This window comes from Bos mutus, chromosome 19, assembly GCF_027580195.1.
Source record: "Bos mutus isolate GX-2022 chromosome 19, NWIPB_WYAK_1.1, whole genome shotgun sequence".
Taxonomy (NCBI): domain Eukaryota; kingdom Metazoa; phylum Chordata; class Mammalia; order Artiodactyla; family Bovidae; genus Bos; species Bos mutus.
In genome coordinates, this window is record NC_091635.1 from 59,268,579 (window position 1) to 59,340,667 (window position 72,089).

A 72,089-nucleotide genomic window follows, 5' to 3' on the forward strand; every position below is an offset into this window, starting at 1 on the left:
AGCATGTCAGGTGGGTAATGGTTTTCAAAACAAAACAAACAAGAAAAAATTGTATGGCCATTCACAAAAAGAAATTTACTTTTAGAAATCTGTGCTAAGGAAATATGGATGTGTTCACAATTAAGTATAAGAATGATTATTGTTGCAATTATTGGGGAAAATTGGAAGCACCTTATGTCAAAGCATAGAGACTAGTTTAACAAAGTATATTATACCCAATCTATTAAATTCCATTCCCTCTCACAAGGGAAATAGTGTTGAAAATGTTTAATGATGTGAGAAATGGGAATCATTAAGTGGGAAAAAAAAAAAGTTTCAAAGTGATTTGTATAGAAAGATCAAACATGGGGGCTCTTGATGAAGGTGATAGAGAAGAGTGAAAAAGCTGGCTTAAAACTCAACATTCAAACAACTAAGATCATTGCATCTGGTCCCAGCACTTCATGGCAAATAGATGGGGAAACAATGGAAATAATGACAGACTTTTTTTTTTTTTCTGGGCTTAAAAATTACTGTGGATGATGACTGCAGCCAAGAAATTAAAAGATGCTTGCTCCTTGGAAAAAAAGCAATGACAAACCTAGACAGTGTATTAAAAAGCAAAGATTTATTTGCTGACAAAGATCCATATAGTCAAAACTATGGTTTCCCCAATAGTCACGCATGGATGTGAGTGTTTGACCATAAAGAAGGCTTAGCACTGAAGAATTGATGCTTGTGATCTGTGATGTTGGGGAAGACTCTTGAGAGTCCCTTGGATAGCAAGAAGATCAAACCAGTCAATCTTAAAGGAAATCAACCCTGAATATTCATTGGAAGGACCCATGCTGAAGCTGAAACTTCAATAATTTGACCATCTGATGAGAAGTGCTGACTCATTGGAAAAGACTCTGATGTTGGGAAAGAGTGAAGGCAGGAGGAGAAGGGGAAGACACAGGATGAGATGGTTGGATGGCATTACCAACCTAATGGACATGAGTTTGAGAAAACTCCAAGAGATGGTGAAGATGGAGAAACTGGGCATGCTGCATCCATGGGGTCACAAAGAACTAGACAAGACTGAGTGACTGAACAACAATAACAATTACACATACCACACACATATATACATACATATATCATGTTATAAAATGTTAACGTGTCTTTATCTAAATAAAGCAAAGAAAAGAAAGTTAAAAAATAAAAATAAAGAAGATAGACTGAATCAGTTTACTTTTCCCAATTGTCTTTATCTGGTATTCCCTGAGTGACCACAGAGACTGCCCCAAACCAGACAATACTAAATGTATAGTGAAATCTGGAAGAGAAATATCTATACTCCTTGTTTTTATAAATCTGCAATCTTGGATACATGACTTTCTAGACAGCCTTCCTAAATTGAACATCAGCAGATATAAATCAGAGCATTTACCTAAGGGTGATAAGTAGGAGGAATAGGGAGCAATATGATCTGATTAGACTTTGGAGAAAAAGAATATTTATCTCAAATTGCTTGATGAATATCATGCTTTGCCTTTCCTTCTATTTCAGACTTAAAATACCTATTACCTTTTCTAAATGATGACTGAATCCTTTTTCTCTGTATATTCTTCCTCCTTTGGAATAAGCACTGACGATGGGGTGACAATTTAAGTTAATTTTGTGAAATTGGGAAGAATTAAGTGTCCATATCTGAGACAACAAAATTAATACAATAGATTCAAAAAATTAATCTTGGAGAATGATTAGTTCTGTGATAGGTTCCTGTAGTGTGTGTAACTCTTAGAAAATCACACACACAAAAAAATTGCTGCTAATAGAATTTTGTGTTCTATGCCAAATACTCCTATTTCATTGTTACTTTTTTTTAACAATAAAATTATGTCAAACAGAGTTAGCTTGTATTTCCAACAAATTAATATTCCTGAAATTACTAGCAAAGTAATGCTTGTAAATGCTAGCAAAGTAAATACTAGCAAAGTAATGCTCAAAATTCTCCAAGTTAGTCTATAGCAGTACGAGAACCAAGAACTTCCAGAAGTTCAAGCTGAATTTAGAAAAGGCAGAGGAACCAGAGATCAAATTGCCAATATCTTTTGGATCAGAGAAAAAACAAGAGAATTCCAGAAAAACATCCACTTCTTCCTCATTGACTACACTAGAGCCTTTGACTGTGTGGATCACAACAAACCCTGGAAAATTCTTAAATAGATGGGAATACCAGGCCACCTGACCTGCCTCCTGAGAAATCTGTATTCAGGTCAAGAAGCAACAGTTAGAACTGGACAAGGAACAGTGGACTAGTTTCAAATTGAGAAAGGATTATGTTAAGACTATATTGTCACCTTTCTTATTTAACTTATATGCAGAGTACGTCTTGTGAAATGCCAGACTGGATGAAGCACAAACTGGAATCAAGATTTCCTGGAGAAATATCAGTAAGCTTAAATAAGTAGATGACACCATCCTTATAGCCGAAAGCAAAGAGAAACTACAGAGCCTCTTGATGAAAGTAAAAGAGCAGAGTGAAAATGTTGGCTTAAAACTCAACATTCAAAAATGAAGATCATGGCATCCGGTCCCATCACTTAATGGTGAATAGATGGGGAAACAATGGGAACCGTGACAGACTTTATTTCTTGGGCTCCAAAATCACTGCAGATGGTGACTGCAGCCATGAAATTAAAAGGCTCTTGCTCCTTGGAAGAAAAGCTATGACCAATCTAGATAGCATATTAAAAAGCAAAATTACTTTGCTGACAAAAGTCCATCTAGACAAAGCTGTGGTTTTTCCAGTAGTCATGTATAGATGTTAGAGTTGGACCATAAAAAAAAGCTGAATGACAAAGAATTGATGCTTTTGAACTGTGACATTGGAGAAAACTCTTGAGAGTCCCTTGGACTGCAAGGAGATCAAATCAGTCAATCCTAAAGGAAATCAGTCCTGAATATTCATTGGAAGAACTGATGCTGTAGCTGAAACTCCAGTACTTTGGCCACCTGATGAGAAGAACTGACTCATTGGAAAAGACCCTGCTGTCAAGAAAGATTGAAGACAGGAGAAGAAGGAGATGACAGAGGATGGGGTGGTTGAATGGCATCACCGACTCAATGGACATGAGTTTCAGCAAGCTCTGTGAGTTGGTGATGGACAGGGAAGCCTGGCATCCTGCAGTACTTGGTGTCACTCACAAAGAGTCAGACATGACTGACTGAACTGAGCTGAATATTTCCCAAAGGAGAACCTTAGGAAAATATTTTGGTGAATTAAATAACCCATCCCTTTTTTCCCCCTTTATTATTATTATTTTGCTTTTGCTGTGTCATATGGCTTGTGGGAGATTAGTTCCCCAAACAGGACTTGAACTTGGGCTCTTGGCAATGGAATTGTGGAGTATTAACCACCAGGGAATTTCCAATAACTAATTTCTTAAATGTTTCATGTAAATGAAACACAATGATACCACTACAGTTAATTTTAAAATAACTCATGGGTGAAAAAAAGAGCATTTAATTTAAATTAGAAAGGAGCTAAAATGCCTAAGGGTTTCCTTGGTGCCTATTGGTAAAGAATCCATCTGTCAATGCAGAAGATGCAAATTAAATTCCTAGGTCAGGAAGATCTGGGGAAGGAAATGGCAACGCCCTCCAGTATTTTTGCCAAGAGCTTGGTGGGCTACAAAAGAGCTGGACATGACTTAGTGACTAAGAAACAACAACAAAATTATCTAAGTGGAAAATATCAGTTTCATTATCAAAAGTCTTCTAATAACCATAATCATTAATTAGCTGTTAGTTAGTTTGCCCATATGGTAAGTAAATAAAAGAGAGTTGAGGAAGTCACTGGGAAGGCAAGACTTTATTTGAAGGTATATGGGATTTTCTAAAATAAGACATATTAATTTATGGAATTACTTATAAGCTTTACAGCCATTTAAGAAATTAATACATACTTCAGGAAAATTCCTGTCATTCATCAATTTTTTTTAACTTATTATAGATCATTTTTACTTGCTTGGTAAAATTACAATAGAATTTATTTTCTCCAGTTTAGTGCTAGCATTAAAATTTAAGGGAGAATGAATACCATTAAAAAGTATCTATTTCTACTTTTTCCTGTTGGAATTTTGGATCACAGACTGAACTAAAAGTTAATCTTTTCTATATAACAATACTTCTTTTATTTTTTATTTTCTAGCATTTATAGCTCACAAAAAAACTTTCATGTGGATTATCTCCCTTGTTTCTTAGTTTTAGAAGGTTGGTGGCAATTTATATCATTTTACAAAGTGAGAAATAAAAGACTATATGAAGAGATAGAGCTGAAATTATTAGACATGATATCTAGTCAATTTAAATAATACATGTACACATGACAAAATTTTACTTATACAGCTAAAAGTTGCTTTAATTTGTTGAAGAAAGTATTTTTGTCCTTTTTTATATCTATATGAAATTAAGGATGGTTGTGTGTGTGTTAGTTACTCAGTTGAGTCTAATTCTTCATGACTCCATGAACTGTAGCTCCATCAAGCTCCTCTCTCCATGGAATTTTCCAGGAAAGAATACTGGACTGAGTTGCCATTCCCTTCTCCAGGAGATCTTCATGACCCAGGGATTAAACCTGGGTCTCCTGCATTGAAGGCAAATTCTTTTCCATCTGAGCCACCAGGGAAGCCTTAAGGATGTTTGTGCATTCAGTTGCTTCAGTCATGTCCAACTCTGTGTGACCCAATAGACTGTAGTATGTCAGGTTCCTCTGTCCATTGGATTCTCCAGGCAAGAATACTAGAGTGGATTGCCAGGCCCTCTTTCAGGGGATCTTCCTGATTCAAGCATCAAAACCAAGTCTCTTACATCTCCCGCATTGCCAAGTGGGTTCTTTGCCACTAGAAACACCTAGGAGGCCCTCTAAAGATGTTTAACTTATTGTAATAATTATATCATGATACATGTAAGCTAATTCTATTTTGTACACCTTAGTGAAAAAATTGGCTTAAAACTCAACATTCCAAAATCTAAGATCATGTTTGGTGTTTTGTCAGCATTTCCAAATGTTCTATGAACATATAATAATGTATGAGATATAAAAATTTAAATATATTTCTGTAGGATATAAGATCAATAAAAATTAATATAAATAGAAATCCATTATATTAAATTATTAATGACATCATTCAAGATGTTATTATTTCTGTACTTGATAAAATTTTTTCAGAGAAATGTTAATATGCCTCACTATAATTATATATATATTTTTTCTTTTTCCTTGTATTTCTTCTGATTTTTGCTTTATGTATCTTTGTTTCTTTCTTGTTAAGTGTCTAATGATTTATGATGTCTATCTTCTTTGTGAATTGTACCTTTTATCATTAAAAATGTTCATCTTCGTTTCATTTAAAAATAAATAGATAAGTTTAGAAGTCTAAAATGCAAGGAAATTGGTCCCTTCACTTCATGGCAAATAGTTGGGGGAAAAAAAATGGAAATGGGCAGATTTTATTTCTTGAGCTCCAAAATTACTGCAGATAGTAACTACAGCCATGAAATTAAAAGATGCTCCTTCGAAGGAAAGCTGTGACAAACATAGTGAATTTAAAAGCAGAGACATAATTTTTCTGACAAAGGTCCATATAGTCAAAACCATAGGTTTTCCAGTAGTCAAGTATAGGGATGTGAGAGTCAGGCCATAAAGAAGACTGAGCACCAAGAAATGAATGCTTTCTAACTGTGGCACTGGAGAAGACTCTTGAGAGTCCCTAGAACAGCAAGGAAATCAAACCAGTCCATCCTAAAGGAAACCAACCCTGAATATTCATTGGAAGGATGGATGCTGAAGGTAAAGCTCCAATAATTTGGTCACCTGATGAGAAGATCTTACTTCTTGGAAAAGACCTTGATGCTGAGAAAGACTGAAGGCAGGAGGAGAAGGGAGTGACAAGGGATGGGGTGGCTGGATGACATCATCCATTCAACAAACATGAATTTGAGCATACTCTGGAAGATAGTGAAGGACAGGGAAGTCTGGTTTGCTGCAATCCATAGGGTTGCAAGGAGTCAGGTATGACTTAGTGACTGAAGAACACCAAATGCTGTACACCTTAAACTTAACAGTATGCCACTTAAACCTCAATTAAACTTGAAAAAAATAAAGTTTTATGAAATAATATAATAATTTTATATGAAAAAGCATGGTATTGTCCTCAAGTGCTGGCCAACATAGAGTGACTAATACTGAATCTGGATTCCTTTTTGAAACAACTATAAAACTGAATAAAGTATATGAAGACAGTTTATCTATCCACCTTGAAAAACAGATAACACAGGAATATGGTCCTTGAAAGAAGAAAAACAAGTGAGGTGAGCTTACCATTCATATCAAAATTGCTTTAGCTTTCTGCTTTGAGCAGGAAAGCAGACCAGAAGTGGGGGAGCAGTTTGATGAGCTAAGGAGATAGAAGCAAGCGTTTCAGAAATTGAAGCGGAGCAGGTAGAATTTGTGACCAATTACCAATAAACTTGGAATGTACTCAGAAAGAAGACCCCCCCACCCCCCAACAAGTCTTCATGGGCATTCACTGTGAATGAGCTTACACAAGTCTCAGCAGAATGTGAGTGTGTGCTAAGTGGCTTTAGTCATGTCCGACTCATTGTGAACCTATGTACTGTAGCCTACCATGCTCCTCTGTCAAAAAACACTGACAGTTGAATAGTGCTATCAATGACTTGACAGTAATGGAATTTACTAGCATTCCAGTTCAGCCCAAACTTGGAGGCCTTATTGAACACCTCAGGCATCATAATGTCTTCTACTAAGGAATTAGAACCACAAAATGAAATCATGGGTATGCCTCTAGGTTTACAACTAAGTTCACAGCTTAAAAACACCTACTCAAATAAAGAGTTGAACCACATTTAATGGAACCAAAGAAATGTAAAAAATGCAATAACAACATAATCTATACTCTCTATATATTTTATTGACAATATCCAGCAAGTAATCAAGCATAATTAGATCTTTCAAGGAAAAATACGATCCACATGAATAGAGAAACAGTAGACAATCCAGATAGATTTGCACACAGGTCTTTAACAGAGTTATTTTAAATAGGTCCAAGGACTTGAAAAAAAAATCATAATAAAATAATGCATGGGAAATCAACAGTAAAATTAAAATTTAGCTACATGAAAATTCTGGAAATAAATAGTACAATGCGCTGTGCTGTGCTCAGTCATCTCCAGCTCTTTGCAATCCCATGGACTGTAGCCTGTCAGGCTCCTCTGACTATGGGGATTCTCCAGGCAAGAATACTGGAGTGGGTTGCCATGACCTCCTCCAGGGGCTCTTCCCAAGTCAGAGATCGAATCCAGGTCTCCCACATCAGAGGTAGATTCTTTACCATCTGAGCCACCAGGGAAGCCCAAGAATACTGAAGTGGGTAGCCTATCCCTTCTCCAGCAGAACTTTCTGACCTAGGAATCAAACCGGGGTCTCCTGCATTGCAGGCAAAATTTTTACCGGCTGAGCTACCAGGGAAGCCCAAATAGTACAATACCTGATATAAACATTCAGTTATAGCAAATGCAAAATAGTAGAGAAAAAATATAATTTTGAATATAAATGATTTGTATTATCTAAAGCATATGGGTACAAACTATCTAATCTGAAGAATAGAAAGCAGTAATTTTAAAAAGTAAACAGCAGAGCTTCAGTAACTATAAATCTGTAAAACATGTATTTTAAGTCCTAGAAGGAGTGGGACATAAAAATATTTAAAGAAATACTATAAAATGTATAAAATTTGTTTTAAAATTAAACAGTCCCAAGAAGCTCTGTAAACCCCAAGAAAAGTAAATGTAGAAAAATTACACCTAGGTACATCATAGTCAGACTGCTGAAAGCAAAAGATAAAAGGAAAACCTTGAGAATGATGAAAGGAAAATATTATAAATGGGACATAATGACATAAATAATGACTACTTTATCAGAAAAAATGGAGCACAGATTAACAAGTTAATTTTAAAATTTTATGAAGAATAAAATATATTATGAATAGGTTTATTCTACATTTGAAAAAAAAAAGTATCTCACTATATTAGCAGAGTAATTTTAAAATATCATGTCATCTAATACAGAAAAAGCATTTTATAAAAGCAAATTATTTAAATGAAGCAAGTCAGCAAACCAAGTATACAATTGAACTTCCTCAATGTCATAAAGGGTATCTTTGAAAAACCTATACCTAACAGTATATATAATGATGAAATATTTAACTTTTTGCTCATAACAATGGGAAACATGATAAAGATGTTCACTCACCACTTCTTTTATTTTTTTTTTTAATTAGAAGGTAATTACAATATTGTGATGATTTTTACCATACATCACAATGAGTCAGCCATAGATACACATATGTCCTTTCTTTCTTAAGCTTCCCTCCTCCATCCCTCCCCATCCCATCCCTCTAGGTTGTCACAGAGCACCAGCTTTGGATTCTGTGTGTCAAACAGCAAATCCCCACTGGTTATCTGTTTTAAATATGGTAATATATATATTTTAATGCCACTCTTTCGAATCATCCCACCTTCTCCCTCCCCCAACATATCCAAAATTCCGTTCTCTATATCTGCATCTCCATTGCTGCCCTGTAGATAGGTTCATCAGTCATCTTTCTAGATTCCATATATATGTGTTAATATATGATATTTGTCTTTCTCTTTCTGACTAACTGCACTCTTTATAATAAGCTCTAGGTTTGTTCACCTCATTAGGACTCATATGCATTCTTTTTTATGTTGTCATTGTTCAGTTGTGTCCAACTCTTTGCGACCCCATAGACAGCAGCATGCAAGGTCTCCCTGTCCCTCATAATCACCTGGAGTTTGCCCCAGTTCATGCTCATTGCATTGGTGATGCCGTCCAGCCATCTCATCCTCTGACACCCAGCATCAGAGATTTTTCCAAAGAGTTGTCTGTTCACATCAGATGAACAAAATACTGGTGCTTTAACTTCAGCATCAGTCCTTCCAGTAAATATTCAGGGTTGATCTCCCTTAAGATTCACTGGTTTGATCTCCTTGCTGTCCAAGGGACTTTGGAATAAAAGATATTTTGGAATAAAAGGGTACTTTATCTCCAATCTACTCAAAAGGTTCATGATAAATTTCATGCACATATTTATAGAAGAAATTATAAAGCAATTGGGGAAAAATTCAGACAAATAATAAAGTTGGGTAAAGACTATATACAGAAGCTTCTTGTACTATTTCTGGTATTTTAAGGTTGAAATATGTCATAATACAAATTGCAAGCAAAAAAAAATATATATATACTGCTAATTACAGCAATATATTATAGATAATATAATACAGCTAATTACAGATAATCATTCTTATGTTTCAAAGGGCAAATTTTTCTACCAATAGATATGATAACAAATGACAGTATTGAGATATATATATATATTAGTATATATATATATTTTATACAGTATTGGTATATAATTGATATTTTTTTCTTTATTTTTTTTGAAAAATGTGCTTTATAATATACAAGTTTTAAACTCACTAAGATGGATAGATATTTTACTTGGCATATATAAATTACTATGAATTAATTTCTTTGATATCTACTATCATGGCTTTAGGTAGAATAATGTGCACATGGATACTTTCCAAATTATATTGCACTATTTTTTATTAAAAAGCTAAGGATTCAGGGTTTTAAGAGATTGGATTCCAATTTAGCATCCTAAGTTAAAAAAAAAAAAGTGTTTTCCAATTTCCTAAGTAAACTGACAATTTAAAAGTTTTACAGAGGTTTGAATGTGAGAATGAAAATTCCTCACTGCATATTGAAATGACTTATTTTAGAATGTACATTTCATATTGTGGAAATAAAAGTCTAACAAATTCTCTTGGGAGTATTATGCTTAAAAAAAGAAATGCTATAGCTCTGACATATTCCACTTCACTAAACATAACTTTGAAATGTAACAGTTATACTAGAATTTTAATTTATTAACAGAATCTGCCATATCAATGATAGAATAATGTAAATTAAATAAACTCATAGACTTAATTCCAAATCCAGGCTTTACCAACTGTCCAACTGATTGTTCAAGCTGATGGATTTCAACAACTTTTTCTATAGAGGAAAACAATTAGCAAATTTGAACTGCGTTTTTCTTTAGGTTCCTCCTGGCATAGTTGTTTATGTAATAACTTCTGCCTTGTTTTGGATGTCCTTCTATGTCAACCTGGTGATCACTGTCAGGATTAACACATAATATTACAAATATCAAAAACAAGCAAGCAAACAAAATTATAGGTAAGCAAAGTAATCAAAAATATTGGTAAACATAGCTGACTTTCCTTCTCTTCTTGAATTTTCTAACTTATATTTGAAATTTGAAGAAAATTTTGAAAGAATGTCTGATGTGTGTCTAAATGTGGAAAAGAAATATTTAATTCATTAATGTCATAAATAGGGGAGGGTAAATAATGTAAAGAGAAATAAAGTTTCTTAACTACATTCAAAGATGTAAAATGATGAAACTGCTAGACTTTGATAGGTTATATATAGATTACCTAGAGCAATGACCAAAACTGTATATAAAATACAAAATAAGCCCAAATCAAGCAGAAGGAGGGGGACAATGAAGATACAATAAAATTTAAATGACAAAACTACAGAAAGAAACTAATTAAATAAAATTCTATTTCCCTGAAAACAATAAAATTGGCACATACAAGCAAAATTGATAAAGAAAAAACCCAATTTATCAATATCAGGGACGAAATAGGGGTTATCATTATAACACATACTACTATAATCCTCTGAATATCAATCACAGTAGTCTGCCATATTAACAGGCTAAAGAAAAGAAACACATGGTCATATCAATCTATACACAAGTCATTGGACATAAACTCAACATCAATTCATTAAAAAAGAAAAAGATTAAAACATTTAAAGAGAACAAGATAATTAAGGAAGTAGAAATAAATCTATACACATAGATTTAACCACACAAAATTGCCTTTTTTTTTTTACAATTTGTTTAAAAGCACACACTACTACAATCCTCTCAATATCAATCAGAATAGTCTGCCATATTAATAGGCTATAGAGAAGAAACACACGAACATGTCAATCCATACACAAGACATTGGACATAAACTCAACATCAATTCATGATAAAAATTCTCAAAAATATAATAGCAAAAGAAACTTACTCAATTTGATACAAAGATCTAAAAAACAACAAAACTAACAAATGAAACACCTACAAATATTATTCTTAATAATCTAAAACTAAGGCTTACCCAGTAAGACAAGAAAGAAAAAATTTAGTTTGTCTACTCTTTTTTTTTTTTCTTTAACTTAATATAGTGCTAGAATTTGTAAATAATGCCGTAAGTCAAGCTAAAAATGAAGACCATGCAAGCCATAAGATTCTCTCTTTTTGGAGATGGCATGACTGTCTACATGGAAAATTCCAAGATATTAAAAAAAACAAACAAACTAAAACTAAAAAGTTATTTTTTGCAAGGTTACAGGATATAAGATATATACAAAAGTCATTTTCTTTCTATATACAATCAATGAAGACCTTAGTAACAAAATTAAAAACCCAATGCAATTACAATTGATGAAAAATTTTAAAAAAAGGAAATTTAGATGTGAATCAGAAAAATTGTGTGTAGTGTTTGGAAGCTGAAACTATTCAATCTTGTTAAAGGGAAATAAAGATCTAAGCAAACTTATATATACTACATATTTATGAAATTGAAAACTCTATGTTGTAAAGATTGATATACAGGCTTACTGAAATTAATATTAAAGTTGCAGCATGAATTATTAAATATACTCTAGAACTTTTATGGAAAAGGAAATAGAATAATAGCTAAAATAAATTTTGAGAAAAAATAATAATATGAGAAGAATTACTCTACACTGTTCAAAGTCTTATCATACAGCTATAAAATGAAAATTGATTAACTGGAGGAAGAATAAACACATAAACCAATGGAGCAGAAGACTGAGCTAGAACTAGATCCACACAAATATGATTGATTTTTGACAAAGGTGGGGAATTAACTGAATATCCATGGTGTTGGGGGTGGGACTAGTTTTCAGTCTTCACACTCTTAAGGATATTTTTTCTCTCTCTCTCTCTTTTTTTTTTAAATTTAAGGATTAAAACTTAAATTTATAACTTAAAACTATGAAACTTTTGAAAAAAAGTAAACCATGCTTAGGTTCTAGGGCTAAGCAAGTATTTCTTAGATTTGACACCAAATTCACAGTCCATAAAGGAAAAATTAACAAATCAGACTTCAACAAAATACACACTTCCAATCTGCAAAATTCCCTATTAGGAAGAGGAAAAGCCATACTATTTTCAGGGGAAAAATATTTCAAAATTGCATCTAAATAACATCTAGGATATTAAAACAAACAAGCAAACACAAATAAACTAATTTCAATGATAAAGACAAAACAAAATTAATTAGAAACTAGGGAACAAAAAAAACACATGAAGACATATTTTATATGAGGATATAAATATGACAAATTATAACAGGACAAATGATCAACATCAGCATCATTCAGTTTAGTTCAGTTCAGTCACTCACTTGTGTCCGACTCTTTGATACCCCATGAATTTCAGCACACCAGGCCTCCCTGTCCATCACCAACTCCCAGAGTTCACTCAAACTCATGTCCGTCGAGTCGGTGATGCATTATTAGTAATGTGAAATAACCATTTCCCTAAGGAAGACTTTCAATGACCAAAGAGTGCAAGAAAAGTGCTTATCACTAATCACCAGGAAAATGTAAATCAAAAACACACTGAGATATAATCTCATACCTGTTAAGATGGCTATTATAAAAGATCAACAGATATTGATGATGATGAGAATATGAAATAAGGAAAACCATGGTGGATCATATACTGTTAAAGCAACAATGGAAAATAGCATAGCCATTATTCAAAAAAATAGGATATCATACTTGAATCTTCTGTGGAAAATTCTGAAAGAGATGGAAATACCAGATCACCTGACCTAACTCTTGAGAAATCTATATGCAGGTCAGGAAGCAAGAGTTAAAACTGGACATAGAACAGCAGACTGGTTCCAAATAGGAAAAGGAGTATGTCAAGGCTGTATATTGTCACCCTGCTTATTTAACTTATATGCATGGTACATCATGAGAAACGCTGGGCTGGAGGAAGCACAAGCTGGAATCAAGATTTCCTGGGGAAATATCAATAAACTCAGATATGAAGATGACACCACCCTATGGCAGAAAGTGAAGAGGAACTAAAGAGCCTCTTGATGAGAGTGAAAAAGTTGGCTTAAAGCTCAACATTCAGAAAACTAAGATCATGGCATCCCGTCACATCACTTCATGGGAAATAGATGGGAAAACAGTGGGAGACTTAATTTTCGGGGGCTCAAAAATCACTGCAGATAGTGATTACAGCCATGAAAATAAAAGACACTTACTCCTTGGAAGGAAAGTTATGACCAACCTAGACAGCATATTCAAAAGCAGAGACATTACTTTGCCAACAATGGTCTGTCTACTCAAGGCTATGTTTTGTCCAATAGTCATTAATGCATGTGAGAGTTGGACTATAAAAGAAATCTGAGGGCCAAAGAATTGATGTTTTTGAACTGTGGTGATGGAGAAGACTCTTGAGAGTCTCTTGAACTGCAAGGAGATGCAACCAGCCCATCCCAAAGGAGATGGGTGTTCATTGGAAGGACTGATGTTGGAGCTGAAACTCCAATACTTTGGCCACCTGATGTCAAGATCTGACTCATTTGAAAAGACCTGGATTCCAGAAAAGGTTGAAGGCGGGAAGAGAAGGGGACGACAGGGGATGAGATGGTTTGATGGCATCACTGACTTAATGGGCATGAATTTGATTAAGCTCTTGGAGTTGGTAATGGACAGGGAGGCCTGGCATGCTGCAGTCCATGGGGTCATAAGAGTTGGACACGACACTTTGTGTCATGTTGAACACGAATGAGTGACTGAACTGAACTTAACTGATGTTCATTGTAGCATTATTCACAAAGCCAAGAGATGAATCAACCATCATTCTTTCATTCCATCAGATGGAAGCCCAAAAGATAGAATCCATCTGTTGATAGATGATAATAAACTACCATTTATCAACAGATGAATGTATATATAAAAAAAAAGCATCTGGAGCACACAGACACACAGATACACACTGAATAATACTTTCTAAGACATAGAAGAGGATGGACATTTTGTCACTTATAACATCATGGATGGCACTTGAGGACATTATGCTGAGTGAAATGTCATGCAGGGAAAGACAAAACCTCTGTGATCTCACTTTCACATAAAAAAACAAAAACAAAAACAGTGAAGTCATAGAATCAAAGAATAGAATCTTTGTTGCCATGGCATAGACTGAAACAGGGGAGATAATGGAGATGTGAGTCAGAGAATGCAAATTTCCAGTTATAAGATAAATAAATTATGGGTATTTTATGTATGACCAAGACAATCACGATAGTATGATCACTTACCTAGAGCCAGACATCCTGGAATGTAAAGTCAGGTGGACCTTAGAAAGCATAACTACAAACAAAGCTAGTGGAGGTGATGGAATGCCAGTGGAGCTACCTCAAACCCTGAAAGATGATGTTGTGAAAGTGCTGCACCAAATATGCCAGCAAATTTGGAAAACTCAGCAGTGGCTACAGGACTAGAAAAAGTCAGTTTTCATTCCAACCCCAAAAAAGGCAATGCCAAAGAATGCTCAAACTACCGCACAAATGCACTCATCTCACACGCTAGTAAAGTAATGCTCAAAATTCTCCAAGCCAGGCTTCAGCTATACGTGAACCATGAACTTCCAGATGTTCAAGCTGGTTTTAAAAAAAAGGCAGAGGAACCAAAGATCAAATTACCAACATCCACTGGATCATGGAAGAAGCAAGAGAGTTCCAGAAAAACATCTATTTCTGCTTTATTGATTATGCCAAACCCTTTGACTGAGTGGATCACAATAAACTGTGGAAAATTCTGAAAGAGATGGGAATACCAGACCACTTGATCTGCCTCTTGAGAAACCTGTATGCAGGTCAGGAAGCAACAGTTAGAACTGGACATGGAACAACAGACTGGTTCCAAATTGGAAAAGGAGTATGTCAAGGCTGTATATTGTCACCCTGCTTATTTAACTTATACGCAGAGTACATCATGAGAAACGCTGGGCTGGAAGAAGCACAAGCTGGAATCAAGATTGCCAGGAGAAATATCAATAACTTCAGATATGCAGATGACACCACCCTTATGGCAGAATGTGAAGAGGAACTAAAGAGCCTCTTGATGAAAGTGAAAGTGGAGAGTGAAAAAGTTGGCTTAAAGCTCAACATTCAGAAAATGAAGATCATGGCATCTGGTCCCATCACTTCATGGGAAATAGATGGGGAAACAGTGGAAACAGTGTCAGACATTATTTTGGGGGCTCCAAAATCATTGCGGATGGTGATTGCAGCCATGAAATTAAAATATGCTTACTCCTTGGAAGAAAAGTTATGACCAACGTAGATAGCATATTGAAAAGCAGAGATATTACTTTGCCAGCAAACGTCTGTCTAGTCAAGACTATGGTTTTTCCAGTGGTCATGTATGGATGTGAGAGTTGGATTGTGAAGAAAGCTGAGTGCCAAAGAATTGATGCGTTTGAACTGTGGTGCTGGAGAAGACTCTTGAGAGTCCCTTGGACTGCAAGGAAATCCAACCAGTCCATTCTAAAGGAGATCAGCCCTGGGTGTTCTTTGGAGGGAATGATGCTAAAGCTGAATCTCCAGTACTTTGGCCACCTCATGGGAAGAGTTGACTCATTGGAAAAGACTCTGATGCTGGGAGGTATTGGGAGCAGGAGGAGAAGAGGACAACAGAGGATGAGATGGCTGGATGGCATCACTGACTCGATGGACATGAGTCTGAGTGAACTCTGGGAGTTGGTGATGGACAGGGAGGCCTGGTGTGCTGTGATTCATGGGGTCGCAAAGAGTTGGACACGATGGAGCGACTGAACTGAAATGAACTGAACTGAAAATTCTATATAATTATAGTTATGGATAGGGGAATTTTGTGTATTTTTATTATAAAATATAAAACAGATATAACTATTATGCAAATATACACCTGCTGATATGAAACTCTTACCAGCATACATGCTTAAAATAAAACATGAAATTGTAGAATAGAGCATAGATTTACTTCAATTTGTGGAATGTTTTAAGAATCTATCCTTATATCATTTATATTTAAGGTAAATAGCACATTTTTTTGAGAAACCACAAGAAAATCTTATCAGTATTTTCAGAGTGAAGATCTGGACATCTGGTTTGTGAATGAGCCTTTGTTTTCACTATATACTCTTTAACTTTATTTGAACTTATACCATATATATATATAAACCTTGAACAAGCAAAATGATTGATAAAATAACTCAGCAAAATGCCTTCATTTATGGTCCAAATTTGTGTAGTTTCAAGTATTAATTGGGAAGGAATGAAGTCAATATTAATCACAGCAGTATTATGATAAATTAATAGCATGAATACAATGTTTAGGGGGTTGTCCAATTTGAATTTCTTAAAATTTATAAAACAATTTTGTTCTTCTAGCCTTTCATAACAAGGGTTGCTGCAGAAACGTTTTTCAAATAACATTAATAGCTTCATGGTGTATTGATAGAAATGTGGATTATATAGATGACTGAGACAAGCAAAAATGATTCAAAGGCCAAAATGGTTTAATAAGAGAATATGCTTTATGAATTCAATTATTGATCTGTAATAAAAAAGAAAAACCTACACATTACTATTATTACATTAAAATGATCTTATAAACTTAAATATAAATGAATATTTAGTTTATTAACCAAGATGCAAGTTATAATTATTATTTAAAATGTGGTCTAAAGCTTTTTCAAATATATATATATATATTTGAAAAGTATATATATATAAAAATATAAAAAGTATATATATATATATATATATATATATATACACTTTTCTCAGCTGTATGTAGAAACAGAGAGTAATTTATTAGGTACTGTGTTGAACCTTAACTCACTACTTTCTCTTGGAAATATCTTTGCTTAGCCAAAAAGGAGCTGGGAATTTTCAAGATTTTTGAATAAACTGTTAAGTTGACAATAATGTATTTGTGATGGGGTATGCCAAATGAGCATAAATTCAAATTTTATTTACACATTTGACAGTTTATTTTACACTGTTTACATGTATCCCATTTGCAAGTCAAAGTGAGTAAGGTTTTAAAAAAACAATAACATATTCCTCATAGTGAGTTGGATTTTTTCTTATCTGATAAACATGGATATAAAATCCTTTGCAAACTTTCTGAATATATTTTGAAGAGAAATTTAAAACATAAAAAATTATTCATAAGTATATTTATGCATTTACATCTAGATGGTAAAGGTAAATTGAGAAGGATGATTTTTTTTTTGTTTTTTTTGTCAAATATTTTTTATTGATTTCTGTTTGATTCCAGTGTGTCAAAGAATACAGACCCTAATATAGCAATCTTTTAAAACATTTTGAGAATTTTTTTAAAAATATAAATGTATTTATTTTAATTGGAGGCTAATTACTTTACAATACTGTATTGGTTTTGCCATACATCAACATGAACCTGCCATGGGTGTACACGTGTTCCCCATCCTGAACAACCCTCCCACCTCCCTCCCCATACCATCCCTCTGGGTCATCCCAGTGCACCAGCCCCAACCATCCTTTATCATGCATCGAACCTGGACTGGTGATTCATTTCATATATGATATTATACATGTTTCAATGCCATTCTCCCAAATCATCCCACTCTCACAGAGTCCAAAAGACTGTTCTATACATCTGTGTCTCTTTTGCTGTCTCACATACAGGGTTATCGTTACCATCTTTCTAAATTCCATATATATGCATTAATATACTGTATTGGTGTTTTTCTTTCTGGCTTACTTCACTCTGTATAATAGGCTCCAGTTTCATCCACCTCATTAGAACTGATTCAAATGTATTCTTTTAATGGCTGCAAAATATTCCATTGTGTATATGTATTTCTTATCCATTCATCTGCTGATGGACATCTAAGTTGCTTCCCTGTCCTGGCTATTATAAACAGTGCTGTGATGAACATTGGGGTACACGTGTCTCTTTCCCTTCTGGTTTCCTCAGTGTGTATGCCCAGCAGTGGGATTGCTGGGTCATAAGGCAGTTCTATTCCCAGTTTTTTAAGGAATCTCCACACTGTTCTCCATAGTGGCTGTACTAGTTTGCATTCCCACTAACAGTGTTTGCTTGCATGCTCAGTCACTAGGTCATATCTGATTCTTTGTGACCAAATGGGCTGCAGCACACTGGGCTCCTCTGTCCGTGGGATTTTCCAGGCAAGAATAATGGAGTGGGTTACCACTATTTAAATATAAATACTAGAGTTTAATTGAGAAAGTTATTTGAAACATAAGTAACTTATGAGCTGGGCTTCCCCTATGATTAGCAGTAAAGAATCTACCTGCAATACAGGAAGCACAGGATATACCAGTTTGATCACTGCACTGGGAAGATCCCCTGGAGAAGAAAATTGTAACTTGCTCCAGTATTGATGCCTGAAAAATACCAGGGATAGAGAGGTTACAGTCTGAAGGGTCCTAGCAAGTCAGATATCACTGAGTGACTGAATAGACAACATATGAATTAAGACATTTTTTATTAGTAAAAAACAGAGATAAAATTCCATTCTCAAGTTAACCAATATAAGATAGCATTTCCTCTATTACTGAAAGTCCAGAGAGTCAGATTAAATTTTTTCCAAAAATGTTTCTTTGGAAACTACAGGTTTTATTAGTTTAATATTATGATTTTTCATTAAAATGTTTATCTTGAGATATAGACTCATATGATGAATATGTCTACTACCGTGGGCAAGAATCCCATAAAAGAAATGAAGTAGCTCTCAGTCAACAAATACTGAAAGGCAGTATGTGGGTGCGATCTCAAAAACAACAGAATGATCTCAGTTCATTTCCAAGACAAATCAATCAAGATCAAAGTAATCCAAGTCTATGCCACAACCACTAATGACAAAGAAGCTGAAGCTGAATGATTCTATGAAGACATATAAGACCTTATAGAATTAACATCCAAAAATGATATCCTTTTAATAATAGGTGACTTTTCCTACCTTTTAATAAAGGTAGGAAATCAAGACATACCTTGATGACAAGACATACCTAACGACAAGCAATTTAGCATAGGAGCACAAAATGAAACAGGGCAAAAACTAACAGAATTTTGCTAAGAGAAAGCACTGATCATAGCAAACACCCTCTCCCAACAACACAAGAAATAACTCTACACAAGACGTCATCAGATGATCAACACCAAAATCAGACTGATAATCTTCTTTGCAGCTGAAGATGGAGAAACTCTATATAGTCAACAAAAACAAGACCTGGAGTTGACAGTGGCTCAGATCATGAGCTCCTTATAACAAACTTCAGGCTTAAGTTGAAGAACATAGGGAAACTATTAAGCCATTCAGTAAGATGAAGGCTACTGGAGAAGGGAAGGGCAAACCACTTCAGTATTCTTGCTTTGAGAACCCTATGGACATTATGAAAAGGCAAAAAGATAGGATGCTGAAAGATGAACTCCACCAGTAAATAAGTGCCCAGTGTGTTACTGGAGATCAATGGAGAAATAACTCCAGAAAGAATGAGGAGATGGAGGCAAAGTGAAAACAACACCCAGTTTTGGACATGACTGGTAATAGAAGAAAGGTCTGATGCTGTAAAGAGCAATATTGCACAGGAACCTGGAATGTTAGGTCCATGAATCAAGGCAAATTGGAAGTGGTCAAACAGGAGATGGCAAGAGTGAACATCGACATTCTAGGAATCAGCAAACTAAAATGGACTGGAATGGGTGAATTTAACTCAGATGACCATTGCATCTACTACTGTGGGCAAAAATCCCTTAGAAGAAATGGAGTAGCCATCACAGTCAAAAAAAAAAAAAAAAAAAGAGTCTGAAATGCAGTACTTGGATGAAATTTCAAAAACGACAGAATGATCTCTGTTTCCAAGGCAAACCATTTAATATCACGGTAACCCAAGTCTATGTCCCAAACAATAATGCTGAAGAAGCTGAAGTTGAATAGTTCTATGAAGACCTACAAGACCTTCTAAAACTAACACCCAAAAAAAATATGTCCTTTTCATTATAGGTGACTGGAATGCGAAAGTAGGAAGTCAAGAAACACCTGGAGTAACAGGCAAATTTGACCTTGGAGTACAGAATAAAGGAGGGCAAAGGCTAACATAATTTTGCAAAGAGAACACACTGGTCACAGGAAACCCCCTCTTCCAACAACACAAGAGAAAACTCTACACATGGGCATCACCAGATTGTGAACACCAAAATCCAATTGATTACATTCTTTGCAGCCAAAGATGGAGAAGCTCTATATAGTCAGCAAAACAAGACCAGGAGATGACTGTGGCACAAATCATGAATTCCTTATTGCCAAATTCAGATTCAAATGGAAGAAAGTAGGGAAATCCACTAGACCATTCAGGTATGACCTAAATCAAATTCCTTACGATTATACAGTGGAAGTGAGAAATGGATTCAAGGGGTTAGATCTGATAAACAGAGTGCCTGATGAACTACGGATGTAGCTTCATGACATTGTACAAGAGATAGGGATCAAGACCATCCCAAGAAAAAGAAATGCAAAAAAGCAAAATGACTGTCTGAGGAGGCCTTACAAATCACTGTGAAAAGAAGTGAAAAGCAAAGGAGAAAATGAAAAATACATGCATCTGAAAGCAGAGTTCCAAATAAGATCAAGGAGAGAAAAGAAAGCCTTCCTCAGTGATCAATGCAAAGAAATAGTAGAAAACAATAGAATGGGAAAGACTAGAGATCTCTTCAAGAAAATTAGAGAAACCGAGGGAACATTTAATGCAAAGATGGGCTCAATAAAGGACAGAAGTGATATGGACCTAACAGAAGCAGAATATATTAAGAAGAGGTGTCAAGAACACAGGGAAGAACTATACAAAAAAGTTCTTCATGACCCAGATAATTATAATGGTATGATTATTCACCTAGAGCCAGACATCCTGGAATGCAAAGTCAAGTGGGCCTTAGAAAGCATCACTATGAACAAAGCTAGTGGAGGTGATGGGATTCCAGCTGAGCTATTTCAAATCCTGGAAGATGATGCTGTGAAAGTGGTGCACTCAATATTCCAGCAAATTTGGAAAACTCAGCAGGGACCACAGGACTGGGAAAGGTCAGGTTTAATTCCAATCCCCAAAAAAAGACAGTGGCAAAGAATGCTCAAACTACCATACATTGCACTCATGTCAAACGCTAGTAAAGTAATGCTCAAAATTCTACAAGCTAGGTTTCAACAATACATGACCTGTGAACTTCCAGATGTTCAAACTAGCTTTAGAAAAAGCAGAGGAATCAGAGATCAAATTGCCAACATCCACTAGATCATTGAAAAAGCAAAAGAGTTCCAGAATAGCATTTATTTCTGCGTTATTTACTATGTCAAAGTCCTTGACTGTGTGGATCACCACAAACTCTGGAAAATTCTTAAGAAGGTAGGAATACCAGACCACATGACTGCCTCTTGAGAAATCTGTATGCAGGTCAGGAAGCAACAGTTAGAACTGGACTTGGAACAACAGACTGTTAGCTAACAGGGAAAGGAGTACATAAAGGTTGTATGTTGACACCCTGCTTATTTAACTTATATGCAGAGTACATCATGAGAAACACTGGGCTGGAGGAAGCACAAGCTGGAATCAAGATTGCTGGGAGAAATATAAATAACCTCAGATATACAGATGACAACACCCTTATGGCAGAAAGCAAAGAGGAACTAAAGAGCCTCATGATGAAAGTGAAAGAGGAGAGTGAAAAAGTTGGCTTAAAGCTCAACATTCAGAAAACTAAGATCATGGCAACCAGTCCCATCACTTCGTGGCAAATAGATGGGGTAAAAATGAAAACAATGGGAGACTTTATTTTGGGGGGCTCCAAAATCACTGCAGATGGTGATTGCACCCATGAAATTAAAAGACGCTTATTCCTTGGAAAGACCATTATTACCAACCTAGATAGAACATTAAAAAGCAGAGACGTTATTTTGCCAGCAAAAGTCTGTTTAGTCAAAGCTATGGTTTTTCCAGTAGTCATGTATGGATATGAGAGTTGGATTTTAAAGGAAGCTGAGCACTGAAGAACTGTTGTATTTAAACTGTGGTGTTTGAGAAGACTTTTGAGAGTCCTTTCAACTTCAAGGAGATCCAACCAGTCGATCCTAATGAATATCAGGCCTAAGTGTTAATTGGAAGGATTGATGTTGAAGCTGAAACTTCAGTGCTTGAGCCACCTGATGCGAAGAACTGACTTATTTGAAAAGACCCTGATACTAGGAAAGATTGAAGGTAGGAGGAGAAGGGGATGACAGGGGTTGAGATGATTGGATAACATCACTGACTCAATGGAAATGCATTTGGGTAAACCCTGGGTGTTGGTGATGGACAGGGAGGCCTGGCGTGCTGTATTCCATGGGGTCACAAAGGGTCATACACAACTGAGGGACTGAACTGAATGGAACTAAAGAGCTTCTTGATAAGGGTGAAAGGAATGAAAAAGCTGGCTTAAACTTCAACATTCGAGAAACTAAGATCATGAGATCCAGTTCCTTCACTTCAGGGCCAATAAATGGGGGAAAAGTGGCAACAATAACAGATTTTAGTTATTAATTTTTTGGGGGGTTGGAACACCAAAATCACTGTGGATGGTGACCACAAAGTTAAAAGACATTTGCTCTTGGAAGGGAAGCTATGATAAACCTGGACAGTGTATTAGAAAGCAGAGACATCACTTTGCCAAAAAAAAAATCCATATAATTAAATCTATGGTATTTTCAGTAGTCATTTGCAGATGTGAGAGTTGAACCATAAAGAAGGCTAAGCACCAAAGAATTGATGTTTTCTAACTGTGGTGCTGTTGAAGACTCGAGAGTCTCTTAGACAGCAAGGAAATCAAAGTAGTCAATCCTAAAAGAGATCAACCCTAAATATTCATTGAAAGGACTGTTACTGAAACTGAAGCACCAATACTTTGGCCACTTGAAAATAAAAATAAACAAATGGGACCTTATTAAACTTAAAAAAAAAGTTTTGTACAATGAAAAGAACTATAAGCAAAGTGAAAAGACAGCCTTCAGAATGAGAAAAATACTAGCAAACAAAACATTTGACAAATAATTAGCCCCCAAAATATACAAGCGGCTCCTGCAGCTCAATACCAGATAAACGAACAACCTGATCAAAAAGTAGGCCATAGAACTAAACAGACATTTCTCCAAAGAAGGCATGCAAATGGCTAAAAAACACATGAAATAATGCTCAACATCAGTCATTATCAGAGAAATGCAAATCGAAACCACAATGTGGTATCATCTCATGCCCATCAGAATGGCCATCATAAAAAATCTACAAACAATAAATACTGGAGAGGGTGTGGAGAAAAGGGAACCCTCTTACACTGATGGTGGGGAGGCAAACTAGTACAGCCACTATGGAGAACATATGGAGATTCCTTAAAAAAACTGGGAATAGAACTGCCATACAACCCAGCAATCCAACTTCTGGGCATACTCCCTGAGGAAACCAGAATTGAAAGAGACACATGTATCCCAATGTTCATTGCAGCACTGTCTGCCATAGCTAGAACATGGAAGCAACTTAAATGTCCACTGGCAGATGAATGGATAAGGAAATGGTGGTACATATACACAATGGAATATTACTCAGCTATAAAAAAAAAAACGCATTTGAATTAGTTGTAATGAGGTGGATGAAAGTGGAACCTATTATACAGAGTGAAGTAAGTCAGAAAGAGAAACAGCAATGCAGCATATTAACACATTTATATGGAATTTAGAAAGACAGTAATGGCAATCCTATATGTAAGACAGCAAAAGAGACACAGATATAAAGAACAGACTTTTGGGCCATATGGAAAAAGGTGAGGGTGGGATGATTTGAGGAACAGCATTGAAACATGTATACAACCATATATAAAACAGATGACCAGTGCAAGTTCAATGCGTGAAGCAGAGCACTCAAAGCCGGTGTTCTGGGATAACCCAGAGGGATGGTGTGGAGAGGGAGGTTAAAGAGGGTTTCAGGATGGGGAGACACATGTGCACCTATGAGTGATTCATGTTGATATATGGCAAAAATCACCACAATATTGTAAAGAAATTATCCTCCAATTAAAATGAATTGCCTAAAAGAAAAAAAGAAAAAAGAAAACCCGATGCTGGGAAAGATTCAGGACAAGAGGAGAAGAGGGTGACAGATCATCAGGTGATTGCATGCCATCACCAACACAATGGACATGAGTTTAAGTGAACTCCAGGAGATAGTGAAGGTCAGGGAAACCTGGTGTGCTACAGTTCGTGCAGATATGACTTAATGACTAACCACAAGACCAATAGATTCAGTTATAAGAAGTAATAGATTTTGTGTGTATTTCACTCAGTTTCTCATATGCTATCATTTTGTAAAACTATGTTGCAATATTATAAGTAGTGTCCTGACATTGATATAGTCAATGTGTAGAACATTTCTATCACCAAAGGCATCACTAATATCATCGTTTATAGCCATACCCGTCAAAACTTTCCTTCCAAGGAGTGAGCGTCTTTTAATTTCATGGCTGCAATCACCATCTGCAGTGAATTTGGAGCCCCCAAAAATAAAGTCTGACACTGTTTCTACTGTTTCCCCATCTATTTCCCATGAATTGATGGGACCAGATGCCATGATCTTAGTTTTCTGTATAGATGTGAGAGTTGGACTGTGAAGAAAGCTGAATGCTGAAGAATTGATGCTTTTGAACTGTGGTGTTGGAGAAGACTCTTGAGAGTCCCTTGGACTGCAAGGAGATCCAACCAGTCCATCCTAAAGGAGATCAGTCCTGGGTGTTCATTGGAAGGACTGATGCTGAAGCTGAAACTCCAATACTTTGGCCACCTCATGCGAAGAGTTGACTCGTTGGAAAAGATGACTCATTGGAAAAGACCCTGATGCTGGGAGGGGTTGGGGGCAAGAGGAGAAGGGTACGACAGAGGGTGAGATGGCTGGATGGCATCACCGACTAGATGGACATGAGTTTGAGTGAACTCCGGGAGTTGGTGATGGACAGGGAGGCCTGGCATGCTGCAATTCATGGGGTCGCAAAGAGTTGGACACGACTGAGGGACTGAACTGAACTGAACTATCCTTTCACCTTCCACCTCCCTCATTATCTCCTGGCAACCACAACTATGTTTTCATTCCTATAATATTGTCATCTCAAGAATGCCATGCAAATGAATCATATGTAATGTAAATGAGTCATATGACTTTGTTTTTCATTCGTAATAATTTTCCAGAGAATCATTAAAGTTTCTGTTGTGCATTCATTTTTTTCTTAAGTTGGCTGAGTATTTTCTTTATATGTGTGTGGTATGAATGTAGCACAATTTTTTTTTTTAATGATTCACCTGCTGAAAAACAACTGTATTGTTCCCAGTTTGGGGCTATTGTGAATAAAACTGCTACTGTGTATAGGCTTCTGGATAAACGTAAATCATTATTTCTTTTGGATAAATGCCCCAGAATTAAATTGCTAGATTGTATGTTAGATGCACATTTTCATTTTTCGTTTTTGTTTTAAAGTAACTGATACTCCTGATTGCCTTATTGGCTTGGTTAAATATTTATTTGACCTGTGTTATACTATGCGTTTCTTCCTGTCCAATATGTCCTTCCCCTTCTCCTTTCTCATGTGTCAGACCTGCATCATGGTCTAAAAGATCTTTTGTCATTCTCTGTATCCTTTAATTTTCTAGAAGTTTGCCCATATGTCTGCTGCACAATTAATTTGGTTTTGGTGTCTCCTTCTAAAACAGACACATGCATTTTGCTAAGTCACTTCAGTAGTGTCTGACTGTTTGCAATCCTATGGACTGGAGCCCATCAGACTGCTCTGTCCATGGGATTCACCAGACAAGAATACTGGAGTTGGTGCCATGCCTTTCTCCAGGGCATCTTCCCGACCCAGTGATTGAACCTGTGTCTCTTATGTCTCTTGTATTGGCAAGTGGGTTCTTTACAACTAAAGCCACGTGGGAAGCCCCAAAATGGACACAGTATAAAATTCAAATCACCTTTAAAATAATTACATTTATACAAAAACTGGATGAGTGGAGTAAGACATGGTAAATAGTAAAAATGGAAGTATTGTGGGGATTTAGAACAACATTATGAATGTTGTGAAGAAGTGACTTAACTTTGAAGAAAATTGCTTTAAAGAGTCCAGAAAATACTGGAATATTATACCTTGCTAAATGTACCTTCATAATATTAGCATTTACTTAGAAAATTTAGACATTAGTGTGATTTTAAATATGTCTGAAATCCTTTGAGCTCCTATCATCAGTAAGCAGGTTCTAATCCCTCTACCACTGAATATTGAGTTGTTTCAATGAATTTTTTTTTAATAAAAAAAGAATAAGGCAAAAATGCCCAGGTCATAAAAATCAACAGCACTTTTTCCTGATTATTTCTCTCTTGGGATATGCACCCTGAGCCTGCGTGTAAGAAATCCTGCTATCCTGCAGCTACTATGCTGGAGACACCATGTGGAAATATCACATAAACATATAAAGAGAAATCCCAGAATTCTCAGATCCCTCATCCCCAAATGAGTCTTCACAGCCCAAGCACCAGCCATTGATTCTAGCTTCTAACTTTCAAGTCACCGCAGCTGATGCTAAATGAATTAGGAATAAGCAGTCTCCATCAAGGCTCCCCTTATTCCTGAGAAGAGAAATGCTATTGTTTTAAGTTACTAAGTTTAAGGGGTGGCTTTTTTATGCAATAAAGTTTCTGAAATTAGATATTGGGTCTTTCTCTTTTATACTTTGATATTGAAATAATCTGATCTTTTTCCCAGCTCCAGGTAGATGAATAATTTTATTTTATTTTTGGATTCATTCTATTTTAAAGGTAAGAGATGAACTTGTTTAAGATTTGGGAGCAACTGCCTATAAATCAGTCCCCTTAGATCCTCACAATAGAATGTAATAAAATTATTTTTATGTAATATTTCAGCACCAAAAGTAAAACTAGTAAAAGATAATAAATGTAGCCTGAAAAATAGATTTAACAAATTCATCAATTTGTAGAAATGTATAACCCAGTACTCAGTTTTATTTAATATAATGTTAAAAAAGCAGAATATCATACTTTGTTATGCTCTTCAAACACTGTAATCAATAATAAATGAAGGACTGTAATATCTCGGTAGGATACTGTAAGGTTCTAATCTAAGAAAAAGCCACACAGCAACAAAGATCCATTACTTATCAAGCACACAATTATACACCCTCTACAAACCTATAATAAGAACATTTTCCTTTTTTTGTTGTTGTTTTCTTTTTTAGCATTTTGAGCATAAGTTGCAAAGAAAACAAAGAGAAAATGTTAATAATGCCACTCTCTGGGCAGTTTCAAACATATCTGATTTTTCCTCCTTTTGTGAAACTGACAGCAACTATGTTTGATCAGGCCAAGAACTTAATAAATGTCAGCTTAACTGATTAAGTTTTTAAAAATTTTTATTTATTTATTTGGCTGGGTCTGGATCTTCATTTCATCATGCAGCACATTTCATTGTGGTGTATGGATTCTCTAGTTGTAGCATGTGGGTTCTATAGTTATGGCACTTTGGCTTAGTTGCTTTGAGGTATGTGGGACCTCAGTTCCCTGACCAGGGATTGAACCCACATCACCTGTATTGAAATGCAGAATTTTAAACTGTGGACCACCAAGGAGTTTCCAGTTAATTACATTTTTTATCCCTGGAATTCTTTCTTTCTTTCTTTCTTTTTTTTGTTTTTTAATAATGAAAATATTTTAAAATATTTCTGTTAGTGGAAGCCCACTGACTGAAACTGCCCAATGGGGCCAGGCATCATAGTAACCATTTGTGTGATTATATTTTACAACAGGAGGTCCTAGTAAGGAACATGGAACTAATAAGCCACCACCAATCAGAAGAGTTCAGGAAAGGGCAAAAGGAGACACCACATGACAGACAACATCCCAGAGTCCTTCTCTCTAGTATCCATCTTGGTTGAGCAATGCATGTGCCACCAGAAAGGACCCTGAGTCAGAATGATTGGCCAAAGAGAACCCAGAAACTAATCCCATCACCAATCTGAGTGTAAGATAAGAGTCCACTCTCTAGCCCTGGAAGGGGTCCCCCTTCCTGCAACAATTTTATTTTTTGTCTGTTGCTGCATAGGCTTTTTCTCTTGTTGCATTTCTCTTGGAATGTCTCCCTAGTTGTGGTGCATGGGCTTCTCATTGCTGTGGTTTCTCTTGTTGCAGAGCATGGTCTCTAAGGGGCGTGGGCTTCAGTAGCTGTGGCACATGGTTTCAGTTGTTGCAGCTCCCAGGCTCTAGAGCACAGTCTCAGTAGTTGCGGCTCACTGGCTTAGTTGCTCTGCAGCAAGTGAGATCTTTCAGGACCACGGATCAAACACATGTCTCTTGCATTTGTAAGCAGATTCTTCACCACGGAGACAACAGGAAAGCCCCTAAACATATTTATTTGCTTCATCAAATAAAGAATATTCATCCATTTTAAAATATAATGATTGATTATTGAAAAATAACATAATGACACTAGGAAGGTGTAACTGAAATGTAGTTGCTGACCAGTGAAATGTATATAGGTGTAATAAACTTAAACTTTAAGAAGTATTTCATATTATGAGAGTTGTTTATGAAACCATTTACCTGAGGTTGGGACTTGAACACATGTGCCAGATCTCAAATCCAGTCAAAACCTAGTTTGGGACTCAAATCCACACGGCTGGGACTGGAAGCCAGCCAAACCCTGCTTGGGACTTGAACCCATGTGGCTGGAACTTGAATCCAGCCAAAACCCACGATCTTCCAAGTAAGATCGCAGGCCTGGTTTCAAGACCAAATGAAGCTTACATTCTTGATGTCTCATTACATAAGGAATTCAGTGAAAGACAAAGTGATAGGTAAGAACTGGATATATTCAGAGAGAAACACACTCCAGAGACAGTTTGACCATTTTCGGGAAGGAGTTGGGATTTCCAGTGGTTGGGCCACTGCCCACTCTTTGGTCTTTGATGCTTGATCTTGAAACTGTCATGGGACATCTGGGTGTGTCAATTAGCTTGCTGATTTGTTACAATGAGCTTATATCAAAGATCAAGTTCTAGTCAAGTTGACTTGCTTGCCATCTTGGACCATTTTATTTTATTTTTTTTTTATATTTTATTTTTTAAATTTTATTTTATTTTTAAAACTTTACATAATTGTATTAGTTTTGCCAAATATCAAAATGAATCCATCACAGGTATACATGTGTTCCCCATCCTGAACCCTCCTCCCTCCCCATACCATCCCTCTGGGTCGTCCCAGTGCACTAGCCCCAAGCATCCAGTATCATGCATCGAACCTGGACTGGCATCTCGTTTCATACATGATATTTTACATGTTTCAATGCTATTCTCCCAAATCTCCCCACCCTCTCCCTCTCCCACAGAGTCCATAAGACTGTTCTTTTATTTTTTTTTAATTTTATTTTATTTTTAAACTTTACATAATTGTATTAGTTTTGCCAAATATCAAAATGAATCCACCACAGGTATACATGTGTTCCCCATCCTGAACCCTCCTCCCTCCTCCCTCCTCCCTCCCAATACCATCCCTCTGGGTCGTCCCAGTGCACTAGCCCCAAGCATCCAGTATCATGCATCAAACCTGGACTGGCATCTCGTTTCATACATGATATTTTACATGTTTCAATGCTATTCTCCCAAATCTTCCCACCCTCTCCCTCTCCCTCAGAGTCCATAAGACTGTTCTATACATCACTGTCTCTTTTGCTGTCTCGTACACAGGGTTATTGTTACCATCTTTCTAAATTCCATATATATGCGTTAGTATACTGTATTGGTGTTTTTCCTTCTGGCTTACTTCACTCTGTATAATAGGCTCCAGTTTCATCCACCTCATTAGAACTGATTCAAATGTATTCTTTTTAATGGCTGAGTAATACTCCATTGTGTATATGTACCACAGCTTTCTTATCCATTCATCTGCTGATGGACATCTAGGTTGCTTCCATGTCCTGGCTATTGTTCTATACATCAGTGTCTCTTTTGCTGTCTCGTACACAGGGTTATTGTTATCATCTTTCTAAATTCCATATATATGCGTTAGTATACTGTATTGGTGTTTTTCCTTCTGGCTTACTTCACTCTGTATAATAGGCTCCAGTTTCATCCACCTCATTAGAACTGATTCAAATGTATTCTTTTTAATGGCTGAGTAATACTCCATTGTGTATATGTACCACAGCTTTCTTATCCATTCATCTGCTGATGGACATCTAGGTTGCTTCCATGTCCTGGCTATTGTTCTATACATCAGTGTCTCTTTTGCTGTCTCGTACACAGGGTTATTGTTATCATCTTTCTAAATTCCATATATATGCGTTAGTATACTGTATTGGTGTTTTTCCTTCTGGCTTACTTCACTCTGTATAATAGGCTCCAGTTTCATCCACCTCATTAGAACTGATTCAAATGTATTCTTTTGAATAGCTGAGTAATACTCCATTGTGTATATGTACCACGGTTTTCTTATCCATTCATCTGCTGATGGACATCTAGGTTGCTTCCATGTCCTGGCTATTATAAACAGTGCTGCGATGAACATTGGGGTACACGTGTCTCTTTCCCTTCTGGTTTCCTCAGTGTGTATGCCCAGCAGTGGGATTGCTGGATCATAAGGCAGTTCTATTTCCAGTTTTTTAAGGAATCTCCACACTGTTCTCCATAGTGGCTGTACTCGAATAGCCAAAGTGATCTTGAGAAAGAAGAATGGAACTGGAGGAATCAACCTACCTGACTTCAGGCTCTACTACAAAGCCACAGTTATCAAGACAGTATGGTACTGGCACAAAGACAGAAATATAGATCAATGGAACAAAATAGAAAGCCCAGAGATAAATCCACGCACATATGAACACCTTATCTTTGACAAAGGAGGCAAGAATATACAATGGATTAAAGACAATCTCTTTAACAAGTGGTGCTGGGAAATCTGGTCAACCACTTGTAAAAGGATGAAACTAGAACACTTTCTTGGACGTTTTTTATCTAAACAGTTTATTTTGTCCCAGGCTATGTGTGTCCTGCTATGTCATTCTTTCAAAGGTTTCACTGTTCCCTTCCCTCCTGTTTCACTTAGTGGCAGAAGCTAAATTAAATACAAATATTAATGTTTTCAGCCTAGAAAAATAGTATCATAGCTTCCACTTCATATCTTATTCAAATATTGCAAATGATCCTCTAAAAGGCAGCCCACAGACACAAAAATAGCAAGAATTAATCTATAAAATTACTTGTATAGGAAACATGCAATAGTGAAAATGTCAAATTGATTTGAAATTTAAGATCTTAATGACTCTGAACAGTTCTTAATGTACATTTAACTTGGGCTTTGTCTAAAAAATCACATAATACCATTTTCATTTCCTCATATATAAGTTTGAAGTGACAGAACTAATATTGAGGTTCAAAGAAGGTTGTTGCTCATATGGTGGTTTTCATTTCTGAGGTCTCCACAGATTGGGTCCCTTTCTCTTACCTTTTTTTTTTTTTCCCCTCTTTTATTTCTTACTCTTCCTCATTAGTTAATTAGTTGGTCTGTTTTGTGCACTTTCTTTTTGTCTTTTTATAGGTTATCCTGTCGCTTCAGTTGTGTTCGACTCTGTGTGACCCCATGGATGGCAGCTCACCAGGCTCCTCTGTCCCTGGGATTCTCCAGGCAAGAATACTGGAGTGGATTGCCATTTCCTTCTCCATTATAGGCTATGAGTTATAGTTATTCTAAAGGAAATAGAAATATGCATATAATAGCCAATGAGTAAATACATCTTAAGAAAAATATAAAAGGATATCAGAAGAAAAAAATGAACATTGAATCAGAGAAGGTAGAGTGGAGGATATAAGGCCTCAACTAATGTCTATATCCTCCACTCAACCTTCTCTGATTTGACAATGGAAAAGAAGAAGAAAAATTCAGACTTCACTTGGAGTATGAAGCAGTGGGGAGATAATTACAGAGTGAATACTTAGAAAACAATTAGGTTCCATGTAAGGAAATTTCATGGAAGAAATGAGACTTGAGTGAGATTTTGAGTAAAAGACATGCAATTAATTAGCAAAGGGCAAGATAGATTCATATTTTACTGAAAGTCCATTCAAAATATTTGTCACATTGAAATTGAATTGGGCTAAGGAAATATGTTATTTCAAGCATAAAAACATGATACAATGAAGTAAAAGGACTAAAAAACTGAGTCAGATGATAAGAGTGGGGAAAAAAGGAAATGACATCCAGGCCAAGGCATCTGGATTTGAGGTAACTGATACTGAGGCCTTATTGGCAGTTACCTGTTTCAGTGTAATTTCTTTGTGGTAGATATTTCTTCAACTTAAAGCCAGAAAAATGACACTGAAAAAAAAAAATATATATATATATAGTGATTCACCAAATAGAGCTTTCCCTAGAACCATCTAACACAACTGAATTCTTATGTTGAAGTGCATGTGAAGTGTCAGGAAATTGGGAGTCAGATCCTACAAGACATGATACAAGTATACTCATTAGAAGTGTCATTTTCTTTACCCATAAAGAGCAAAGAGAGTCATCACCTGGAAATTACAAGATAGACTCCAAGTGGGGAAATTTGTTGAAGAGTTATGCAGTTCAAAAGTTAAGAGTTAATGTGCTCAGTGATGGTAAGTAAAATAGAAGCTTGGTACAAAATGTCAGTCTTTTGGCTGTGCAAGAGCAGGAATCTTCCAAAGAAGTTACCTAAACTGTTTTATTCAGAAGTATCCTAAGTTTGCCACCCTTTAAAATATCGGCTATTCTCCATTTCCCAAAGCAGATATTTTTCCAAGCTATTATGTAATATGTGTATGTTTTCTCACTCTGAAATAACACTGTTCTAGTTTGAGGGTGAAAGGGAAAGCTTTGACAGTCTATTTTAGTTTTGTCAGAAGAACTCAGGTGGCAATTGTCTGACACTCACTGGAACAGTCACAAAGCTATTTATGCTCCAATGACCTAAGTGGCAATTTGCTAAGTTTCAGCAACTTAGCAGCAACTCTCTTCCAGTTATATTGCTTAGCAAGAACTTGTTTTCTTCTATCACAACCTTATCTGTCTAAATGTTATGATGAGCAATTAATTTATATTGGTTGGCCTATATGTTTACCTATGTTATAATGCACAAAATGGCCAGGTAAGTCTTAGAAAAACATGTCAATGCAGGAGGTGAGCTTACTCTGACAGATATACTTACTTGATTTGAAAACTGCTAAGCCCTTCAGTTACATCTCGAAAGCTCACCATCTTTAAGGCATGAACATTCCAGGAGAGCTTGGTCATCATTTTTGGAAGGATAAACAATATTACCAAAGGGATATAATTTATCCATGTGTAAGCATTTAAGCATATATGTTATAGTCCACAAACAAATGGGTAATGAAGTACATTCATCCCCAAAACATATAATTGCACACCTATTAACTTTTAATTAAACAAGCCCCTCAAATTATCTTTTAATTTACATTTTATTTATGTTTTAATTGCTGGAAAATTTTTTCACAATTTCATGTTGGTTTCTATCATACAAGGAAGTTAATCAGTTGTAAATATATACATATATATATATATATCCCTTCCTTTCTGAGCCTCCCTCCCCTCCCTCATCTCACCCATATAGGTCATCACAGAGCACCAGCCTGAGCTCTCTGTGTTGTTTAACAACTTCCCACTATCTGTTTTACACATGATAGTGTATATATGTCAATGTTATAATCTCAATTCATCCCATTCTCACCTTCCCCCACTGTATCCACAGGATCATTGTCTACTAAGTTCAGCAGTACAATTTTACTAGATCCCATATATATGCATTAATATGCAATACTTGTTTTTCTCTTTCTGTCTGTTTTGTTGGAAGTTTTAACTTTTGTCTTAGGTTTGAAAGATTCTTTAACAAAAGAAACCACTCATTACACCCAAATAAATAATTTCAATATTTTAATAAAGAATTATTTAACTTACTTTCAATATACAATCATTTAAAGAGAAACAGAAAGCATAAAGGATAGTAACAGCACATACATCACCTAATCAGGCTGACTGACATCCAGACACAGACGACTCTGGGAAATCCCGTGTGGCAGCAATCTGGAGTCCCATTTGGGAAAAGGTCCTGTGCAGTGTGTCCACTTCATTAGTGAGACTGCAAATTTCAGTTTTGGGGGTTCCTACTTACAATTCTGGGCCACAAACTGGTATCATCATCAGTTTGCAAGCACCTCTAATTTTAGGCTAATATTTTTTTACAATCTTGCTTCGTACTGAAAGTCTTGGAATGTTGTTAAGTCCCAGATATTGGCCAGATGCCCTCCAGGGGCTCATCAGTTCCAAGATCCACCCACTCTTATCTATAGTGTCCCTGGCTTACTAGTAACAATAGGTGCATTCTCAGGCACATAGTCAGGGCAATGTCCATGCAGGTTAGAAGCAAGGTCAGAGGCCTGCTCTATTGTCTTGTCTCTGAAGCCTACTTCAGAGACTACTTTGGTTTAATTTCTGTGACACTGATTTACTTCACTCTGTATAAGAGGTTCTAGGTTCATCCACCTCACTATAACTGACTCATATTTGTTCCTTTCTGTGTCTGAGTAATATTTAATTGTATAAATGTACCAAAACATTTTTATCCATTCTTCTGTCAATGGACATTAAGATTGCTTCCATGTCCTGGTTATTGTAAACATTGCTACAATGAACACTGGGGTGCATGTGTCTTTTAGAATTGTGGTTTTCTCAGGGTATATGGCCAGTAGTGGAATTGTTGAATCAGGTGGTAGATTTATTCCCAGTTTCTAAAGGTATATCCATACTATTTTCCACAATGCTTGTATCAGTTTACATTTCCACTAACAGTGTAAGAGGGTTCCCTTTTCTTCACATCCTCTCTAGCTTTTATTGTTTGTAGATTTTTAGATGATGGCCATTCTGATTGGTGTGAGGTGATACCTCACTGTAATTTTGCATTTGTCTAATAGTGAATGATATTGAAACATCTTTTCATGTGTTTATTGGCCATATATATTGTTTGTTTGATCTGCCCACTTTTTTATTGATTTGTATGTTTTTCTGGTATTGCGTTACATGAGCTGCTTGTACATTTGGAAATTAATCCTTTGCCAGTTGTTTTATTTGCTATTATTGTATTCCATTCTGAGGACTGTGCTTTCCTTTTGTTTATCATTTCCTTTGCTGTGGAAAACTTTCAAGTTTTGTTAGGTCCCATTTGCTTATTTGTGTTTTATTTCTATTAATCTAGGAGGTGAGTCAGAGAGAATCATGCTGAGATTTATGTCAATAAATGTACTGCCTATGTTTTCCTCTATAGTTTTTGGCCTAATATTTAAGTCTTTAATCCATTTTGATTTTATTTATTTGTACAGTATTAGGAAGTATTCAGAGGCTTCACAGGTGGTGCTAGTGGTGAAGAACCCACTTGCCAATACAGGTAGATGTAAGTGATCCAAGTCCGATCCCTGGAGAAGGACATGGCAACCCACTCCAGTATTTTTGTCTGGAGAATGCCATGGACAGAGGAGCCTGACAGGGTACAGTCCATAGAGTCACAAGAGTCAGAGATGACTTAGCAAATAACCAATAGATGGAATTGCACTAAATGTTTCCAAGGTGGTTTTAAAAACCTCCTGAAAAATCTCCTGTGATTCTGAAACAATCACATTTCATGGAAAAAAAAAAAAAAAGAAAGAAATTCTCATTAATAAAGTATTTTCCATATGGCATTTATATTCTTGATATGGGAACCATAAAGATCATTGAAATAGAAATAATTCAGTAAGCAGAGGTGAAATTCAACTCCAGTGACTATTAAAGGCAACTTTCAAATATTTTAGTATAATGTATCCGGTGGGAGAATTCCTTAAAATCCATAATGTCTTTTTTTGTTCATCAGCTTCAGATAAACCTTACCTTACAGAAACTCATTGCATAAATGAAAGGGAAAGGGAGTACTTTAATTGATTTAACAATGGATCAGCATGTGTAGAAAACACAAAAGGTAAATAAGCAGCTTCCAATATCATCTTTTTTTTTTTTTTTTTTTTCCCCCACAGTGTTTTAGTGAAAAACGGTTTATTAGGCCGGTATTCACCATGCCTAGAGGCAGGTATAGTCAGGATAGCTCCTTCACCAGTTCTGTCTAGGTCATATTAAAGTGATAAGGAATAGTTGAATTATTTTTTTTCTTTTTATGCAACACTACTAATATTTACATTTTTAGGTGATAGTAAAATTTTTTTTCTTAATATATGCAATAAACCTATATTGATTGGAGAAGAAAATGACAACCCACTCCAGTGTTTTTGCCTGAAGAATCCCAGGAATGGGGGAGCCTGGTGGGCTGCCATCTATGGGGTCACACAGAGTCAGACATGACTGAAGTGACTTAGTAGCAGCAGCAGCAGCAAACCTATATTGAATACAAAGAAATTATTTTGGTCATAGAAAATCCACATATCAAGCTTTTTCTAAAAAGAACCATTGAAGAAATTCTCAAAATATATTGATCTTAATTTTGTCAAATTTTTATTTTTTCTTAGATTTATTGAGGTATAGTTGCCAATTAAAATTGTGCATATTTAATATGTTCAATTTAGTTATTTGATATATGTATACATTGTGAAATATTCATCATAATCAAGCTATATAATTCAATGACTTTAAAGAGTTACCATTTTCTTTTTAAAATTTTTGTTGTGATAAAACTTGAGATCTAACTTTTAGCAAATGTCAAGTATACAATACACTATTATAATTATAGTCAAACTGTTATACGTTGATATATGTTCTCAGTCTCTAAGTTGTGGCCAACTCTTTTCAACCCCATGGACTATAACCCTCCAGGTTCCTCTGTCCATAGAATTTTTCCAGGCAAGAATACTGGAGTGGTTTGCCATTTCCTTCTCCAGGGATACATTGATATATAGGGTAATGTAAAAAGAACAATTCTGGCTGGGGATTAGAAAAAGAGAGGACGAAAACTTTAGGACAAGCACTGAGAAAACCAACCAGTATTAAGGCACAGAAACTATGAAAGGAAGAGGGGAACACAATGTTAGAAAACTTTGAAAGTCAACTTTATGTAATATTAAGAAAAGTTATTTGGAGACTAAAGAGTTCACTCTTGCCCAGTACAAGGCAGAGGACAGAGTGGCTCATTTCTGCTCTCCAATCCTCCACTCCTTTCAGGGGCTGTTGAAAATCAGCAGCTGCAACAGCACATGATTTAATCTTTGTATGGATAGTTGGCAAGGGTCAATGGCAAGTGCCGATTTGTAGCTGGCACATGTATATATGTTATTAAGCTATTCTTTAATTTTTTTCTGTTAGTTGGTCTCATGCCAATTTAATAATTAGACCAGCCAGAATTAGGATAGAAGAAAATTTCATCCTCCCTAACACAAGGTTTTGTTTTCATTTATATACCCTGAGCTATATAAATGAATTTATATATCCAGTTGAGCTATTTAAAATCCTTAAAGATGATGCCATGAAAGTGCTGCACTCAATATGCCATCAAATTTGGAAAACTCAGCAGGGGCAACAGGACTGGAAAAGGTCAATTTTCATTCCAATCCCAAAGAAAGACAATGCCAAAGAATGCTCAAACTACTGCACAATGCACTCATCTCACAAGCTAGTAAAGTACTGCTCAAACTTCTCCAAGCCAGGCTTCAACAGTACATGAACTGTGAACTTCCATATGTACAAGCTGGTTTTAGAAGAGGCAGAGGAACCAGAGATCAAATTGCCAACATCTGCTGGATTATCAAAAAAGCGAGAGAGTTTCAGAAAAACATCTATTTCTGCTTTATTGACTATGCCAAAGCCTTGACTTTGTGCATCACCACAAACTCTAGAAAATTTTTAAAGAGATGGGGATACCAGGGCATCTGACCTGCCTATTGAGAAATTTATATGCAGGTCAGGAAGAAACAGAACTGGACATGGAACAAAAGACTGGTTCCAAATAGGGAAAGGAGTAGGCCAAGGCTGTATATTTAACTGATATGCAGAGTGAAAGTGAAAGAAAGTAAAGTTGCTCAGTCGTGTCCGACTCTTTGCGACCCCATGGACTGTAGCCTACCAGGCGCCTCCCTCCATGGGACTCTCCAGGCAAGAGTACCGGAGTGGGTTGCCATTTTCCTTCTCCAGGGGATCTTCCCAACCCAGAGATCGAACCTGGGTCTCCTGCATTCCAGGCAGACGCTTTAACCTCTGAGCCACCAGGGACTCCAGAGTACATATGCAGAGTATCGCATGAGAAAAGCTGAGCTGGAAGAAGCACAAGCTGGAATCAAGATTGCCAGGAGAAATATCAATAACCTCAGATATGCAGATGACACCACCCTTACGGCAGAAAGTGAAGAAGAACTAAAGCCTCTTGATGAAAGTGAAAGAAGAGAATGAAAAAGTTGGCTTAAAGCTCAACATTCAGAAAACTAAGATCATGGCATCTGGTCCCATCACTTCATGGCAAATAAATGGGGAAACAGTGGAAACAGTGACAGACTTTATTTTGGGGGGCTCCCACATCATTGCAGATGGTGAGATTAATGCAGCTATGATATTTCATGCAGCCATGAAATTAAAAAACGCTTACTCCTTGGAAGGAAAGTTATGAACAACCTAGACAGCATATTAAAAAACAGAGACATTTCTTTGTCAACAAAGGTCTGTCTAGTCAAGGCTTTGGTTTTCCCAGTAGTCATGTATGGATGTGAGAATTGGACTGTGAAGAAAGCTGAGAGCCAAAGAATTGATGCTTTTGAACTGTGGTGTTGGAGAAGACTCTTGAGAGTCCCTTGGACTTCAAGGAGATCCAACCAGTCCATCCTAAAGGAAATCAGTCCTGAGTATTTTTTGAAAAGAGTGATGCTGAAGTTGAAACTTCAATACTTTAGCCACCTGATGTTAAGAAATGACTCATTCGAAAATACCTTGATGCTGGGAAAGATTGAAGGTGGGAGGAGAAGGGGACAACAGAGGATGAGATGGCTGGATGGCATCACTTACTCAATGGACATGAGTTTGAGTAAACTCTGGGAGCTGGTTATGGACAGGGAGGCATGGTGTGCTGCAGTCCATGGGCTCACAGTCGGACATGACTGAGCAACTGAACTGAACTGATATACCCTGATAATTAATAAGATCTCAGTAGATATTGACTGAATAAGGTTAAATTATAGGTCTATTGATTTATGCCTTTGAAATTATACGTGTTAGCATGAATGCACAAATCCTTCTTCCAAATAGACAACATATAGATAATGATTTTCTATATAAATGTGTAGGAGGGTATCCTTACCATCCTATGTGTTTGAATAAAATTAGAATCACTACTCTTGGTGCAACCTGAGGTTCCCATCAATATTTGCTTCAATGTTCTGAAAGTCTTTCTTATTGTCTCTCAAGAGTTTATGTATCTTTTGTTCTTTTCCTCCATCCACTCCAGTTGACATTCACTAGTAGTAAAGAATCCTGGTTGCCTTTTCCTACTGTAGTAACAATGATATCCCTCAAGATGTCCCTGTACACGCAAACTGTAAAGGCAGTATTTCTTGGAGGGAAAGGTACATTGTCTTGGACTTTGGTGGAGATGTTTTTATTGCTACAATGTTAGGAAGTAAATTTGCATAAGTGAGCGGGTGCCAAAAATGTTAGATATTCTGCAATGCAAAGAACAAACATAATAATGAGCAACTGTCTTGTATACTGTATGCATTGTACGTGTTCTGATAGACATTTATGCATATGAAATATCTAGTATAATTATCAGAATTTAGAACCTAAGTCTGTGTTAAAGAGGAATCCAAACTTTTACATTCACAGTGATCCTATGCATAAGTTTAAAATTCAGAATATTTTATTATGTAATCTAGTAAAATCTATAAAAAGATTTTATTATTTTATTTAAATACCTGAGTATTTACATATTTAAATATGTATCAATGAATTATAAATTGCATTTTTACTGATTTTGTGTATTACAATTAAGTTATATCGATTTGCAAAGGTGGAATTTATTCAAGGAAGTAAAACATAATTTCTCTAAATATTTGCAGTAGAAAGGAAATGTCGGTTATATATAGTTGTGAATCCTTGCCCTAGAGAGATATCACAAAATAATTAGTGTTTTGAAGCAGTACTATGTTCTAGAGTTAATGGAAAAGAATTGTCTGTGCTTCTTTTTGTGGCAAAGAAATGGTTTTATTCAGAACTCTTCCTTTGGCTGTGACTTGCATCCTCTTTCTTGTGGTTCAAATGGGACCATGTCTTCAATATGTGGGAGGTTGGGAGGAGATAAATTTCTGAGGTTTTTGCTAAATTTTCATACAATATTTTTGGCCTAAAAAATGACTTAGATTTATCTTTAAGTGGAAGATAGATATTCTCTTTAAAATGATCTGACTTTGCTATGGAGTGGTCAGCTATATTTAAATCTCAGTTTGGCTCAAGATGTGGAAGGAACTCCCCTGGTGGTCCAGTGGATAAGACTCAGTGCTCCCAATGCAGGGGACCTGAATGTGATCCGTGGTTGGGGAACAGGTATCCAGTCCCATCACTTCATCAAAATAGATGGGGGTAAAATGGAAAAAGTATCAAACTTTATTTTTTCAGCTCTAAAATCACCATGGGCAGTGACTGTAGTCATGAAATTAAAAGACAGTACCTCATTGAAAGAAAAACTATGACAAACATAGAATGCATTAAAAAGCAGAGAGATCACTTCACTGACAAATGTCCATCTAGTCAAAACTATGTTGTTGTTTTTTTTCCAGTAGTTATGTATATATGGATGTGAGAATTGGAACATAAAGAAGGCTGAGAGCCAAAGAATTGATGCTTTGGAACTGGTGCTGGAGAAGACCCTTGAGAGTCCCTTGGACAGCAAGGAGATCAAAGCAGTCAATCTTAAAGGAAATCAACCCTGAATATTCATTTGAAGGACTGATGCTGAAGCTGAAGCTCCAATACTTTAGCCACCTAATGCAAAGTGTTGATGCATTGGAAAAGACCTTGAGGCTGGGAAAGATTGAGGGCAGGAGGAGAAGGGGGCGACAGAGGATAATATGGTTGGATGGCATCACTGACTCAGCGGACATGAGTTTGAGCAAACTCTGGGAAGTAATGAAGGGCAGGGAAACCTGGCATGCTGCAGTCCATGAGGTTGCAAAGAGTTGGACATGACTGAGCAACTGAGCAACAACCATGGGTACAATTCACACTTGATGATTTAAATCTCTGATTTTCTACCTGATCAGAAAAGTAGCTAGAAGCTACCTATTCAATTTTTAGGAAATTTAAAACCTTTAGGGGAAATTAAAAAAAAAAAAAATCTTTAGGGGAAAATGAATATATATATATATATTCAAATGAATGTATGAATATATATAAATATATACATATATACATGCACACACATACATACATATTTTATAGAACTAAGATGGGTTTAAAAGCCTCTTGAGTTTAATTTATTGGTTGCTTCCTAATTTTTATTGTTCAAAATAAAAAAACAATCTATTGACCAGTGATAAAAGGGCTTCCCTGGTGGCTCAGATGGTGAAGAATCTGCCTGCAATGTAGGTGACCCAGGTTCAACTCCTGGGTCAGGGAGATCTCCTGGAGATGGAAATGGCAACCCACTCTGGTATTCTTTCCTGGAAAATGCCATGGACAGAGACTGGTGGCCTACTGTCCATGGGGTTGCAAAGAGTCATATATGACTGAGCGACAGACAAACACACAGTGATTAAAAAATGGCAATGCGATTAGTCTTTGGTGTTAATGAATATATACATAACCCCCCAAACAAAGTCCTCTGAGGAATTTTTTCCCCTAGAAATTATGAGGCAGATAAGTACTTTTGTATTTCAGAGATAGAAATGATAGGGGTATACTAAAGGAGACCTTGGTTGGTAATATAAGAAAGTAAATTGTGAACAGATATTGTGTCAGTGTATGAGAGTAGTGTGAGGGTAACAGTCAGGAAGGCTAGGGGTCTCCAAACAGAGGAAATAGGCTGCAAGCATTAGACAATTTTTTTTACCTCTCTTAAGAGGCAGGAGGAAGCAAACTACAAGGGTCAGATTTTTTTCCCTTCTCTGTACAAAATTAAAAAGAGGTTTCTCTTAAAATTCTGTGTTGCCATGATGACTCCTGCTGCTGCTGCTGCTGCTGCTGCTAAGTCACTTCAGTCGTGTCCGACTCCGTGTGACCCCATAGACAGCAGCCCACCAGGCTCCCCTGTCCCCTGGGATTCTCCAGGCAAGAAAACTGGAGTGGGTTGCCATTTTCTTCTCCAATGCATGAAAGTGAAAAGTGAAAGTGAGGTCTCTCAGTCATGTCTGACTCTTCGTGACCCCATGGAGTGCTGCCTACCAGGCTCCTCCATCCATGGGATTTTCCAAGCAAGAGTACCAGAATGGGTGCCATTGCCTTCTCTGTGATGAAACCTGATTCCACCTGAGCTTAACTTTTCTCAAACCTTGAGTTAACCAATACAATTTTCTTGTGGAAATGTTTTTATTAAGCTATGTTAATGAACTATGTACTTACCCTATACTTTGTCTTTCTTCAAGTCAGTTCTGCTTAAGCCTCGGATCCCACAAGGGCTCAACAAACCAGTATGTTTTACTCATACCTTGTTCTCCTAATCTATGTTAATGAAACTATATATTTGCTTGGAAATCTGCCTTTCTTCAAAATTCATGTCAATAGTTTTATAACCCAGGATGACTCACCTTATGCCAAAGTTATCTCAAAATGTATGTTGCGGGTGAGGGGCCTGGTGCCACTCTGAGTTTTGAGACATTTGTTTTCTCTAATTAGCAGCCTGATAGTAGCTATATAACATCTAGCTCAATACTAACGGGGCGAGGCGGGGGGGGGGCACTTTCTGCCCCCTTCTGATGTCTATATCAGAAGCTTTCTCTATCTCTTTTATACTTTAATAAAACTTTATTACACAAAAGCTCTGAGCAATCAAGCCTTGTCACTGGCACCGGATTGAATTCCTCTCCTCTGGAGGCCAAGAATCCTGGCATCTTTCATGGCTCAGCAACAACCTTTAGTAGCAGGAAGGAAAAATCCATCAGGACATTTCTTCTAGGATTTTTTAACTTAAATGAGATGCCTTTGTTCTGTTAGAATGTTGCTTAGTGAACCTCAATAATGCATTTCATTTTAAAAACCCTGTCACCAAATGAATGATTGTGCAAATAGACTAAGAGTTTCAAATGAGTCCCCAAATGGTCAATGGATTTTCAAGTTCTTAAAGATTTTCAAGTTCATATGTCTATCTATCTATAGATAGATAGCTAAAGGCTTCCAAGGTTGCTCAGTGGTAAAGAATCTGCCTGCCAATGCAGGAGATGCAGGAGACATGGGTTCGATCCCTGGGTCAGGAAGTTACCTTGGAGTAGGAAATGGCAACCTACTCCAGTATTCTTTCCTGGAAAATTCAATGGACAGAGGAAGCTAGTGGGCTACAGTCCATTGCAAGGATGGGTTTTCAAAGAGGCAGACATAGCTGAATGAGCACAGCATGGCAACAGCATATGTATTGATGTTGCCAAGGCATGGAACATTCCCATCACCACAAGGATCCCTTATATCACCTTGTTATAGCCAAATCTACTATCCTTTCACCTTCCCCTCCTCCTTAGCTCCTGGAAACAGCAAGTATGTTCCCATTTCTATAATATTGTTTTTATACCTAATAATTCTTCAGAGAATCACTGAGAGAGAGAGAGAGAGAGAAGAAATGGGGCAATATATTCGTTAAGCCTGCACTATCCACTGGTACCACCTCCATGAATTAAACCAACTACAGATCAAAAATATTTGGAGAAATAATTTTAGAAATCTTCTAAAAGCAAAACATGAATTGGCTGCATGCTGGCAACAGTTTGCATAATACTTACATTTGTGTTTATAACAATTTATAAGCATTTATATTGTATAAAGTACTATAAGTAATTTATAGATGATTTAAAGTATAAGGAGGATGTGCTTAGGTTATATGCAAACACTGTAATTTTATATAAGGGACTTGAGTATCTATGGAGTTTGGTATTCAAGGGGGAAGCAAGGGACAAATATGTATTAGAATATGTATTTAAAATCTTGGTGCTATAAAAGGAAATTCAGAAACAAATGAATAGCAAGGAGGAGAACACTGTGGTGGATATTCAGAGGAACAGGATGGAGCAGAGGGAACCAAGGGGAGAGAGTTCTCAGAGTTTGAGAGGATTTTTCTAATTTGGAAATCTTTTTAAATAGTTGTGATTTAGTTTCTCTGACGGAAACAATGCATTATTAATTTGGAGGGCTCAAAATACTGATCAAAATATGTTTTACTATTTTTGTTATCTTTCCCTATAGCATTTTTGTTCCACTTGAGTGTGCAAATAGATTACTTTAGGAGTCTTAAATGATCCCCAAGTGAACAAACACATTTTCAAGTTCTTGACAGTGCAATAGAAATTTACACGAGTAGGACATCTAAGTCTTAAAGAAGTCAGAGTTCTGAGTGGCAGCTGCCTATTGACAGTGCCATCTGCAGCAGTGCTGAGGTAGAAGTGAGTCACTTTGGATTCTCATTCTGACACCATGTGATGTCAAAGGATAACGAGTATCAAGACAATAGAAAACAAAGAGTTTTACTTGGGATCTTAAGAATTGCAATTCTGTAGACACAGGTTTCGGTAGAAACAAAAGTACTCCAAGAAACAGGAAGTTTGTAACAACAGGGGTTTGTAACAACAACATCAACAACAACAACAACAAATCATGAGATTGTTAAAGTTGCCAATGAGAGCTGTAATTGACTTTGATGCAAGGCAGGACATGCCTGTCCTTCTTGAGTCTCATTTCATTTTATTTTATTTTTTAGGGTAAGTATCTGATGAGTAAATAACCTTTCATAAGTTATTTTAGGGAAAGGTTCCAATAAGTATCTTGCATTTCTGACAGATGTTGTGGATGTCTTTGCTAAGACAAAAAGTGGACAAAGATCAGATTCCATCCAGGCTGAGATATGTATAAATCACATTTCCTCAATGACCTCTTAGTTTCATTTTAGACCATTTTCTTAGCTCTCTATTTTATTTTATTTTTTTCACAAAAGAAAGAAATAAAACTATTGATACTCATAGATGACTTAATTGTTTTTGTAGAAAGCTTTAAAAAATGTATAGTTTAAAAAAATCTCTTAGAATTAATGTACAAGTATAAAAAAATCAAAGCATAGAAGTTTGATATATAAAATTTTAGTTTGATTTCTTTATTTTACTTGATTACTTTCTTATATACTAGAAATGAACAATGGTATTTAAAGTTTAAAAATGTTTAGTAGCATAATAAGTTGAATATTTAAATATAAATCCTACTTAATTAATTTAAGCATAAATCCTAACAAAATAATGTGAACAAAGCTGAAAAACATTTAGTTAGACTGACAGAATAAAAACTGAGTTACAGTTTACAGGAGTAAACTCATGAGCAGAAACTGTCTCAGGAACCAGTGTGGAGTACAATAACATGAAGTATAATTGAAAAGTTACTAAAGGCTCAGAGTACACAAATCTGAGAATTAAAAAACTCCAGAAGAACCAGGTCATAGTTGGAACCCCACAATATTGTGAGATTTACCTCCAGGAGCTTGATCAGGTGTCACAGTAAATAGAGGAAAATCCCTTTGTGCTTTGAGCATGGAGAGAGGAAAACTAATGATTTTCAGCATTGGATTAAAGCACTCTGTTCTTCTTAATAAGATCTGACCTCAAGGGAAACTAGGTAACTATACTATCACTGTAGCTATATTAACTTGTTGGAGTATCATCAGAGCCTAACTGACACAAGGGAAGAAAAATACTCAACTCCAGCTGATTCTAGTTTTTATTTTATTATTATTATCTTTTTTAATGTGGGAGAAGGAAAATACTAAATTTAAGTGCAATGTATCAATCCTGTTCCCCAAAAGAATGGAGGAAAAAAACTGAGAAACACTTGCAATCAAGTCCAGAGGCTCAGGCTCACCAGAAGACTGAGACCCAATGATATAACTGTAGAATGATTCTTCTTCCCCTACTACTCAGAAGATTACTAAAGACCTACTATAGCAGTTCCTTTCATCCAATACATCATGTCTGACCATCAACAGATATTTACAAAAAGAAAAAAAGAAAAAAGAAAAATTGAAGACACAGAGAAAACATTGGAATGAGATATAGCAGGAATGTTAGAATTTCAGAAATGTAAAACATGATTAATATGCTAAGATCTTGAATGGATAAAGTAGACAGCATGTACAAACAGATGTAAAATATATGCAGAGAAATGCAAAATCCAGGGAAAAAGCAAAATTAATGCTAGAGATCTAGAAATAAAAAACACTAACAGAAATTATCAATACCCTTGACAAACTTACTAGTAGACTGAACAAAGCTGAGGAAAGTCTCTGAGCTTGAGGAAATTTCAATAGAAATATTAAAAACTGAAAAGCAAAGATAAAAAAGGCAGCAAATTAAAAACAAATCAAATATAATATCCAAGGACTGTCAGACATCTAAAGGTATAATATATAAAATACAGTGAGACTACTAGAAGAAGAAGACAAAAGAGCAGCAGAAATATTTGAAAAATTAGTGAGAATTTCACCCAAGTTTATTTTAGACACTAAATAACAGGTTGACGAAGCTCAGAGACTACTAAGTAACATAAGTCCATAAAAGTTACACCTGAATTTACCATTTTCAAACATCAGAAAACCAAAGATTTAAAAAAAAAAAAAAAATCCTGAAAAAGCCAGGAGAAGAAAACACAGAAATAAGAATTGCATCTGACTTCTCAGAAATCATGCAAGTAAGAGCAGAGAGGAGTGAAATATTTAAGTTGTCAAGAGGAAAAAAAGAAAAAAAAAATACACTAACCTAGAATTCTATGCCCTGTGAGGCTATCCTTTAAAATCAAAGTGGAAAATAAAGGTTTCCTCTCACAAAACCTGAGAGAATTTGTTGCCAGTAAGCCTGCCATACTAGAAATTTAAAATAATTTCTGTAGAGAAAAAAGTATATAAGTCAAAAATCAGATCTATATAGAGAAATGAAGTGATGCCCAATTAAAAAACACATTATGATACCACTATGCACCTATTGAAATAACTAAAATTAAAAAGAATTACAAGGACATGGAGCAACTAAAACTCTGACACTGTTATAGAAGTATGGTAAATTGATATAAGCTGCTTATAAAACGTTTTGCAATTTCTTCCCAATTTATACAAGCATTTGTCATATCCATCCACTCCACTCCTGTTTTTAAGCAAAATAAATGAAAACAAAATTTTGTACAAAAATTTGTAGACAAAAATGCAAGTAATTTAAATGTCAACATGAACAAATAAATAAATTGCCATAAATACATGGGGTTGTTGATCAGTCACTCATTCATGTCTGGCACTTTGAGACACCCATGGACTGTAGCATGCCAGGCTTCCCTATCTCTTACCATCTCCTCAGGCTTGCTCGAAGTTCTGTCCATTGAGTTGGTGATGCTATCCAACCATCCTATCCTCTATCATCCTCTTCTCCCCTTGCCTTCAACCTTTCCCAGCATCAGGGTCATCACCCCATACAGTGGGGTGTTACTCAGAGAATAAAAAGAGATTAATTTTTGATAAATGCAATAGCATGTTTGAATCGGAAAGTAACTACAATGAATGAAAGAATTCAAAAGCAAGACAGAAAAAAAAACAAAGAATGTTCTAGATAATGCCATATTTCTAAAATTCCATAAAATCAGCATTAATTTATAGTGATTGAAAACAGATCTGTGGTTTTCTGTGAATAGAGTAAAGTGGTAAGGATCTGGATGGAAGGGCTAACCTGGGGCATGAGGAAACTTTTGAGTGTGATAAATATGCTTGCTATTTTGATTTTTGTAATTATTTCCTGCACATACAAACGTCACATGTATAAATTGCATTTAAAAATATGTAGTTAATGTACATCAATCATAACTGCTCTTTAAAATCATCATCAAGCTCTTTAAAAATAAGACTAAAAGCCATTGGAAAAGAAAAGAAATATGACTGATCCAATAGAAATTTGAAAAGGAAGAAAATAAAAAGTACTGTAACTATAAAGTAAAACAAGATTCACATTAGTACAATTGCATTAGCAATCTTAGTAAATATAAATGGCTTATACTCACAAGTAAGAGAACAGACTCTCATTTAGGAAAACAAAGTATGCTAAATTTTGTCATCTAAAATACACTTAAACTAAAATGTTGGAGAAAAATTGAAAGTAACAGATCTGAAAAAATGATAATAACCTTCAAATATTAATAACAACCAAAATTTAGTCTAGGAGTGTTAATAAATGGTACAATAATGTTCATGGTAAAAATAATAATAGCAATTTTAAAACCTAAAAGAGTCATTAACAATATAAAACAAAGGTATAACAATTCCACATATTTTTGAATATGACATTATCCTAAGTAAAAGTTAAAATAGGCTTAAAACATATAAAATCATACTTATCAGAATTACTAGCAAATTCCAAAATTTTATCCCAATGTTTTATTGCTAATCAGATTTGTTGAATTTAGTCTCCAACATCATACAATTTTTATTTAAAATCACCCTAATGATTCTCAAGCACAGAGATGTTAAATAACCTGATGTCTTGGGATGGGCCATTCTCTGAACTAATTATGTTTCAGGGTAGAAGTACATAGAATCTTATGAAGCTGTGCTTTTCTGACTTGAACATATACCAGAATTATCATGATAGATTATTAAAACACAAATTAAAACTCACCCATAAGGTTTTTGACTTAGTAAATCTGAGCTGAGTCCTGATAATTTGAATTTCTAATAACTTTTGAGGGGAATATTTGAAAGACCAAAGATTATACTTCTAGAACCACTGATATAAAGAGATATAAAGTTCATGGTACTATTTAGTGGGGTGTCATTCCCTCCAACTGGCATCACAGGGCTCCAATATGTAAAGATAAACTGCTTAGGAAAGACTTATAAAAATGAAATTTGTATTTTTTAAGAGACTGTCAATTTCCTTTTATTTCTGTTTTCAATTAATGTTACTCTTGGAGTCACTATTGATGTATAACTCTCACTCATATCTAATTACATTCAAAATCTTATTAATTATACTTATATTTTAATCTTTAATTCATATGGTCTTCTCAATTTTCTTCTCACCTACTTCAACAGTACTTGAACCTTGAACTTCCAGATATTCAAGCTGGATTTAGAAAAGTCAGAGGAATCAGAGATCAAGTTGCTAACATTTGCTGGATTATTGAAAAAGCAAGAGAGCTCCAGAAAAACATCTACTTTTGCCTTATTGACTAGGTCAAAGCCTTTGACTGTGTGGATCACAGCAAACTGTGGAAAATTCATAAAGAGATGGGATTACCAGACCACCTCACCTGTCTCCTGAGAAATCTGTGTGCAGGTCAAGAAGCAACAGTTAGAGCTGGGTATGGAACAACAGACTGGTTCCAAATCAGGAAAGGACTATGTCAAGGCTATATATTGTCACACTGCTTATTTAACTTTGACTAGATGGACCTTTGTTGGTAAAGTAATGTCTCCACTTTTTAATATGCTGCCTAAATTGGTTTTTCCAGTGGTCATGTATGGATGTGAGAGTTGGACTGTGAAGAAAGCTGAGCACTGAAGAATTGATGCTTTTGAATTTTTGTGGCATTGGAGAAGACTCTTGAGAGTCCCTTGAACTGCAAAGAGATCCAAACAGTCCATCCTAAGTGAAATCAGTCCTGAATATTCATTGGAAGGACTGATGCTGAAGCTGAAATTCCAATGCTTTGGCCACCTGATGTGAAGAGCTGACTCGTTTGAAAAGACCCTGATGCTGGGAAAGATTGAAGGCGAGAGGAGAAGGGGATGACAGGGAATGAGATGATTGGATGGCATCACTGATGTGATGGATATGAGTTTGAGTAAGCTCCAGAAGTTGGTGATGGACAGGAAGACGGCATGCTGCAGTCCATGGTGTCGCAAAGAGTCAGACATGACTGAGCGACTGAACTGAACTAGACTGAATATTTTCTTAGTGATCTCCCATCTCCAGTTTCTTCTGAATCTTATACTATCCATTTTGTAAACCTATGTGATATTTTTGAAGCAAGGTTTGGGTTATTTCACTTCTTTCTTCAAATTTTTGTATTTCTTTCTGTGCAGTTCGATATCTCATTTGCAACATGAATATATATGAAAAGCCTTAGTATGACCTCACCTCATCTACTTAATAAATATTCATTAGCTTTCAAGTACATGCAAGGCTCTGTGCTCAGTTCTGGTGATATCAAAATTGTTCCTTCCCTCATTAAGATAGAATCTACTGGAAAAAAAAAAAAAAAACAGACATAGGACAGATGATCACAAGGAAAGAGTAGCTAACTATGAGTACTGAATATTTATTTTCCTTCTGAGTGCTAGGTCACTTCAGTCATGTCCGACTCTTCTACCCTATGGACTATAGCCTGCAGGCTCCTCTGTCCATGAGATTCTCCAGCCAAGAGTACTGGAGCGGGTTGCCATAACCTCCTCCAGGGTATCTTCCCAACCCAGGAATTGAACCCGCATCTCTTATTTCCTGCATTGGCAGGCAGGTTCTTTACTAGGTTTAATTGCCTTTCATGTTATGGACTAAATTTCCTATAGACACAAAGTTTTTCTTATACAGTTACATATTTCATATGTCACAGTATATTATTTTGCTTCCCCTGAAAAATTATTATTTCTTATCTTTTTAGTTTTACCACCATTTGGAATGTTTTTCTACTTCTCCTATTTGGGAACCCACTCATTTTTTAAGCTCTAACTGAAAAGTCTTTTTTATCCCACAAGTCAGGATTGATTGCTCCATCTTCTGCACTCCTACAGCATATCGAATTTCAATTTGTACAGTGACTTACTTATCAGTCAATCCCACTTGATGCATCCTGTGGGAGGGCAGAAGTTTTACTCATCCTCGCCAGCACAGCATTTTGTGCAGAGCATAAATTTAAATTGAGCTTGTTGAATAAAAGAAAAATGTAATTTAACCTTTTTTGCTTCCACACAAAATAGCAATTGGCAATTGCACTTCTTTTTTTTTTTCCTTTTTAAACCACTGCTATAGAGGCTTTTAAATCCATTGCTATAGAGTCTAGCCAATAAAGGAAAATTAGTCTTTAAATTTACAACACAGATTAAAGAATTAGGATCTCAAAAATATACTTTCTTAAGTGTTAATTAATCAAAATCATAAATAGTATCTATTTATAATTCTTAAGGGTAATTTTATATACAACACTTTTATGAAATTGAATTACATTTAAATTTATTTATTAATAGATTCTGCAACTGAACTGATTTTCATTTTTCTGCAGTATTTCAGTCATACAAGTCTAATATTTCAGCATCTTAACAATAGTTCAATATTCTATTTTTTGCAAAACAAAACAAACAAACAAAAACACAAAATTTTGGTCAAATTTCTGTGGTCAAAATCAACAGAAAGCAACTGCAAATTGTGAGGAAGAACAACATAAAAAGACTGATGAGTTCACAAAATGATGAGGAATTAGCTAAATCTTCAGCTTAATCTATGTTTTATTAAAGAAAATAGTGCAATTTGAAAATCTATTAGTGTACTGGACAAATTAATTTCAGGGCTGCACATGACCATAGCTGTTCTTGGTAAAATGGTTTTATTTGTCATCTTCATGTATTAAAATGCAGCTGGGTGGGTAAGGCCAAATTGTTTATCCATTATCATGGAGCAACATACCGTAAATAGATAGAAAAAAAAATAACCGATCCAGAGTTTAAAATTTAAAAAAAGTTAAATATAACCTGAAATAGCTTCAAAATACAGAATATGGTTGAAAAAAGGGAAGCAGTTCACCCACATTAATAGTAAAACATAAGTATAAAAATCAGTCTTGCTACTGAATTTCTAAAGCTGAATGACCTTCCAATAGTAATGCACTTTTTTTAAGTTAGGTTTGTTATGTTAGTTTATATGTGTGAAAATCCACACTTCTCAGGTGTATAATTCTATGAATCTTAAAAGATATATACATATTATCATTTCAGCAGCACCACAATTAGGGGTAGGATATTTTTGTTATCCATAGAAAGTTTTACTGCTTTCCTGGGGCATCTTCATTTAAAAAACATTTATTGATGTGTGCTCAGTCACTTAGTTATATCTAACTCTTTGCAGCTCTATGGACTGTAACCATCCAGGCTCCTCTATCCATGGAATTTTCCAGGCAAGAGTACTGGAGTGGGTAGTCATACCCTACTGCAGGGGATCTTCCATGCCCATGGATCAAACCCAATTATCTTTCATTTCCTGTATTGACAAGTGGATTATTTACTACAATAGTTTATTTAAAATGTTGCATAATTTTAGATGTATAGCAAGGAGAATCAGTTACATGTATAAATATATACAGTCTTTTTTTTAAAAGATTATTTTCCCATATAGACCATTACAGAGTATTAAGTAGAGTTCCCTGTGCTATACAGCAAGTTCTTAGATGTTACCCACTTTATATATAGTTCTTGTTTTTGTTCAGTCACACAGTTATGTCAAACTCTGATACCCCATGGACTGCAGCATGCCAGGCTTCCTTGTCTTGCACTGTCTCCCAGATCTTGCTGAAACTCATGTCCATTGAGTCAATGATGCCATCCAACCATCTCATTCTCTCTCACCCCCTTCTCATCATGCTCTCTATGTATCTCAGATTCAAAGTATTTTCCAATGAGTCAGCTCTTCCCATCAGATGGCCAAAGTACTGGAGCTTCAGCTTCAGCATGAGTTCTTCCAATGAATATTCAGGATTGATTTCCTTTAGAACTGACTGTTTTTATCTCCTTGCTGTCCAACAGACTCTCCAGAGACTTCCCCAAGCACCGTGATACAAAAGAATCAATTTTTTGCCACTCAGCCTTCTTTACGGTCCAACTCTCACATCCATATATGACTACTGGAAAAACCAAAGTCTTGACTGTACAGTCCTTTGTCAGCCAAGTGATGTCTCTGTTTTTTAATATGCTGTCTAGGTTTGCATTGATTTTCTTCCAAAGAGCAAGTGTCTTTTAATTTCACTGCTGCAGTCAGTGTCCACAGTGATTTTGGAGCTCAAGAAAATAAAGTTTTCCACTTTTTCCATTTTTTCCCCATCTATTTGCCATGAAGTGATGGAACTGGATGCCATGATCTTAGTTTTTTGAATGTTGAGTTTTAAGCCAGCTTTTTCACTCTCCTCTTTCGACTTCATCAAAAGGCTCTTTTGTTCCTCTCACTTTCTGCCATAAAGGTGTTGTCATCTGCATATCTGAAATTATTGATATTTCTCTCAGCAATCTTGATTCCAACTTGTGATTTATCCAGTCTGGCATTTTGCATGATATACTCTGCATATAAATTAAATAAGCAGGGTGACAATGCATAGCCTTTATGTACTCCTTTCCCAATTTTGAGCCAATTTGTTTTTCCATGTCAAGTTCTAACTGGTGCTTCTTGACCTACATACTGGTTTCTCAGAAGTAAAGTGGTCTAGTATTCCCATGTCTTTAAGAATTTTCCATAGTTTGTTATGATCCACACAATCAAAGGCTTTATTTAATGTAATCAATGAAGCAGATGTAGATGTTTTTCCTTTTCTACGATCCAGTGGATGTTGGCAATTTGATATCTGGTTCTTCTACCTTTTCTAAATCCAGCTTGTACATCTGGAAGTTCTCAGTTCATGTATTATTGAAGCCTATCTTGAGGGATTTGGGGCATTACCTTGCTAACATGTGAAATGAACACATTATGTAGTAGTGTGCATGAAAGTGAAATTATTAGTCACTCAGTCATGTCCAATTCTTTGCCATCTCATGGACTGTAGTGCACTTCTGTCCATGGAATTCTCCAAGTAAGAATACTGGAGTGAGTAGCCATTCCCTTCTTCAGGGTGTCTTCCCAACCAGAGACTGAACTCAGGTCTCCTGCATTTCAAGCAGACTCTTTACCATGAGAGCCATCAGAGAAGTTCAGTAGTGTGTAAGTGTCAATCTGAAAATCTGAATCTTCTGACTGGTCTTTCCCCACTCAACTTATCTCATGATGGATGATCTCAAGTTTGTTTTGTATATCTTTGACTCTACTTCTGTTTTGTGAATAAGTTTGTTTATACTTTTTTTTTTTTTAGAATCCACCTATAAACGATATCGTATGCTACCTTTCTTTCTGTTGTCTGACTTAATTCAGTCAGTATGATGATCTCTAGATCCATTCATGTTGCTGCAAATGCATTATTTTGTTCTTTTTTATGGCTAAGTAGTAGCTCATTGCATAGATATACTACATCTTCTTCATACATTTCTCCATTGATGGATATTCAGGTTACTTCCATGTCTTGGGTATTGTATATAGTGCTGCATTAAACATTAGCATGCATATATATTTTTGAATTATGATTTTCTCTGGGTATATGCCCAGGAGTGGGATTTCTAGGTCATACGGTAGTACTATTTTCATATTTAAAGGAAATTCTATACTGTTCTCCACAGTGACTACCAGTTTACATTCTCCACAACAGTGTAGGAGGCTTCCCGTCTCTCCACTCCCTCTCCACCATTAGTTGTAGATTTTTTGATGATGTTTATTCTGACTGTGAGATGATACCTCACTGTAGTTGTCATATGCATTTCTGTAATAATTAATGATTGGATTGCCATTGCCTTCTCCATTGTGTGAAAGTGAAAAGTGAAAGTGAAGTCTCTCAGTTGCGTTCGACTTGTAACGACTCCATGGACTGCAGCCTACCAGGCTTCTCCATCCATGGGATTTTCTAGGCAAGAGTACTGGAGTGGCTTGCCATTGCCTTCTCCAAGATTAGTATTAATGAAATTCAAATCAAAATTAAGACATATTATTGAAGACCTGTCCATGAAGTCTGGCCAAAGAAGTCAGAAGCCCAAAAGTATACACTGTGTGATTTCATTTACCTATATTATATTTATATATGTCTATATTATATTTGTTTGCATTTATTCTCAAATCTATCATGTTAGAAATCAGGATTTTTTTTCTTTTTACTCTTAGGGACATAGAGTGAGGCAAATGTGATTTGAGTAGAGGTTATGGAATAGTGGTAATGATATTCTATTTTGATATGGATGATGGTTACTCAGGTATATATAATAATATGCAAACTTATTATTATGAGTATGACTATTTGATTTTTTGTATATGTGTTATACTTTAATAACAAGTAAACCTCTGCCCACTGGGGGACTGGTGAATAAAAAGAAAAAAAAAAGTCAAAAAATGCTGCAGTGTCTCTGAGAAAATCACAAAGTACCTGTAACATGTTAAAATTCTATATGTGATCTGTTTCCCTTTGCTACTTTGCTCTCAATCATTATCCATTCTTTTCCAGTTAGATTGACCTCTTTGCTGTTCCAAGCACACACAAGAAGAAACAAACAGGGTATGTTTCTCTGCTGTAGACCTGAGAGCTAGCTGTCTTGTTTGGAACACTTTCTAACTGTAATTCCCTCACATTTTTTCAAGTCTTCATTCATATATAAAATCTATAAAGTCTATCTGACCTTTTTTTTTTTTTGTAGAGAAATACCTCTTTATGGTTAAAATAGAGAAAACTTTCAACTAAATTTAGGGTTTCAACTAAATTTGTTAAAAAATCACACATTAAGTGTTTTCAAAATAATTGAGTTTTTTTGTTAGTCACTGAGATATTGAGTAATCAGTTGTATTTATAAATTTAGTTTAAGGGAGTCAATCAGAGTCTACATATTTTGGAGTTGTGGGCCTATAGATACATTTAAATCTGGAAATCATGATGTAATTGAGAGAAAGAAAGAATATGGGTATACATAGAAAAGAGAAAAATAAATAAACACTAAGGCAAACCAACATTAAAAAGCTCAGAAAAAGGAGAAAAAAAATCAATTAAGGAGACTAAGAAGGATAAACTAGTGAGGTAGGAGGAAAATCAAACTCTCATGTCATTCTAGAAATCAGAGTGAGAAAATACACACAGAAGAGAGTGATAAACTATATGCAATCCTGCTTAAAGTTAGTGTGACCATGTTAAGTTGTTATCCAAGTTAATACACTTTTGAGAGTAAGCATAATCCCCATGTTGCCCAACAGTTTTAAACAGAAAAGCAGTTTTAAAACAGAACTGTTTTAGAAAATTATGGCTACATGATATAAGGTGAGGACTGAGAATTGACCATTAGACTTAGCAATGTGAAGGCTATTGTATAAATTAAGATAAGTGCAATGTGAATTGGGAAAGTGCAGTAGGTTGAATAATGCTCCCCCAAATGCATATCCACTTGTAATCCCAGAATGTGACCTTATTTGGAAATAGTGTCATTGTAAATATATTAGTAAAGAATTAAGATCAAATCATACTGGAGTAGCCTGGGCCTTAAATTCAATAAAAAGATGAAATGATATAGACAGACACAAAGGGAAGGTGGTTATGTGAAAGAAGAGGCAGAAATAGAAGGTATGATGCTGCAAGCCAAGTAATGCCTATGCTTACCAGAACCTGAAAGAGGCAGATAAGTATTTTCTACTAGCACCTGCAGAGGGAGTCTAGCCCTACTGGCACCTTTATATCAGATTTCTAATTTCACTAACTGTGAAAGAACAAATCTCTGTTGTTTTAAGCCACTCATTGTTTTGAGATTTTGTTATAGCAGTCCTAGAAAATTATTACCAGTGGTAAATACTTGAAATCAATTTAAGAAATATTAGAGATATTAGAGGTGGGTGGCATAGAAGAGTGCTCCAGTGCTCCAGAGTTCACCTTATAAACTCTGTGTTGATGGATAAGCTGTTTTTTTAATTTTCTGACCTCTTGCAGAAAAAGTTTCTATAAAATAAAAATAAAAAAACTGCTCCAAAAGTGAAGTAAAGAACAGAAAACAAACAAACAAAAAAAAGTATGTGAGCCCTATTTTCATTGTTATTTGACTAAACTGATATATAAAAATTATTCCACAAATCATTGTTAGGCTTGTTTCTAAATGCTTACTTTCATCACTATTTATCCCATCACAGAATGATACTTAAATTTCAGGGATTGGAAAGGTCCCATCAGCTACATATTTAGAGTGTCTGTGGTACAGATAACTCTTTTAAGGAACTCTGAGAGAAAATCAAATATGACTCTGATAATCATTTCTCTATTGAAAAATCTATTTTTCTCTCATATTTTATTATAAATTCTGGGGACAATTATATACGATCTTAATATGTTTCACTTTATAGTTTTGGAAAGAGTATAACTGGTGAAAATTAAGCCACCTGTACCAAATGTTTGGGCTTCCCCGATGACTCAGCAGTAAAGAATCTGCCTGCATTGTAGGACATGCGGGGGATATGCGTTTGATCCCTGGGTCAGGAAGTTCTCCTGGAGAAGGTAATGGCAGCCCACTTAATTATTCTTGCCTGGAGAATTCCATGGCAGAGTGTGGTAGGGTACAGTGCACAGGGTCTCAATAAGGTGGACATGACTGAGCATGCTCACACCAAATGTTCAGTGGCTACTATTGATCCTCTATTGGTGCTTTTGAACTGTGGTGTTGGAGAAGACTCTTGAGAGTCCCTTGGGCTGCAAGGAGATCCAACCTGTCCATCCTAAAGGAAATCAGTCCTGAATATTCATTGGAAGGACTGATGTTGAAGCTGAAACTCCAATACTTTGGCCACCTGATACAAAGAACCAACTCATTTGAAAAGACCCTGATGCTGGGAAAGATTGAAGATGGGAGGAGAAAGGGAGGACAGAAGATGAGATGGTTGAATGGCATCACTGACTCAATGGACATAAGTTTGAGTAAACGCCAGGAGTTGGTGATGGACAGGGAGGCCTGGTGTGCTGCAGTCCATGGGGTTGCAAAGAGTCAGATAGGCTGAGAGACTGAACTGAATTGAATTGATTGATCCTCTGCCCAGGTACTCTTACATCCCTCTTGCTGTTTGTTTGAACCCCACATTCAGCGTTCATACAAATTTGCTTCTAAAATCCTGCATGGCATCTTTTCCTTTTGATACTATACTTTGGCAACTGAAACTACTTTTGTTCACAAAGGTCCTGGGAGTTTACTTCATCATAACATGCAAATGCAAAAAGTATGAAAATCTATTTCTCTTGCTTCTTGTCAGATCATTCCACAAAATACAGCTTATACTCCAGAGCACCCCTTGGGAACAGGCTGAGACTGAGATATTTTTTTTAAATTTTATTTTATTTTTAAACTTTACAATATTGTATTAGTTTTGCCAAATAGCGAAATGAATCCGCCACAGGTATACCTGTGTTCCGCATCCTGAACCCTCCTCCCTCCTCCCTCCCCATACCCTCCCTCTGGGTCGTCCCAGTGCACCAGCCCCAAGCATCCAGTATTGTGCATTGAACCTGGACTGGCAACTTGTTTCATACATGATATTATACATGTTTCAATGCCATTCTTCCAGACTGAGATATTTTGAAAACCCATATTAATTAGGTTTCTTTTCCTTCTTGACCTGTTTTCTCCACTAACTTTCTGTTTCTTCATGGAAGTGTTTCTACAGTAAGCATTTACATAGGAATTCTCACCTCATGGTCTGTGTCTGGGTAATCAGAAGTAAAACCAAATATAGTCATTTGCAATAAAGAAAACAATTCATGAAGTAGTGTTCTTTTTCTGACATATTTCATTTACTGGAATAAATTAACTACTATGACTTGATTATAGGAGCTAATAGAAGAAAAGTTTCACCAAACCTTGATCATTTTTTTTCTGCAAAATTTGAAGTACATGGGAATGTAAGAGAAATTTTATTTATCAATAAATTTTGAGAGTTTTATCCAAGATAAAATTTTTCTCTGGAAAAAAGGTTAGTTTCAGTTTTAGAAGTATAACATGGATCATAATAAACATCTTAATTATTTGCTGGGCTATGGATATTTTCAGTTCAGTTCAGTCACTCAGTCGTGTCCAACTCTATGCAACCCCATGAATCGCGGCAGGCCAGGCCTCCCTGTCCATCACCAACTCCCAGAGTTCATGTAAACTCATGTCCGTTGAGTCGGTGATGCCATCCACCCATCTCATCCTCTGTTGTTCCCTTCTCCTCCTGCCCCCAATCCCTTCCAACATCAGAGTCTTTTCCAATGAGTCAACTCCTCACATGAGGTGGCCAAAGTATTGGAGTTTCAGTTTTACTGGAGTTTCAGTCCTTCCAATGAACAACACCCAGGACTGATCTCCTTTAGAATGGACTGGTTGGATCTCCTTGCAGTCCAAGGGACTCTCAAGAGTCTTCTCCAACACCACAGTTCAAAAGCATCAATTCTTTGGTGCTCAGCTTTCTTTACAGTCCAACTCTCACATCCATACATGACCACAGGAAAAACCATAGCCTTGACTAGACTGACCTTTACTGGCAAAGTAATGTCTCTGCTTTTGAATATGCTATCTAGGTTGGTCATAACTTTCCTTCCAAGGAGTAAGCGTCTTTTAATTTCATGGCCACAGTCACCATCTGCAGTGATTTTGGAGCCCCCAAAAATAAAGTCTGACACTGTTTCCACTGTTTCCCCATCTATTTGCCATGAAGTGATGGGACCAGATGCCATGATCTTAGTTTTCTGGATGTTGAATTTTAAGCCAACATTTTCACTCTCCACTTTCACTTTCATCAAGAGGCTTTTTAGTTCCTCTTCACATTCTGCCATAAGAGTAGTGTCATCTGCATATCTGAGGTTATTGATATTTCTCCTGGTAATCTTGATTCCAGCTTGTGCTTCTTCCAGCCCAGAGTTTCTCATGATGTACTCTGCATATAAGCTAAATAAGCAGGGTGACAACACACAGCCTTGACGTACTCCTTTTCTTATTTGGAACCAGTCTGTTGTTCCATGTCCAGTTCTAACTGTTGCTTCCTGACCTGCATATAGGTTTCTCAAGAGGCAGGTCAGGTGGTCTGGTATTCCCATCTCTTTCAGAATATTCCACAGTTTATTGTGATCCACACAGTCAAAGGCTTTAGCATAGTCAACAAAGCAGAAATGGATGTTTTTCTGGAACTCTCTTGCTTTTTCCATGATCCAGTGGATGTTGGCAGTTTGATCTCTGGTTCCTCTGCCTTTTTGAAAACCAACTTGAACATCAGGAAGTTCACAGTTCACCTATTGCTGAAGCCTGGCTTGGAGAATTTTAAGCATTACTTTACTAGCGTGTGAGATGAGTGCAATTGTGTGGTAGTTTGAGCATTCTTTGGCATTGTCTTTCTTTGGGATTGGAATGAAAACTGACCTTTTCCAGTCCTGTGCCACTGCTGAGTTTTCCAAATTTGCTGGCTTATTGAGTGCAGCACTTTCACAGCATCATCTTTCAGGATTTGGAATAGCTCAACTGGAATTCCATCACCTCCTCTAGCTTTGTTCGTGGTGATGCTTTCTAAGGCCCACTTGACTTCACATTCCAGGATGTCTGGCTCTAGGTGAGTGATCACACCATCCTGATTATCTGGGTCATGAGGATCTTTTTTGTAAGGTTCTTCTGTGTATTCTTGCCACCTCTTCTTAATATCTTCTGCTTCTATTCGGTCTATACCATTTCTGTCCTTTATTGAGGCCATCTTTGCATGACATGTTCCCTTGGTATTTCTGATTTTCTTGAAAGGATCTCTAGTATTTCCCATTCTGTTGTTTTCCTCTATTTCTTTGCATTGATTGCTGAGGAAGGCTTTCTTATCTCTCCTTACTATTCTTTAGGACTCTGCATTCAGATGCTTATAGCTTTCCTTTTCTCCTTTGCTTTTCACTTCTTTTCATAGCTATTTGTAAGGCTATTTTATATACTTAATATTATTTTATATATATTTAATATGTGTAATATATTTAATAAAATGTAATATAAGTTTGTATATTTAATATAAAATGGATATTTCAGTTGGTGATTTTCCTTTAGCTAGTATTTTAGATAGATATTTGCATTTCATAATAAGAATATATAAATTATTCATAAACAATAAATTAAAGTAAAAAATATATCATATGGATATAATCAAATAAAGCTTAAAGATACCATTTATATGTCTGTGTAGAGAAGGGTCAATAATTATAAAAAATGATTTCCCTTACACTTTTCAAATCAGAGTAGATTCCAGCAGAGAATTGAACAAAAATGAATATAACTTACTTGATCTACAAGTAATTGTACTTTTATACAATAAGCTTAAGGCTCAAAACTGTAAATGTATTAGAGTTTTTTTTTTTTTCACTTAATGTAGCCTTTAATGTATGAATTGCATCTGCCTCATTCTTAGATATGATTATTTAAGAGCAAAAATATACATTACTACAAAACTGGTTAATCAAAACTATACAATTGTAAAAAGAAAAAAATTAGTAACTAGAATGATTGGGATCTGCTATGTTGATATTGTCTTCCATAATAACTAAAGACTTGTGTAGATATACCCATGTACATACGATGTTCTTAGAAGCATTTTTTTAAGGAAAACATATGTTACAGTTGGTGAAAATTATTTTACCATGTTATAATATATTCTGAAATCCATCCCCACTACTTTCTGTGAGTGCTCTGCCAGTTTTCCCCATGCCTTGGCACCTATCACATACTTTTGGGTAAAAAAGCCATCTACTAGGCCCAAAATTCAACCAAAGAAAAAATAACTAGGTTTCTTTCAGATGTGTTTTTGACTTATTGTAATAGTTTTCAGAAAATAATTATTTAATGTTCATATTTTTCTTACTGTGAAAGAAGGTTGAATGACAAACTGAAAGTGTCTTGCAAAAAAAAAAAGACAAAAAATGCCTCTGATAGGAATAATCTGAGTAACTTTTGTTTCTCTGTGGAACTTTTGTGTGGGAAATGTTCATGAGTCTCCAACTATAATAAGTTTGTGATGGCATGACAGGGCTGGATGGGAACTCAAAAGTCCCCATTCCTTTAGGTCATGAAGATTCTGAAAGCAATCACAGCTCCTAGGCCTTTCAGGCTATAGAAACTCAAACGAAAAGAGAAAGCATTTTTGTATGTCAACATAAAATTCATTGACATAATATTAGTAAAGATAACAATTTTTAAAGAAGGAGCAATATTTTGTATAAAAGGTTTTGACCCCGATGAGTAGCTTATGAAAATGTCAAGAATTTCAGCAATAAAATTATAGTCAAAAACTGGAGAAAAATATGTTCTAACTTCTACTAACTCATTTTCATTTACTTTTAACCCTAAACTGACCCAAAGAAGCCAACATTTAATGAGAATATCAATACTAAAGCCTAGAAATCTGACACTTATGTATTCTGTAAAAATCAGATTATTTTGGAATGTACAGAATGTAGTTACAAATGTTGTCAAATTGACACTAGCTCCAAAATTTGTGTGAAAACCTTGACAGAAGGTTCTAAAGGCAGAAAGATAATGATTGTTAGAAAAATTTGAAGATTGCAATGAAGTATGTTTTGTTGTTTACTTGCCTACTTTGTCTATGTTTTACACTAAAAAAATTGCACACTTAAGAAGAATTAAGCTCTTCATGGTCATTTTAGATTCCTTGTTTGATAAGATCTTAATCAGTGTAATAAACAGGAGTGGCCTTCTGTCAAGCCTAAGTAACATTCTTGTTACTAGTCTCAGTGAGTTTTAATAACCCTTTTGCCCCTTCTAACCATATTTGATAACTCTGGCAACTGGAACAAATGTGCGTTGGTGAGTATCAGTATACTGATAAGCCTGGTAAGTCTGGGATCAGTGGTCAGACATATGTAGACATTTTAACAGAATTGAGTTCAAAACATCTCTGAATTTATTTTATTATCTATAAAATAATAAATATTATCTATAAAATAAATTTTGATAATAAATTTGGGCTGAGAACCAAAATTACAAGTATTTTTCTAGTACTGTGAAGTCATAGTTATTTATTGAGTAGCTAATATTAGATGTGGAAAAAAGTTATTTCTATCTGAGCCCAGAAGCATAATGCTTCCCTTACAGTAAATGAGAAAATTGTGGCTGTCTTCTCCCTGACTAAAAAAGAAGAAAATATCTTTTAATGTTGAGAAATATATAAATCAATTTTCTAAAGACCAGATTTTACTTGAGCAAATAACTCAAAAGAGGAATATCAAAACTGAAAACCAGTACTGCCCTAATTATGAATACCTTCTTTAAAATGGTGGTAGCGGTGATGGAGGGAGTAATTGATTAGAGAGTCTCTTAGAAAACAAAGGGGCGAGTTGTTTCTGTTGGGTCTATTGGCTGAAAATGTATAACTGAACTGCTTACTTAATTGACACAGAGGAGTAAGTCTCTTGCAAGTCTGACTATTCTTTAAAAAATAGAACTATCCCTTGTTAGTTCAGAAAAATAGTTCCTTTTGAATTTGTTTTGAATGTCCTAGCAAGGGTATTCCTTTCTCTCCTGGATTCAACCGTCTCTGGTGTCTTTATTTTAATACTAATAGAAAAGAGACAAGGCCCAATAACAGATCCAATGTATGTTTTATAACATTGAATAAAAGTATAAGCTATAAACAACCGAATTTAGTGCCTCAGCAGTTAAAAATCAAAAATATACCAGATTGGGCTTTTTGAATGGAGATGAGATTTCCACATCTATTACACTATCAATCTTTCACTTATGTTGCATTGCTGTTTAGTCGCTAAAGTGAAAGTGAGAAGTCACTCAGTCATGTCAGACTGTTTGCAACCCCATGGACTGTAGCCTACCATGCTTCTCTGTCCATGGGATTTTCCAGGCAACAGTACTGGAGTGGATTGCCATTTCCTTCTCCAGGGGATCTTCCCAACTCAGGGCTCAAACCTGTGTTTCTCACATTGTAGACAGACGCTTAGTCATGCCCAACTCTTTTGTGACCCCTGTTTGCCAGGATCCTCTGTCCATGGCTTTCCCAGGCAAGAACATTGGAGTTAGTTGCTATTTCATTTTCAGAGAATCTTCCCAATCCAGGGGTCGATTCCACATCTTCTGCATTGGCAGACAGATTCTTTACCACTGAGCCACCAGGGAAGCCTATGCAACATTAGCTTGTCTTGATTTGTGCCATCAATTATTTCCCCTCCTTATTCTAGGCTTTGTGATTTCAACTTGACAAAATATAAAAACGGTAGTTGTAATATTAAAATTAATTTGAATATTGGTAATTTGAAGAAGCCCTCTGATGATATAAATACAAAGTTTTAGTGGTCTAGAAGAATATCAAACCAGTCACAACACTCCCTTCAGCTAAAAACCAATTCCAAATGAGACCCTAAGTCTCTTCAATTCTTTGAAGGGTGAATGAAGTGAGAAAGCTGCAGGATAAGTTTGAAGTCAGTAAAAGTTGGTTCATGAAGTTTAAGAAAAAGAAGCCACTTCACAATATAAAAGTGCCAAGTGAAACTGCAAGCACTGATGTAGAAGCTGAAGCAAGTTATACAAAAGATACAGCTAACATCATTATTGAATGTGGTTGTAATAAACAGGCTTTCAGTGTAGGAGAAAGAGTCTTGTATTTGAAGAAGATGTCATTTAGAACTACCATAGCTGATGAGGAGAAGTCAATGCCTGGCTTGAGATTTAGGGGCTAATGTAGTTGGTGATTTTAAGTTAAAGCCAAAGTTCATTTATCATTTTGAAAATCTTAGGTCTCTTAAGAATTATACTAAATTTACCTTGCCTGTGCTCCATAAAAACAACAAAGCCTAGATGACAGCACATTTGTTTGCAACATAGTTTACTAAATATTCTGTTATGACATACTGTTCAAACATTTCTTTTAAAATATTAATGCTCATTGACAAAGTACTTGATATGCTTATGAAGATGTATACAAGCTCTGATGAATATGTGCAGTAGGATTAATGTGATTTTCATGCCTTCAAACAAAACATTTGTTCTGAAGCCCTGGATCAAAAAATAATTTCAATTTTCATGTCTTATTCATGAGTGTGTGTGTATGTGTGTGTAACTACTATAGATATTTTGTTTGTGGTTGCCATGACATTTGATATAGTAGTTTGTATATTGATATGTGCAAGACTGTTTTAAGTTGCTGGTTTCTCATTTCAAATGCATTTCTAATATCATGCATCTGTACGCTCCTCTTCTGGCAATTGCTAGTTTTGACATCGTATTTGTGTGTAGATGAATTTCTACCTTTATTGTACATTTGCCTTTACTGATGAACTTTCCTATTCATAATGTCCTTGTTTCTAGTTGCAGTGTTTTCTTTTCCAACAAGAGAAGTTTCTTTAGCATTTGTTGTAAAGCTAGTTTAATGGTGGTGAAATATCTTGGCTTTTGCTTATCTGTAAAGCTTTTATTTCTCTGTTGAATCTAAATGAAGGGTAGAGTACTCTTTGTTGTAGGTTTTTCTCTTTTATCACTTTAAAAATGTTGTGCTGTTCCCTTCTAGTCGGTAAAGTTTTTCCTGAAAAATCAGCTGATAACCTTATGGGAGTTCCCCTGTAAGTTATTTATTTATTTTTTCTCTTATTGGTTTTAATATTTTCTCTTTGTCTTTAATTTTTGTCAATTTGATTACTGTGTGTTTCAATGTGTTCCTTCTTGTGTTTAGCCTGTATGTGACTCTGAATTTTCTGATATAGTTTATTGTTTCCTTTCCCAGGTTAGGAGTTTTTCACCTATAAGGTTTTCAAATATTTCCCAGGCCCTTTCTCTTTCTCTTTTTCTTCTGGAAATCCTATATCATGAATACTGGTGCATTTAATTTTGTGCCATATGTTTAACTACCAGAAGACAGTTTAAATTCTTGTTATTATTATTATTTTTTCTTATTCTGTTCCATGGCAGTGATTTCTATAATTCTGTTTTCCAGCTCATTTATCTGTTCATCTTTATCATTTATTGTACTATTGTGCTATTGCTATGAGATGCATAGTGTATTTTTTATTTTATTTATTGTTCAACTCTGATGCTTCTTTATATCTTGAACTCTATATTATGCCTTTTTTTGTATCTTGTTAGTTGGTGCCTCCATTTTTTTTCTGAGATCTTGAATCATCTTTGCTATCATTATTCTGAATGTTTTGTTCCAAGTAAATTGCTTATTTCCACTTCACTTAGTTGTTCTTCTGGGATTGCATCTTTTTCCTTCATCTAGAGCATATTCCTTCAATTTCTCCTTTTGTGTAACTTTCTGTATTTGCAGTCCCACAGCCTGCAGTACTGTAGTTCATCTTGTTTCTGATGTCTTCTCACTGATATTTGAGGCTGATGGAGAAGTCTTTGCAGCCTTCCTGGCTGGAGGGGCAAGGCCTGCCCCCTGGTGATTAGAGCTGGCTCTTGTCCTCAAGGTCAGGGCCATAAAAAGGGATGTGTTAGAGGTTGCTGTGGGCTCAGGAAGACCTTAGGCAACCTGTTTACTGACTGGTGAGGCTGTTTTCCTGCCCTGTTTATTGTTTGGCTACAGTCATCCCAGCACTGGAGACTACAGTCTATTAGGCCTTGGAGTCAAAATGGTAGCCCCCACGAGAGCTTACACTAATGAATACCCTTCAGTACCTCTGCCATCAATGTTTTTGTGCTCAAAGTGAACCACATCTGCCCCCCATCTCCCGAGGAGACTCTCCCAGATTAGCAGGTGGATTTGGTCCAGGGTCCTATGGAGTCACTGTTTTTTCCCTTGGGTCTTGTATGCAAGAAATTGCAAGCACTCTACAAAAGAGTTTTTCTGTTTTCCCAGTATTGTGGAATTCCTATATCAAGCCCTTCTGACACTCAGGCCTAATGCTTGAGGGCTTAACCTGAAGCCAGATTCCCAGGCTGGATAGTCTGACAGGGTGTCAGACCTTTAAATCCTGAGGGATCACTTCACTTCATATGCTCAGTTGGGTCCAACTCTGGGTTACCCCATGGACTTGCCAGGCCTCCCTGTCCATCACCGGCTCTTGGAGCATGCTCAAACTCATGTCCATTGAGTCAGTGATGCCATCCAACCATCTCATTCTGTCATGCCCTTCACCTCCTGCCTTCAATCTTTCTCAGCATCAGGGTCTTTTCATGTGGGTCAGTTCTTCCCATCAGGTGGCCAAAGTATTGGAAAATCAGCTTCAGAATCAGTCCTTTCAAGGAATATTCAGGCTCGATTTCCTTTAGGATATACTGGTTTGATCTCCTTGCAGTTCAAGGCACTCTCAGGAGTTTTCTCCAACATCACAATCCAAAAGCATCAATTCTTCAACTCTCAGCTTTCTTTGTGGTCCAACTCTCATATCCATATATGACTACTGGAAAAGCAATAGCTTTGATTAGACAGATCTTTGTAAGCAAAGTAATGTTTCTTCTTTTTTAATATGCTGTATGCGTTGGTCATAGCTTTTCTTCCAAGGAGCAAGCTTCTTTTAATTCCATGGCTGCAGTCACCATCTCCAGTGATTTTGGAGAAAATAAAGTCTGTTACTGTTTCCATTGTTTCCCCATATATTTGCCATGATGCTGGGAGGGATTGGGGGCAGGAGCAGAAGGGGACGACAGAGGATGAGATGGCTGGATGGCATCACTGACTTGATGGACATGAGTCTGAGTGAACTCCAGGAGTTGGTGATGGACAGGGAGGCCTGGCATGCTGCGATTCATGGGGTCGCAAAGAGTCGGACATGACTGAGCGACTGAACTGAACTGAACTGAACTAATGGGACCTGATGCCATGATCTGAGTTTTTTTAATGTTGAGTTTTGTTATTGTTGTTTTAATGTGCATTTTAATAACTAGTGAGAGTGGACATTTTTTTCACTTGTCTATTGCCATCTTCTTTTGGAGAATTAACTTTTCATACCAGTTTCCATTTTTCTACTAGGGCATTTTTATTTTTTCTTAGTGGCTTTATGGCTTGGAGTAGTTATTTTAGTGCAAAGAATATTTATCTCCCCCAATTTTCTCAGTTTATTTGCTTTTTGGCTTTTTATTTAATTATAAGTAGATGCATTCTGGATTGTCTTCTATCAGATTATTTTTTAATATAAATTTATTCTTTTAATTGGATGCTAATTACTTTACAATATTGTATTGGTTTTGCCATACATGAACATGAATCCGCCTCAGGCACACATGTCTTCCCCATCCCCAACCCCCTCCCTGTTGAGTTTTAAGCCAGCAGTTTCACTCTCCTCTTTCGCTTTCAAGAACAGACTCTTCAGTTTATTTTTGCTTTCTGCCATAAGTGTGGTGTCCTCTGCATGTTTGAGGTTATTGATATTTCTGTGGCAATCTTGATCCCAGCTTATGCTTCATCCAGCCCAGCATTTCACATGATGTACACTGCATATAAATTAAATAAGCAGGGTGACAATAAGCCTTGATGTACTCATTTTGCAATTTGGAACCAGGAAGCTGTTCGCTGTCTGGTTCCAACTGTTGCTTCTTGGCCTGCATACAGATTTCCCAGGAAGCAGTAAGGTGGTCAGGTATTCCCATCTCTTGAAGAATTTTCCACAGTTTGTTGTGATCCATGTAGTCAAATGCTTTGACACAGTCAATAAAGCAATAAATATATATATATATATTTTTTTTTTTTTCTGGAATTCTCTTGTTTTTCTATGATCTGATGGATGTTGGCAATTGTCTCTGGTTCTGCTGACTTTTCTAAACCCAGCTTGAACACAAGGAAGTTGTGGTTCAAGTACTGTTGAAGCCTGGCTTGGAGAATTTTGCACTTTACTTTGGTAGTGTGAAATGAATGCAAATGTCCAGGAGTTTGAACAGTCTTTGACATTGACTTTCCTTGGGATTAGAATGAAAACTGACCTTTTCCAGTCTTATGGCCACTGCTGAGTTTTTCAAATTTGCTGGCATCCTGAGTGCAGCACTTTCACAATATCATCTTTTAGGGCTTGAAATAGCTCACTTGGAATTCCATCACCTCCTCTAGCTTTTGTGCATAGTTATGCTTCTTACCCACATGATTTAGGACTCCAGGATGTCTGGCTCTAGGTGAGTGATCACACCATCGTGGTTATCTGGATAATGAAGATCTTTTTGGTATAGTTCTTTTGTTTATTCTTGCCAAGTTTTCTTAATATCTTCCACTTCTCTTAGGTCCATGACCTTTCTGTCCTTTATTGTGCCTATCTTTGCATGAAATATTCTTGGTATCTCTAATTTTCTTGAAAATGTCTCTAATCTCTCCCATTCTATTGTTTTCATCTATTTCTTTGCACTAATCACTGGGGAAGGCTTTCTTATAGACTCTGTGCCACTCTTTGGAACCCTGTGTACAAATGGGTATATCTTTCCTTATCTCCCTTGTCTTTCACTTCTCTTCTTTTCTCAGCTATTTGTAAGGCATCTTTAGACAATTATTTTGCCCTTTTTCATTTTTTTTTCCCCCTTGGGTTTGGTCTTGATCACTACAATATCATGAATCTCTGTCTATAGTTCTTCAGAGACTCTGTCTATCAGATCTAATCCTGTGAATCTGTTTGTCACTTCCACTGTATAGTTGTAAGGGATTTGATTTAGGTCATACCAGAATAGTAGTGGTTTTCCTTACATTTTTCAATTTAAGTCTTAATTTGGCAATAAGGAGCTCATGGTCTGAGCCACAGTCAGCTCCTGGTCTTGCTTTTGCTGGCTGTATAGAGCTTCTCCATTTTCAGCTGCAAAGAATATAATCAATCTGATTTGGGTATTGGCCATCTGCTGATGTCCATGTGTAGAGTCACGTTTTATGTTGTGAAAGAGGGTGCTTGCTATGACCAGTGTGTTCTCTCGGCAAAACTCTATTACCCTTTGGCCCGCTTCATTTTGTATTCCAATGCCAAACTTTCCTTTTACTCTAGGTATCTCTTGAATTTCTACTTTTGCATTGTAGTCTCATATGATGAAAAAGAAATCTTTTTGGATGCTAGCTCTAGAAGCACCTGGCTGTGATGGACCTTGTAGAAGTGTGGCCAACAGGAGCTACCCCACGTCCGAGGTCTGGGGTGGCAAATGAGAAGAGCAACCCCACGTCCAAGGAGTGGTGGCTGCGCGGGCGCAGGAGAGCCAAGAGGAGTTACTATGCATTCAAGGTCAGGAGGGGCGGCAGTGAGAAGATACCCCTCATCCAAGGTAAGGAGCAGCAGCTGCACTTTGCTGGAGCAGCTGTGAAGAGATACCCCACATCCAAGGTAAGAGAAACCCAGGTAAGATGGTAGGTGTTGCGAGAGGGCATTAAAGGGCAGACACACTGAAACCATAATCACAGGAAACTAATCAATGTAGTAACACGGACCACAGCCTTGTCTAACTCAATGAAACTAAGCCATGCTGTATGGGGCCACCCAAGATGGACAGGTCATGGTGGAGAGGTCTGACAGAATGTGGTCCACTGGAGAAGGGAATGACAAACCACTTTAGTATTCTTGCCTTGAGAACCCCATGAACAGTATGAAAAGGCAAAATGATAGGATACTTAAAGAGGAACTCCCCAGGTCAGTAGCTGCCCAATATGCTACTGGAGATCAGTGGAGAAATAATTCCAGAAAGAATGAAGGGATGGAGCCAAAGCACAAACAATACCCAGCTGTGGATGTGACTGGTGATAGAAGCAAAGTCTGATGCTGTAAAGACCAATATTGCACAGGAACCTGGAATGTTAGGTCCATGAATCAAGGCAAATTGGAAGTGGTCAAAGAGGAGATGGCAAGAGTGAACCTTGACATTCTAGGAATCAGCGAACTAAAATGGAGTGGAGTGGGTAAATTTAACTCAGATGACCATTATATCTACTACTGTGGGCAGGAATCCTTTAGAAGAAATGGAGTAGCCATAATGGTCAACAAAAGAGTCCAAAATGCAGTACTTGGATGCAATCTCAAAAACGACTGAATGATCTCTGTTCATTTCCAAGGCAAACCATTCAATATCACAGTAACCCAAGTCTATGCCCAAACAGTAACACTGAAGAAGCTGAAGTTGAATGGTTCTATGAAGACCTACAAGACCTTTTACAACTAACACCCAAAAAAAAGATATCCTTTTCATTATAGGGGACTGGAATGCAAAAGTAGAAAGTCAAGAAACACCTGGAGTAACAGGCAAATTTGGCCTTGGAATATGGAATGAAGCAGGGCAAAGGCTAATAGAGTTTTGCCAAGAGAACGCACTGGTCATAGCAAACACCCTCTTCCAACAACACAAGAGAAGACTCTAGAAGGTCTTGTAGGTTCATAGAACCATTCAACTTCAGCTTCTTCAGCATTATTCATCAGGGCATAGACTTGGATAACTGTGATATTGAATGGTTAGCCTTGGAAATAAACAGAGATCATTGTATCATTTTTGAGATTTCACCCAAATACTGCAATTTGGATTCACCTGTTGACTCTGAGGGCTACTCCATTTCTTCTAAGGGATTCTTGCCCACAGTAGTAGATATAATGGTCATCTGAATTAAATTCACCCATCTGTTCCATTTTAGGTCACTGATTCCTAAAATGTCAATATTCACTCTTGCCATCTCCTGTTTGATCACTTCTAATTTACCTTGCTTCATGGACCTAACATTCCAGGTTTCTATGTAATACTGTTCTTTAAAGCATCTGACTTACTTCTATCACCAGTCGCATCC

The 72,089-nt window shown here is 36.2% G+C and overlaps 1 non-coding gene across 1 annotated transcript; it reads right to left on the reverse strand.

The window, feature by feature from the left end:
• Nucleotides 1-38,562: 38,562 nt before the first annotated feature.
• Nucleotides 38,563-38,634, reverse strand: TRNAS-GGA (transfer RNA serine (anticodon GGA)). The gene has a single exon. It is a non-coding gene; the product is annotated as a tRNA-Ser (tRNA).
• Between the last annotated feature and the right edge of the window lie 33,455 nt (nucleotides 38,635-72,089).